Source organism: Martes martes, assembly GCF_963455335.1.
Source record: "Martes martes genome assembly, chromosome: 4".
Lineage (NCBI taxonomy): Eukaryota > Metazoa > Chordata > Mammalia > Carnivora > Mustelidae > Martes > Martes martes.
The window spans coordinates 42,193,949-42,266,037 of NC_137891.1; the positions used below are offsets into that span (position 1 = coordinate 42,193,949).

The following is a 72,089-nucleotide window of genomic DNA, read 5'->3' on the forward strand; positions in this document are numbered from 1 at the left end:
TTTGAATTTGACATATTCCTTGAAACATCCCTAAGTATCTTGTAGATATATTTATGTTCTCAGGGCAAATCTCTTTTAAATCTTTGAAAAAGTTTAGGAGACATAAAATGGTGTGTATCTTACGTTCTAAAATATAAAAGTAAAGGAGCTAAGTCAGTTTGCATGGGAAGGAATCTTGAAACTTTAGTGGGGACTATTCTAGAAGCCATTTATAGTTTTTTAAATGTTGGTGTGGATATTGGTTTGTTGAAGGAAACAGGCTTGTACTCATTTTTTATTTTTGGTACTGTGCACGTATTTTTTTAAATAGACCATTTTTTAGAGCAGTTTTTTAGGTTAACAGCAGTATGGAACAGAAGATACATAGATTTCCCATACACCCCTGCCCCCACACATGTATCATGTAAATATATATTTTTAAAAGATTTATTTATTTATTTAACAGAGAGATACACAGGGAGAGAAGGAACACAAGCAGGGGGAGTGGGAGAGGGACAAGTGTGCTTCCTGCTGAGCAGGGAGCCTAACGTGGGGCAACGCGAGGCTCGATCCCAGGACCCTGGGATCATGACCTGAGCCAAAGGCAGATGCTTAAGGACTGAGCCAAACAGGCGCCCCTCATGTAAATATTTTAATAATAAATGTCATTAATATTTTAGTACCAATTTGGCATTGGTAATTCAGATGTAGAATATGCCAAGTAATTTCTTGATATCTTTGTTAGTTTAGCTTGTAGTTTAAAAAGTTGAATCATTGGGCCATTTTCAAAGGAAAATAAACCTTGCAGACTTCAAAGAATATGTCTTTGGACCACACTTTGTGGAAGAGTGATACTTAAGTGTAAATACTGAATTAAAGCAACATTTATTGGCACATCAAAAACAGATTTATAATTATTTAGCACCTCTTAAAGACTTATTAAGACTATATTGCATATTGTTACTTTGGGTATCCCTGAAAATATTAGATATAAATTTCCTTAAGGAAATACTAAGTTAAAATTTTTCAGCAGTTAATACTGATAATACCTAAATATTCTAAATAAATGTGCTTTTATTCTATTTTCTATATGTCATTTGGATTTTCTCAATGCAGGACTGTTTGAAATGGAATAAACTTGTTAGCATAGTAAGATTCTATATTGGAACACTTTCTGTTTGGCTTAAGGTGAATTTTAATAGTAATTGTTTTAGGAGTTTAAGATAAGAAGTAGTAGTTGAGATTTTTGTTTGTTTTAGAGGTATTTTATTTTCTTTTTAAGGATTTTATTTATTAGAGAGCAGTGGGGAGAGGCAGAGGGAGAGAGAATGCAAGCAGACTGCGTGCTGAGCATAGAGCTCAATGAGGGGCTTGAGCTTATGACGCTGAGATCAGGACCTGGGCTGAAACCAAGAGTCGAATGCTTAACCTACTGAGCTACCCAGGTGCCCCAATTTTAGGGGTATTTTAGTATTTGCCTTAATTATGTTAGAATCCGGAAACTTGGTTCCATGTTTGAAAGTGTGAGCTGTAGTGTAGAACTTAAAATTGTATCCAAAGGGGTAGTCATTGGTTTGGATATATTGCTTTAAATATTGGTTTTTGAATTCAAAACATTAGTGTCTTGTGCCTTTATTGTATCATTTTGATTCATTGCCTTACTAGTTTGATTTGGTCTTACATTTTAAAAGGGAGGAAAATTGTAAGAGAGTTGGACTTAATGAGCTACGTGTTTGGTCTTTCTTTTCCTGAGTGGAAGTGATAGGCTTTTGGGGAATTTTTGGTAACTTTAAATTGTCATTTTACTTGTAGAACAGCTGCCTTTTTTTTTTAAGTGGATGTAAAATTTATATACCGTGAAATGCACAGACCTTAAGAAGAGTGGTCATTTAGTCTTGATAAGTTTATACCCATATAACCAACACTCTAATCAAAATGTATAACATTTCTATCACCCTTTTCCTTGTGCTACTTCCAATCAAGGAGCTGTTTAATTTCCAGAATTTTTTTTTGTTTTAAAATAATTTGCAGATGTCTACTTGGAATTTGTACTTCGTTTTTGCTGAAGGATGATTAATTTCCTCTGGGACAAAGAAGACCATTTTGTAATGCTCATAGTTGTGGTTCCTATTATTGCTTCACTTTTAATAGGTAATTCTGAAGTGAATATCCTAATCTGGCGTTGTTTAAGATCAATTACAGGGTCCGAGGATTAATTATATTTCATTTTCTTTCCACAGTTAAGTTGCTTTTACAGAATTAACAGGTCTCCAAGAAATTTTAAAAAGGTAAGATATTCAGAGCTTAAGGCTTTTCACAGAAGCTTGACAAAAAAATGTAAAGTAGAGTAGGACATGTAGGTACACGTGGTTTCTGTACTTTACTTCTGGCCAGTAATGCACTAGTGGTAGACCGTTTATTATCATAAGCAAAAATTATATACTGACCATAGATGGCTTTTCGAATATGTAAAACTCATTTTGGTTGGTAAAATTCCTTAACCCGCGAAGCTCTCTCTCATGCTTCAGTAGAAGATACGCTTCTAAGTGAAAAATAGTTTGGTCTTGTTGTGAAGCAGTGCTTGGCAGACTTACAAAGAAGATTTGATACTTTTGATGCTCATATTGTATAGGATAGGTGATATGAAATATCTTCGAAACAGTTGGTTTATTTGTATGTTTAGATGGGAGAAGGTTTATTCTTTAAGAAATTAGATATAGTCTATTTTTTGTGAACTCGTACCTTGTTTTCATTTATAAATGCTGAAGAAGGTAGGAACCAAATAATTATTAAGTTTAGTCTGGGATAAGGTACTTCAAAAATAAGACTTGCTATTATGTGTACCTTTCTGTCTGCAGGTCATTATTGCTGTGGTTTGAGCTCAGCATGGCTGTAGTCATCCGTTTACTGGGGCTTCCTTTTATTGCGGGGCCTGTGGATATTCGTCACTTCTTCACGGGATTGACTATTCCTGATGGAGGAGTGCATATAATTGGAGGGGAAATTGGGGAGGCTTTTATTATTTTTGCAACAGATGAAGATGCAAGACGTGCCATAAGTCGTTCAGGAGGGTTTATCAAGGATTCATCTGTAGAGCTCTTTCTTAGTAGTAAGGCAGAAATGCAGAAGACTATAGAAATGAAAAGAACTGATCGCATAGGAAGAGAGCGACCAGGATCTGGGGCGTCAGGGGCTGGCAGCTTGTCTAACTTTGTTGAGGCTATTAAAGAAGAAGCAAGTAATTCTGGATATGGCTCTCCAATTAATCAAGATGCTGGGTTTCATACTAATGGTACAGGACATGGTGATTTAAGGCCAAGAAAGACACGGCCATTGAAGGCAGAGAATCCTTACTTGTTTCTGCGAGGTTTGCCTTACTTAGTAAATGAAGATGATGTACGTGTCTTTTTCTCTGGTTTGTGTGTGGATGGCGTGATTTTCTTGAAACATCATGATGGCCGAAATAATGGTGATGCCATAGTAAAATTTGCTTCATGTATTGATGCTTCAGGAGGTCTTAAATGTCATAGAAGTTTTATGGGTTCAAGATTCATAGAAGTAATGCAAGGCTCAGAACAACAGTGGATTGAGTTTGGTGGTAATGTAATTAAGGAGGTTGACATTCCTGTGAGAACTGAAGAACATTCTCCACCAAGAGGAATTAATGATCGACATTTTCGAAAACGATCTCATTCAAAATCTCCCAGAAGAACACGTTCTCGTTCTCCTCTTGGATTTTATGTTCACTTAAAAAATCTGTCCCTAAGTATTAACAAGAGAGATTTAAGAAATTTCTTTAGAGATACTGATCTGACTAATGAACAGATTAGGTTTTTATATAAAGATGAAAGAAGAACAAGATACGCCTTTGTGATGTTCAAAACTCTGAAAGACTATAACACCGCTCTGGGTTTACATAAGACTGTTTTACAGTATCGTCCTGTTCATATTGATCCTGTTTCTAGAAAGCAAATGCTGAAGTTCATCGAATGTTATGAAAAGAAAAGACCAGTGTCAATAGAGAAAGAAAGGCTTGGACATATTTCACAAAAATACCCTCAAGAAGGCTACCCTGGCCAGAAACTGTGTATATATATAAGAAATTTTCCTTTTGATGTTACAAAAGTGGAAGTGCAAAAGTTCTTTGCAGACTTTTCTCTTGGAGAAGAGGACATTTACTTACTTTATGACGACAAAGGAGTTGGTCTGGGAGAAGCATTGGTGAAATTCAAAACAGAAGAACAGGCCATGAAAGCTGAGCGTTTAAACCGGAGGAGATTCTTGGGGACAGAGGTGTTGTTAAGACTTATATCTGAGGCACAAATGCAGGAGTTTGGTGTAAATTTTTCCTTGATGCCCACTGAGAGAATGCAAGACCATTCACAGTCATGTGATAGAGATGACCATTCCCATTCATTTGACTCAAGTGATCTACCAGTATACTCAGTTGGCCCATCTGAAAACTTCAGGCATCAGCAAGAGGACTTGAGGCAACTGGACAATTTCAGGCAAACCCAGGCGGATTTCCGACAGCTTGATAGGAGCCTTCCAGAAGACTTTAGGCATTCCCCAGAGGACTTCAGGCACTCCCCAGAAGACTTTAGGCGCCCTCGGGAGGAACACTTCAGGCGGCCTCTTGAGGATTTCAGGCACCCTTGGGAGGAGGATTTTAGGTACCCTCGAGAGGAGGACTTCAGGTACCCTAGAGAGGAGGACTGGAGGCGGCCACCTGAGGAGGATTTCAGACGGCCTCCCAAGGAGGACTTCAGGCGACCCCCTGAGGAGGACTGGAGACGGCCCCCCGAGGAGGACTGGAGGAGGCCCCCGGAGGGAGACTTTAGGCGGCCACCTGAGGAGGATTGGAGACGGCCTCCTGAGGAGGACTTCAGGCGGCTTCCTCAAGGGGAATGGAGACGACCACCTGAGGAGGACTTCAGACGACCTCCCGAGGAGGACTTCAGGCAGCCCCCTGAGGAGGATTTCAGGCGACTTCCAGGGGAAGACTTCAGGCGACCTCCCGAGGAGGATTTCAGGCGTTCTCCGGAGGAGGATTTCAGGCGTTCTCCTGGGGAGGATTTCAGGCGACCACCCCCGGAACACTTCAGACGGCCGCCCCCGGAGCACCTAAGGCGGCCGCCCCCGGAGCATTTCAGGCGGCCGCCCCCGGAGCACTTCCGCCGGCCGCCCCAGGAGCACTTCCGCCGGCCGCCCCAGGAGCACTTCCGCCGGCCGCCTCAGGAGCACTTCCGGCGGCCACCCCAGGAACATTTCAGGCGCCCCCGAGAGGAAGATTTCAGGCACCCACCGGATGAAGATTTCGGAGGCCCTCCTGATGAAGACTTTAGGCATCCCCCTGAGGAGGACTTCAGGAGCCCCCAGGAGGAAGATTTTAGATGCCCTTCTGATGAGGACTTCAGGCGGCTCCCGGAGGAAGACCTCAGGGAACCTCCAGAGGAGGACCCTAGACTTCCTGACAGTTTTAGACCTCCTGGTGAGGAGTTTAGGAACCCACCTGATGACTTTAGAAGTCATCGCCCTTTAGTGAATTTTGGTCGCCCAGAAGGTGGCAAGTTTGATTTTGGAAAGCGCAGTATGGGAAATTTTCCTGAGGGGAGATTTATGCCTGATCCAAAATTAAATTGTAGTTCAGGTAGAGTAACACCTATCAAGATAATGAATCTTCCATTTAAAGCTAATGTTAATGAAATTCTAGACTTTTTCCATGGTTATAGAATCATACCTGATTCAGTTTCGATACAGTATAATGAGCAAGGATTACCTACAGGAGAAGCCATTGTTGCTATGATAAACTATAATGAAGCTATGGCTGCTATTAAAGATCTAAATGATAGGCCAGTTGGCCCTCGCAAAGTTAAGTTAATTTTGCTCTAGAGAGCATTTCTAAATTCAGAATTACTTCCCCACAGTATTGATGCAGTAAAATGCATTCGTTTTTTTTAAGTGTTTATTTTTAATGATCTAATGAAAAGAAACATTTTAATTTGACTTGTGAGTAGAACAAATGTAAATATTAGAATGTGAATCTGGTTTTCTTTTGCTTGCAAACTGCCACTCTTTCTCATTTACAATTACATATGGCTTTTTTTTTTTTTTTTTTTGGACAGTGGGGGAGAAAATTACAAGTACATTAATTTTTGTTGATGGGTAAACCTCAAAACTTGTATAGTAGAGTTGTATTTGGGGAAGATAAATTTTATATTCACTTTTCGTTTCCCGTCTGTAGTCTACATCTTATACTGTATAAGGAAATGGTCAGTGACTGATTGTTCAGGTTTAGCATTTTTATTGCTAATTTGCCTGCAGAATTAATGCCCTCCTCTTTGTCCAAGATATTACTGTGTTAGCCTCCCGTTAATTATAAATAGTTGAAAATAGACAGACTGTGAATTTGAAGTTTACTTATGTAAAAAGCTTAGGAGATTCTTGAAGTTTCCATGTTCATAACTTTGCAAAGTTTTATAAAAATAAAAAATTGCAAATGTATAGACCAACTAATTAACTTTACTTGTATTCATATTTTAAAAAAAAAGGAATTACAGCTTCTTCTGTGAAGTTTTCAACAGCTACCTTAGTATTTATGATAGAATGGACCAAACATCCTATAATAATAGCAGAGAGAGCTATGTGTAGATCTATGGTTTCCTCTACATTTCATCAACCAAACTGCTAAGTTTTACTCAAAATACTTAAAAGACAAAAACTGTAGCTATAAAGGACATTCAGGCTTCTGCTGGGAAGAATCTTGATAAATGGATATAGTTTGTTTTTAGGAAGAATTTAGAATTTAGTCCTTTAGGAGGTTTTGGGTTTGTTTTTGTTTTGTTTTTTTTTTTTTTTTGGTAGTTTTTATTAGGTTCTCATTTTTAAATTTCAAGACTTTGAATCCGAAGACTCAGTAACTAAATATAATCAGACTTTTATGAGACTGAATTTTGATTTCTCTGATATTTAGTGTGGGCGTTTTATAAACACTGGATTTGGCTTTTTTTAATAACCCATAATAATGGCTAACATTTATTAGGTACTTACTATATGCTAGGCAGTGAAAGTGCTTTACATGCATAATCTCAGTTTAAATATTCCCTAGGAAGTATGGACTATTGTATCTATTTCAGCAAGTGAGATAATGAAGTTTAGAGGTTAAGTAACTTGCCTAAAGTCATAGCTAGTAAATCATGGAGCTAATTTCAACCCAGACCACTGACTTCAGTTCATGCTCTTAACACTTTTGCCTACTAACTTTGTTAAGTGGTACTTCTAATTTTAGTAAGATCATGCTGAAGATATTTTGAAGAGTAAACCAGTATTTTCTTTACACATTGCTGCTTTAAAAATAGCATTAAAAACAAAATTAGTATGCTCATTGTTCATAAAAGACAAATTAACTTTAAAAGTTTTTATGTATCCAGGGCTTCTCTTGGATAATAACATTAGAAATTGACTTCTAATTAAAAATTGTTTATCAAATATGATTTGACTTTGGTTGGCCTTTTAGTTTACATAAAACCAGGTTAATTTTTCTCAGTTCTGTGATCCAGAGGTTTCCTATTTATTCTTACTTCCTGAGCAAGTAAGAATAAAATATGAATTTACATATGGTAGTTTAGTCACTTAATAATAGGATATAGCAGAAGTAGAATACTTTGTCAGCATTTAGCTATTTACTACCATTTTGGATGAATCTTCAGTGATTTAAGAAGTCTAAGAGAAACCAACTCAAGTTTCTGTGCGTTTAATTGTAGTGAATATAACTTCTAGTAGAATGAATAAACTGGTAATTTGGTTTGAAAAAGCACATCAATATGGCTCTTTAAACTAGTAAGTTTATAAATAGCTAGGAGAATGATAAATTAAACTAAACATGATCAACAAAATAGGAAGAAATTATATTTTTGAATGCTCAGATTATATAGGTGAATCAGTCTTCTTGGGGAATGTATGGAAGACTTTAAAATACTTCTCAAATAAATATCAGTAAGAGCTAAGATGAAACCTAACAGTGAAATACCCCATAATATGGAACTTTTTCTTAAAATGGGCTGGGGTATGATGGTGGTAGTAAATAAAAGGTCAACAGTAGTAAACACAAGCTCTGTATTTTGACTGTAAAATAAATGAATTGATAGGAACAGTTAACGTTACCCCATAATCATTTAGTTCAGAACTTTTAAAAATTAAAAGTTAATTACAGAAAACTGGCTTCTACTGGTTGGGAACCGTTTTTGCATATCTTTTCCCAACTCTGCTTTCAGTGGTATATTGGTGACTTAAATTGGCCATGGTAGGAGTTCTCATGCCACGGAAGTTGGCAAATGCAACAAATCAGGGCATTTTCCATGTTGCAGAGCCAGTTTACCAAGCACACCACCAATTTCAAACACAGAAAAGAATACTATGCTAAGTTCTTATACACCCATTGATACAGTTTACCTTGAACAACCCGGGTTTGAACTGCAAATATCGACTTAAACGTAGAATTTTTTCAATAAATACAATGTAACACTAGGTATTTTCTATGATTTTAATGGTATTTTGTTTTCTCTAGCTGACTTTATTGTAAGAATACAATATATAATACACAAAATACATGTTGAGTAACTGTTACTGGTAAGGCCTTTGATCAAGAGTAGGCTATTAAGTTGGGGGGAACCAAAAGTTACATGGATTTCAACTGCACAGAGGTCAGGACCCCTGAGCCTGGCATAGTTCAAGGGTCAACTATATCAGCCAGTTTTGCCTCCTCTCTCCTACTCCCAGATATATCAGGTACACTAAGAGCATACTGGTTTTCCAGCTAAATATCCAGCGGCATTTTAATTACCTTAAAGCCAGACGTTTTTGCAGAAGGTATCTGGAAAATACAGTTTATGTCTAGAAAGTAAAAATAATCCCATAAACAAAGAGGTAGTCAATCATTACATTGGGAGTACACTTTTATCACTTACTGAGAATACTGTCCTAGAGCAGTGGCTCTTGGTTCACATATCACCTATTAAGTAGTGACCCCATTACCTCCATCTTTGTATTAAATGTTAGTTATTACTGAGCTGCATTAGATATTACATATTTGTGACCTATAATTATGAATTAACTATATCATTTATTCTCAATAACCCTAATAAACTTATTTTGGAGAGAAGAAATGGAGGCCTATATGGACCACTTACTCCAAAAGTAACTGGTTAGGTTACTTTTTTTTTTTTCACAAGGAAGCTGAAAGAGGTTTTACGTTTTTAAAGGTGGTTACATTTTTGTGTGTGTGTGAGTAAAGCAATAGAAGTTAATTATTAAGTGAAGATACAGAAAAAGTTCTCAAGAGTGAGAGGTGTCCCAAGAGGGTTGCCTTGCTGATGAGGGCCTTTAGGGTTGGTCTTTTATAGAAAGCTAACCAGGAAACTTCGATCCTTTTTTAATACCTCTATTGATAACACCTTCAATGGCTTACTTCCTTTTTAGGGGCTCAGTTATAGGGGCTCCCTATATATAGGGAAAGGGAGAAGCAGACTCCCCACCAAGCAAGGAGCCTGATGCAGGACTTCGATCCCAGGACCCTGGGATCATGACCTGAGCCACAGGCAGACGCCCTAGAATATTTCTTTGAAGTAGGCAGAGAATTCATTTTATATCAGAACTATTTGCTGACTGCTTTATGTATCAGGCACTATTTTAACTTTATAGATAGGGCAACCAATGCTCAAGAGACACGAGTTGCTATTACAAACAAGAAATACTATAACTTTTTTTTCCCTCCCAACTACAACACCGCAGTTACGTACCAAAATATAAAAATGCAATAGCTTGAGTGTCTTAATTCATTTAGGTTTTAAAACATTTTGAATATTTTGTTTAGAAAGTACTGAAGTAATTTTATCACTTAGGACTATTCTCAGGAAGCAATGTTTTGTTAAGAACAGAACCATGAGTAACAAAGTCAAAAAGCTTTCTGTAAAGTCTTTATTTGTCTGTTACGAATAATTGTTTTTTGTGGTTATCCCAAATGATTTTATAAATTTCATTATTTTTATATGCCTGACTAGTATCCATGAAATATCAAAAGTGCAGTCCCCATCCAAAGAAACAAATGGGCATACTGAAAGGCTCTGATTAAATTGATTATTTTCAGGAATAAAAGTAACTATATCCTTTTTCATTAATTAGATGGTGGTTTGGTAAAATTTTTATACTTTTAATGATTTTTTGTTTTCCATGATGTTTTCTTAGCAACATTCTACCAAATTACAGCTTTCCAAAAGTTGTAGTTTTGTGTGTAATTCTTTAGTTTGATAGCATTTTCATTCTGAAACCCGAATCAGGCTGAATGTAGCTTTGTCAATCTAAAATCTATGCTAAATTCTAACCTAAAATTTAAGACACTGATATCCTAGTGCCCATTACCTTTAATCAGAAGTAATAACACTCTTGCTGAAAAGTAAATTATCAAACAATGAAACTTAAGGTTATAGTAAAAGTGAAAAAGAGGAAAGGAAAAAAACCCTTGTCTTTTTTATTAAGGCTTTATGTAATATAATTTGTATTTAATCAGAATGACTAAAGACCCTTTTTTGGCAATGAAAGCAAAAGAAACAAGTCAAATTGTTAGATCTCTTGTTTTTTGTCACCTAGTTATATTGCAACCTCAACTACGTATAGTGCATTAATGTGAAATACTTTTGAAATACATAATTTTTAAAAAAATGGAACCTGTACAAAAATCACATAACTGTTGGATAGGATGTTGAAATGACTGGTGTGTAATATTTTTTAAAACCTTCAGTTTTTGTCAGCACAAATTTCCTTTAATTTTCATTTCCAGTGGGATTTCATTTTGAGGTTTAACGTGTATGAAGCCAGTATAAAGTTTTACATTGTATTAATTCTGGATTCCAAGTCATTTAAGATGAAAACTGAAAGGTGGAGTTTACTTAAGAAAATTAATTTTCTTCTTCTGTGACATCTAAGTCTTCATCCTCTTCATCATCATCTTCTGCCTGTTGATCCTTTCTTAGTCGACAGGTGGATACCTGTTAGAAGTTAACACATTAAAAAATATATTAACTTAAAATATTTTTACATGTTTATCTTTTTAATATGCCCCTACAGAGAAGGGCACATAGAACATATTTCAGGAAGTTAATTTTTAGTAATGAAACTTCCCTATGAATTACTGTATTTTTTTTTTTTAAGATTTTATTTATTTGATAGAGATCACAAGTAGGCAGAGAGGCAGGCAGGGGGAGGGGGGTGCTAAGCAGAGAGCCCAATGCAGGGGCTCGATCCCAGGACCCTGAGATCATAACCTGAGCCGAAGGCAGAGGCTTTAACCCACTGAGCCACCCAGGCGCCCCTAAATTACTGTATTCTAAGGCTGAAAACAGTCACAGAGTTTCTTCATTCATTTATCATGTTATGTTTGAGTAAAAATAGGAAATTAACCATTCCATTTCAGTTGGATACCAGCACTTCAATAACATAAAATACTTCAGAGAAAGGGTACAGATTCAGGATATTATGTCAAATATATTTTAGGTTAAGTAATTCCTCGGTCACAAGGTTTTTGTAAACCGGCATTTCAGTGAGAATCATCGAAGGTATAGGAAAAACTTTCAAGAATATTTCAGCTACGCAGCTGAAATACTAAAATTTAATATTGTGATTTAAATGGAATGAGTTGAGAATCTGAATTCACTACTTAGCTTTAAGTCCTGATCATTGCCACTTGGGGCATCTTGCTTCAGACCTTTCTGAGGGTCATCTGGTAATGTCTGGAGTCATTGTTGTCACATCTGGGGGGGTGTGTTTGTGTATGTTACTGGTATCTTGTGGGTAGAGGCTAGTGATGCAGCTGAACATGTTTAGAATGCACAGGACATTACTCCCCATTCCCTTGCCAAATTATCGGGCTCAAAGTCAATAGTGGGAGGTCAAGAAACCCTAGAATGATGTACTTTTAAAGTACGACACAGATGTTAGCTCATTTTGGTAACATTAGTACCTGGAAATAGAAACAAACTTTGTATGTACTATGATATTAGGTATATGGAACTCACGTGTAAGAAACTTTACGCTGGAATAATAAAAATGTAAGTTGGTTCCAGGAGAGAGGCATACATATAAAGCAGTAAATAAATGCATAGAGGAGAACCAAATGAAAATAGAAGGTACTGGGTCACATTTACCAAAAAGTTAAATTTTGAAAGTATTTTGCTCTATTTTAAATTCTGAATACTGGATGTGAAAAAGGGTATAGATGTCTAGATCAGAAGTTGGCAAGTGTTACACCCCAGTTTCCCTCCCGTTTATGTAAATAAAGTCTTACTATAACAGCCCAGTGGACTTGTTAATGTATTGTTTATGGCTGCCCTTACTTGGGACATAGACCATATGGCCCATTTTTTCTATAGCTTCTTAGAAAGCAAGGTTGTTCACCCCTACCCGTTTTAGATCTCAGGTAACTCAGGCTTTCTTGATGTGGAAGAAATGAGAAAATTGACTCTTACCTAAAGATATGTGCTTCTGTATCTAAGATAATGTTCAGCAAAAAGATCTTTTTTAGGAATAATTTTCAGTAAGTCATAATAGTGGAATTTTTAAACCCTAAGCAGTTTGACTTCAGAATCTGGCTCTTCATATTGTACTGCAGAACAAATCTAGATTAGCATTCTCCTGTCCTCTCCACCTCTGCTCTCAAATGTTCTGCTTTGGAGAGTATTATGTGCTACAGTATATAAAATAAGAAGAGAGCTGCACCTAGTGTAATCTTCCATCATTTTATATAAGAAGGTAGGAGGGTAAATATTAAGTCAGGACTTAAGGGAAACATTTTTAGTACTGAACAACAAAGGCAGCTGCTTAAATTCGTTTAAAATTATGTATGGTTTCTAGCTTACCTGTCCTGTTCCAGATATACACTTAGCTGAGAGTGATCTTTGAAGAGGTGACTTTGAATTTGCTCTTACGATATCTAAACGGGATGAATAATCTGGTGGATACACAGAATTTCGGAAAACCTGTTGGGATGATAAAGCAACATTATAACAGATACAAAACACTGGGAGGTCAGAAAGCCATATTAAGTTCCTCTTAGTTAAGATTTTTTTTAAGCAACCACATCCACCCACCCACTTCCACCTCCCAGGACAGAATTTCTATTACTGTTAATTTAAAAAATTAAATACAAAAAATGTATATTTTAAAACATTTTATTTATTTACGTGAGAGAGAGTACATGTACAAGCAAGGGAGGGGCAGAGGGAGAGAGGATCCCATGCAGGCTTCATGCCCAGCAAGGAGCTGATTTCTCAGGGCTCCATTTCATGACCCTGAGATCATGACCCGAGCCAAAATCAAGTCAGACACTTGACTGAGTCACCCAGATGCTCCAAAACAAACAGTATTTTCAGTTGTAAAGATGAAAGCTAAAAAGTTTATTTGAGCCAAGTAAAGTGATAATGGGTCCTAAAACCACATGAGAGAGCTTTTGCTGAGGAAATGTGTAAGTTGCTTCCCTCAGAGGATTCTTGCTGGTACTGAGGCTTCAAGTCAGTCATACCTTTGATTCTTTGTCTTCTGCCTATCTCAACTCTTACCAATTTAACTTCACTGCAGTATTCTGATAGTACATCACCTAAGTTGGAGCCAGTATAATTTATGCATTCCAATTTCACTAGAAACTGGAATACTTTTGTCAGTTTTTTTCCTTAAAGCAGCAGTTCCAAATACCACTCTCTTAAGCCTGTCTATACTTTTGTCTTCTCCCATTTCTCTAACATACAAATAGGTAAGGTTACCATATGTGAATTTCTTCAACTTCACTCCCTTTTTCCTCAACTCTTCACCCTTCCCTCCTCCCGCCCCTTTTAAGCAAATGTCATTCTGATTCTTTCCACGGTGCATATTTCCTATATGCAAAACTTGAAACCAAAAACACTTGCTTTCTCCACAGGTTCTTTCCCCCAGCAAACAAGCTCAAGATAGTCTTTTTTTATATTCTACTTCATCTCTATTTGTCAAAAACATACAAGTAGGCTTTCACCTTCCACTGAGATGGCTCTTGCCAAAAATCACCAAGGCCATCTTGATCTTTACTGAACTGGTTATGAAACTTCTTTTCCATGCATGCCATCTCTAAACTCTTCATGTGCTAGCTGCCCTATTTCTTAACATCTCCTTTTCTACTGCTTATACCTTAAATATTTTTAAAGGGTTTCCCTTAGGCCATTTTTTTTCTCTTTTTACACCTTTCTCTGAAAGATCTTATCTATATAGTGTTTAATGCCCACCTTTCAATGAATTCTCTATAGGCGTTCTCCTGGTAGCCATACTTACATGCCCAACTATCTTCTGTTCTCACAGACCAACACCTTCTAGTAGCACTTTCTGAGGTGATGGAAATGCTTGGTATTTTGTGCTGTCCAAAATGGCTACATGTGGTTACCAAGCCCTTGAAATGTAATTCATATGAATGAGGAACTGAATTTTTAACTTTAGCCACATATGCCTAGTGGCTACTGTGTTGGACAGTGTAGTTCTGCATTAACGTTTACAATGAAAGATGTTACCATACATTTAGTAAAGCAAACTAAACCCTGGACATTGTCCCTCAATTTCTCATCTGAGGTACTTCTATTTTAATTTATTGACTCTATACATCTTTCTTTGTAGCTTACTTAGAGTTATCTTACTGAAGACCAAAATATATTACTAAAAAACCTTCTGGGCTCCTGACTACCCAGGATCCAAGTTCTTTAGGTGATATCCAAGGCTTAAGACCACTTAAACCTACTTATTACTCTTCATTTCTAGCCTATGAACCAACATGTAGAACATATTCTACTCTGCCTTTGCAATGTTGATTTCTCAGCCCAGAATTCCAACAAACTCACCATTCAAGAGCCAAGTCAGATACCATCTTCCAGTTTCTCCTATTCTCTAGCCAGTCTATTTCTCCTATTCTCTAGCTCCTATTGTTCATACTTTCAACACAGCTTTCATTTCATTATTCTGTAATTACATATCTATCTCTCCTACTAGTTTTAAGTTCCTCTAGAGCAAGGAGCCTTGTTTGATTTTTCAACTCCTCCCAACTTAAAACAGTAACATGATAAGTGAATGATGTTAACATGACCTTAATCCCCATGTTTTGGGGGGGAAAAAAACCTCAAACTAAGGGATGTCTCTACACATTTCTTTAAACCTTAGTGCAGTGCAAGACACCAGAGAAATCGATGAAACCTAGCTCCACAGGTGAGACTTATGTTTTAGGGCACTTCAGCCATGCTAATTAGATTATTTACATGTTACTGAGGACTGAATAACGTTTTGGTGCCAGATATGAACACTGGCACCCAAGTATGATATAAAAACTAGGTGACTCATTAACTAACTAGTATTTGGAAAGGATATATTTTTGTTAGAAAAACATTCCTTTTTTAACTGCCCTAGCAAAGATGAGGTTCAACGTGGGAAATGGAAGACAGTATACATTCATCAGATTAAAGTTCAAACCAGGTAAATATTAAAATTAATCTTAGTGTAAAACAACAGATTTACAGGAATATTTATTGGCAATAATGCATTTCCCAGTATGGTCCAAGATCTCTTCTAGGAGTAAGTCTCAAGATGTTCTGAAGTGATTGCACAGAGGTGATCTTTTGAAGGGGAAATGAGCCCAACAATGCTTTTTTATGTGAAGAACAAATAAGGTAAGATGGTTTGTAATATAACTAGATGCCTAACTGCAAAAAATTAGCTGCTACCAGAATAAGTCTCAGCAGTTCTCGTAAAGTGTGGACTACCTCAGAAAAATAGCAAGTTCTTTCTCTGTTCTTCTTCAGATATTTTCTCTACTTATTTCCAAGAAACATTTATTTAAAGGATACTTTTCTCTTTGGTACTTGTTTGATATCATTTTACTTCCCCTGGTCCCACAGCTGTCCCTAGACTTAACTCCTCTCTTCTCCACGCCAGTCTCGATAGCCACGATACAGTTTATGCTTATAGTCTGTTATGCCTCAGGATCTTTGTGTAGCTGTCTGTATCCTTTGCCTCGGTGTTGCCAGGGGTTCTCTTACATATCTCTCAGACTTCTCATTGAGAAATCATTCTTTGATTTCTCTAGACTATTTAGAATCCTCCATCACATATGCTTAAAATATACTATATTTTTTATGAGACTGGTCATATTATAAAACTTAAATAGTTACACAGCACAGGCATACCTGGTTTTATTGCATTTCACTTTATTGTAGTTCAGATACTCTTTTTTTACAAACTGAAGGTTTGTGGCTTCAATCAAGTCTGTCAGTGCCATTTTCCCAGCAGCATTTGCTCACCTCCTATCTCTGTGTCACATTTTGATAATTATTGCAATAGTTTAAACTTTTTCACTATTACTATGTATGTTATGGTGACCTGTGAACAGTGATTATGACTCACTGAAAGCTCAGATGATGGTTAGCATTTTTTAGCAATAAAACATTTAATTTAGGTTTGTATACTTTTTTAAAGATCTAATGCTATTGGATACTTAAAAGACTATAGTATACAATACCATATATTAACTATACTGGAATTAAAATGAAAAACTTAAAAAATAGACTATAGTATAGTATAAATATAACTTTTTTAAGCACTGAAAAACTGGAAAATTCATCTGACTTGCTTTGTTGTGATACTCTTTTTGTTGCAATCTCTCTTGAGGTATGCCTGTATGTTTTTTAATGTGTGAACTCCAAGGTAGATTTTTAAGTTTTTGCTCTGACAGATCAGATCATTTCTAACTTACAGTGCTAAATCCTCAGAACTTAGAATGCTGTCTGCCATATAACAGGTGCTCAATAAATAGTTGTTCAATGAACATTTAATGAGGCAAATACTCATCTCCATTTTAGGGATAAGGAAGCTGAAGTATGAAAAACTTACTCAGTATTGCCTCACTATGAAGTGGGGACTTTGATACTTTGTTGAAAATATATCTACCACACAGCCCTGAGATCCTTAGGTTTTCTTGAATCTCTCCTCTCTCGAGCTACCTAGCTAGCTGATTAATATCAGTAAGAGAACTCGTGTGACAAAAAAACCTAGCTAGGACCTCCGGAATGAGAAGGAAGATCTTGGGGTACAAAGGAAATGAAGGAACTTTAGTGACCGTTAACAAATGGCACGTCAAGGGCATTAGAAAAAGAATGAAAATATTCGTGAAGAGGAAAGGTGGGGGAGCAATTTTGAACCTTCTATTTAGTGCAGTGTTGTTTCTTGTAGGGAATGGTGCACCTCACTCACCAAGAAGCACACTCTGCGCAGGACAGAGAGGGTAATACAAACAGTGTCAGTAGTCAGACTTCCAGGTTTGGTCCTAGCTATATTACTTATTAGTTATGGGACCCTCTGGGAAGTTTCTTAACCTCGTTCTGCCTCACTTTTCTCTTCCACAGATATGAGGACAGTAAGTACTTCTATCAAAGTTGATGGGAAAATTAAATATAATTAAAATGCACAGATCAGTAGCTGTCCAAAGTAATCACTGTATAAACATTTTCTATTTTATTATTTTACAAATGACAGAAGCTTGGTCTATTTTTTTTCTAAAACATAGTACATGAAAGGAGTGAAAATTAAGAAACCTTAGCTTTAGTATTTGGAAAGAATGGACACTTAGGAAACCATCTATTGATAAACAGAAATATCATATATGCATAACTGATAACAAACTGGGAGATGAGATGTTGGCACTGGAAAACATATACACACATATTAAAAAATGTGCCTTTCTTCATTTTAGTCAAGCTGTAATCTGTTTCAGTTTCTTGGAACCAGTGGAGTAGTGAGAAGGCCCAGGTGATTGCTTTATGATGGACAGTTAATAAATAAACAACTTGGGGAATCTTCACAATTGTCAAATGGCAAATGGCAGACACTCCCAAATTCTATAACTTATTAATATAGAATTCCGGTTATATCTTGAAACTATGTGGCCTTTTTCACTTCTACTACAGAGATAAAATATGGATAAAGTATGTCTCCAATATTTTATCTGTTTTAGCAAAAATACTTTTCTTTTTTCTCCCCTTGCAGAATGTAGGAGGGTAAGATATTTACTCTTCAGCTTGCTGAAGCCGGACTTAGATATTTAGGTGTTCTGACTTTAGTTGGTCAATTGGATTTGCACTGAACTCTTAGTACGAGGCAAGTTTTAGTATAAATCTAAATTTATTTCATAGCATACTGATTAAATCACACAAAACTGGTCAGAATCCTGATTCTCCTATTTATAGCTAAGCAGCTATGGTCAAGTTAAGTTACTTAAAGCCTCTAAACCTGTTCTGATAGTTGTAAAATGAGAATAATAATAGCATCTACCTTATAGGATTGTGTGAGGAGTGAATGAGAAAATGCATGTGAAGCTTTGGGTATTCTGCATAGCATAAGCACTCAAATGTTAGCACAAATCAATGTCATGATTAGTATACTTAAGTGACATCACCAGTCAAAAATGATACATTGTTTCACATAATGGCCTTATTAACTAGCTATTAATAAATTAACTCTTGGAACTTTACCATGGTTAATTTGAAAAGTTAAAAATACGTACTTAGAAAATCATAAAAGTTTAGCTATTTGGGACTGCACACAGTAATATAAACCACTGTAGTGTTCAAATTTAAGATATTTTTACCCACACAGCCTAATGCTTTCTTTTAAATATTTCCATCTTAATAGAAGAATTGAACTTGGATAGACATAGTCCTACCTCCAGATCTTCTTCTTCATCAATCTTTTGTATGTTTTGGTAGGCAGCAGTGTAGACCTCTAAAGCTTTGCCATGAAATAACATTTCAATAGTGATAAATTCTGAAAATATAGTCTAAAAAAAAGCCAAAGATTTTGAATTTAAACAATCATCAATTTGTAAAATCAGTAAATTTATTCCTTACTGTAGTCTTGGCATTTTATGAAATACAGAGGTATCTCTTTCCACAGGGCAAATGAAGTACAAAAGATAACAGGAATAAAAACAGTTGCAAAGACCTTTTACAGCACAGCCTTGAAATTATACAAAATACTTCCTATCTCACCATTTACTTCCCACTTATTTTTTAAGTTAGTTTTTTGTATACCTTGTAATTGACATTTGTGATAAAAAGATCTGACTAAAATGTATATACCATTATGTACTCTGTTATCATTTGTCTATAAGTATTAGATAAAAGCAGGTCAGTTCTAAACCTGGTATTTTGTAATTCCAACTGATGTTTAAACAATAGAATGTTTTTTAGACAGGAATTATATCCCATCATATTTCTATGTGTTCTTGTATTCTTAACCACAAAGGAATTACTTGGTAATTATATTGTTACCACTGATGATAGTATCATGCATTTGCATAGCCTTCTAGTTTACAATATGACTTGTCTAGTGTTGCTCACAGCTGGAATATTGAAACTTGGGTCTGATTCTTCAATGGTTACAGTTCTTGCTTATTGTACTGTGCTATTTTTGCTGGAATCAATCGTTTCTTTCATAAATAAACTGCATGTAAACCCTATAAGTTTGATAACAACTTACGACAAGGAAGATGATGCACTAAGAGAATGAATGAAGATGTACATGTAGATCTAAGCAGGGGTGAGATCATCGGTAGGTAAGGAAAGGATACAAACCAGACAAGTTTTCAATAAAATAGGATCTTTTCCTTTTGTTAACTTGTCCCTTATCAAAATAAAAAATCAGAGCATTAAAGTAGAAAGAAGTGGACGAGGTAGAAAATACTCAAGCATTGTCCTTAAAGGGGCAAGAGAGAAGGGATGGGTTATAGAAGACAAGAGTCAAATAATAGAAATGGTCCTGCACTTTGGAAGACAGTGTCACAGATATCCTTTAGTGTCCTTTAATTCCCCCCACCCCTATCCCCATTCTTTCTCAAGGATTAAAAGAATTATTTAAGGGAGTACTGATAGGCTTCTGATCACTACTCAATGTAAACACTGTAAATGTAAATAGTTGAAAAGTGTCCCTTCTGGTCTACAAAGATTGGGCTCTGGGTTAAGACACAATTATAACTCAACAGTGACCTTTACTGTCAATTCCTATAGGGCACAGAGGACTGTGGTATACTGTAAGAGCAACTAATAAGCAGCATTATGCCTAAGAATCTCCAGATACCCAGGAGATACCTTCAAGGTAAACTGGCTTTTGATTAGGACTGAGACTGACTTAGTTGTCAGTCTTCCTAAGATAGCTGCCTAGCTAGAAAGGAATCAAGTGCCCTTTAGGAGTGTGGAAACTCCTAGAGGGAAAACAGTGGAACACTCAATGATCAGCCTAAACACTGAAGACTCCTACTTGGTTCTTGGTCTGCAGCTCATTTTAGGTAATGGGATCAATCAAGCACAACCTTGGATCTTTCCTTCTGAATCTTAAATTTAGAGATTTTCTACATTTAGTAAATAAAGAACTATATTAAAAATATGTAGTTTGACTTTATTTTTTTTTAAAGATTTTATTTATTCATTTGATAGAGATCACAGGTAGGCAGAGAGGCAGGTAAAAGAGAGGAGGAAGCAGGCTCCCTGCTGAGCAGGGATCCTGATGCGGGCTCGATCCATCTCGGGACCCTGGGATCATGACCCGAGCCGAAGGCAGAGGCCTTAACCCAATGAGCCACCCAGGTGCCCCAGTTTGACTTTATTTTTATTCAAGGCTGGAACAGAAAACTTTTTCATTTACTTAGGCTTAGAATTATACAATAAACCCTTAAACTTGTTTCAGGTAAGTACAGAGAGGTGGAGAAGCAGATTTTACAATGTTACATAGTCAACTATGTTTTAGTTTTTCTTGGATATTTACAGACCATCTGTTTACTTATGTGGAGAGATAAGAGAAGGTATTTATCTTATGCTATAAAAGTATCCGAGAAATAAAATAGCCTCAAATAAGGGATTTAAGCTTAATCACTCAAGTGAGGTGTTACTCCTATTTTTAAGTATTTTCACAGATGTATATTCTATATCTTTAATAGACACACTGTTTAGTAACTAGTGAAATCCAAACATTTACAACCTTATTACACCTAAATCTGTAGATTTAGGTCTAATTCAAATCTGTTCCACTGTGGTAACTTTGTAGAATACGCCAACATTTTAAAATGTTTTTCAAATATGTGAACATAGTTATTAAATTCCTGATGGTCAGAATCTCTGAATGTGTCATCTCTGAACTAACAATTATTTAATACTGCATTTTATAGGATTTATAGTCCCCTTAGTTCATAAGCCCTGAAAAATATGTAGGTATGTCTGGCAATACATTATTTTTCTTTATTCATTATCCCTGATAAGAGAAACTACTACATTCTCATTTTAAGACACTGATACTGTTACCATTTTCCAATCTCAAAATTTAGTTTCAATTAACAATAATTACAAATTATCTTTATAAATGGGTATTATTTACTATGTGGAAGGTGGGAGGAATCATTCTCCAGTTTTGTGATTATTTTGGTTTAATCTCTATGGTTTGAACTTTTCTTTTTGTTTTTTAAGATTTATTTATTTATGTATTTATTATAGAGAGAGACACAGCAAGAGAGGGAACACAAGCAGGGGGAGTGGGAGAGGGAGAAGTAGGCTTCCTGCTGAGCAGGGAGCCTGATGTGGGCCTCGATACCAGGACCCTGGGATCATGATCTTAGCCAAAGGCAGACGCTTAACGACTGAGTCACCCAGGCACCCAAACTTTTATTTCTTGACAAAACCTGTATTATAACACCTAAATAAGAGGAGAATGGCCCTACTGATTGTTTATACTGTTTATTTTTGTCAGAAACAGTAATGGGAAATCAAAAGTACTGGTAATCTGGTATCCCAGACTTGGCATTTTTGACTCAAGAGTCATGAAGCCCAAAGATTATCACAGAGGAGAGTTAAATCCTCAAGTATAGTCAGAAGAGAGTACTGCCAATCATACTCTTTCTAGTTAGAATTTCACAAAATATCTGAAAATAGGCAGAAGGAGAATAATAGCAAGGAACAGTAAAAGTTAAGATGACAACTAATGTAAGAAAGAATATAAAAAGCATGTTTTTGAAATAAAATATTTTCAGTAAATGACCAGAAGGGTGGTGGAACTTTCTAGGAACCAATCATATTTAGAAATAATTTTCCTCAAATAAATGTAGCTACTTTCAGTGATCTCATGTAATCTTATCTGGAATGGGTCAATATGATCAGGGACAGAAGCATTAATGATTTTTTTTCCGCTTTTCAATTTTATTTTATTTATTTATTTTTTAGATTTTATTTATTTGTCAGAGGGAGAGTACAAGCAGGCAGAGGCAGAGGGAGAAGCAGGCTCCCTGTTGAGCAAGGAGCCCAACGTGGGACTCCATCCCAGGACCCCGGGATCATGACCAGAGTCGAAGGCAGCCGCTTAAGCGACTGAGCCACCCAGGTGTCCATTCAGTTTTATTTTGTGTGACTAGAAGGCAATTTGGGCACATACTCAATTTTTATTGGTGGGGGATGAGAGAGCTAATGTGAAATTCATACCTGTTGACAAGTATTCTGTAAAACAGGAGAGTATAGTAAAGAATATGGGCTCTGGATTAAGATAAATCTGGGTTCCAATCATGCAAACATAAGGGCTATATAGTATTAAGCACTTTATCTATTCTTTTCTCTAGCTTTTTTCATCTGTACAATGGGGATAACAAGAGTACCAACCTCGTAGATTTTGGGGTTAAAGATTAAATGAGATAACCTAATATAGTACAGTAACTGGGTGCTCAAAGCAAGTTAGCTATTTTTATTACTCAAGAAGTACACTTGCTAAGTTAGAAAATGTTCTTTTTCCTAATATTAAAGCCTCCAACTGATTTAATTAGCAAGCAAGACTTAGCAAAAAAGTCATAAAAGGTCTTACTAACATTTTGGCAAATAAAGGGGAAATAATGATTCTCCAGATTAGAGGCTATTCAATGAATGATGTCAAGAGTAAGTTTTATCTACTTGAAAAGAATGAAATTAGATATCTACCTCATAACCATATGCAAAACACAACTACCAGACAAAATGCTTAAATATTTAAAAATTATTAGATATCACAAACACTTGAAGAAAATATAAGCAAGTATTTATATAATCTTAAGGATAAAAACAACCTTTGTAAGCATGACACTAAGTCAGAAATCAAAAAGGAGAAGACCAACAGATCTGGCTACAAAAAGGAAACTTTAAGGCAAAAACACATCATAAACAAAAAAATGAGAAAATACTTTTGCAACATAGCTTCTCTTTAAGAGTTTAATTTTCTCAATATAAAGACTTTTTATAAATTCATAAGAAAACTACCAATATTTAATAAAAAATACAGGCTAAGGACAAGTGTGGGTGATTTACTAAAGAATAAATAAATGTGTCATTAAATATATGAAAATAATTTTGTCTTAATAGTAGTAACTACAAATTAAGATGACACATTCTTTCACCTGTCGGATTAGTTATTATTAAAAATACTGCTACTCTTCATTGGTATACTGAGCTGCTCATACAAGGTTTTATAGAAATGCTAGTTAAAATTTTGTGGACAGAAATTTAAAGCTCTGTGGACAGACAGTATCAAAATTTAAAAGATGTATGCTCTTTGAATCAGAAGTGTCACTCAGATAATTTATCTCAAGAGAATAACTGGATCAAAAAAAGGCCAATGTATAATGATACAATGAGATTTATAATTGCAAAAGTAACCTAGATATCCATCAATAAGGAATGGTTAGATACATTAATATGTCCATAACAAAATACTATGAGGATACCAAAAAGGATGATATGCATCTGTTTCTTTGCAAATATGTCCATGATATATATTAAATTTTAAAAGGATGTTTGAGGAATAAATGTTTATCCACATAAAATGTGTAGAATATGTGACATAGTCAATACCTAAGAAAATTTGTTGTTATTATCTCTGTGTATATATGCATAGAAAAAAAAGTTGGAATGCTATAAACCAGAATGCTAACTGATTATTTCTGACTGGTAGGATTATTGCATTTTTCTCAATACTTTTATGAAAAATTTATGGTGACTTTATATTTAGTTGTAAGAAAAATAAAGCTTTTAAAAATTAAATTTAGATGTTTCTTGCTCATGTCAGCTACTTTGCCACATACTGCATTCCTGTCCCTCTCTGTTGCAGGGGTGAACCCTGGTCAAGATCGTTTCTATAGGTCTGAAATTCCCTTGAGATTCATTTTCCAGTTACACGGGAAACAAAGAGGATTGTGATTTTTTTTTTTTTTTCCTTGAAAGACAGGAGGAGGAATGAGCAGGGGGAGGGGCAGAGAGGGAGAGAGAATTTTAAGGAGGCTGTATGCCCAGCAAGGAGCCCTCTGTGGGGCTCCATCTCATGACCCTGGGATCATGACCTGAGCCAAAAAATCAAGAGTCAGGATTTTTAACCGCTTAACCGAGGAAGCCACTCAAACACCCCAGGGACTGTGATTTTTCATTCACATTGTGTACAGTAAATTCCATAACTTTTCTCAGAAAGACAAATATTTTGCACGGTTCCTAAGAAAAGTATCTAAAAATTGTGCTACCTTGCTGATTAATGCTACCAAAATTCAGATGGACTTGTAAATTAAACCCACCCTGAACACACAGTGCTCACTCATTTGTACCCCCAGAGAGGTTAAGGAAGGTGCCAGAAGGTCTGTTCCCATCTGAAGCAGTAGCCTGATTACAGGTAAGAATAAGAATGTTCTATGTTTCTCTCAAAATTATGAGTGGCATCCATGATTTTTACTTTTCCAAGAATTTTTCTCGTAAATAGAAATGTGACACATACTAACATCAACAAAGGCAGGCAGTAATCTAACTCTTTTTGACTTGTCTTTGAAGCTTCTGGTATGGGATTTGTGCATCCCTCCTCATCATAAAAGATCTCAAGTGAGGCCTGACTTGGAAAAGAAACAATTCGATACTAAGGAGGAAAGATGTACAAAATGGAGATTTAGAACTGTACAGAGTTTAATGTTGACTTCTGGAAACCATTTTTGGAAGTTTGCTAGATCACGGGGGTCTGCATTTAAAATCTAGGTTGTGACAGATGACATCTTATATGTAGAAAATCCTAAGGAATCCACTAAAAAATTATCAATGCTCATAAATGAGTTCTGGAAGGTTGAGGATATAAGATCAGTGTGCAAAAATAAATTATTTCTGGGTATATTTGCAATGAACATTCCAGAAATGAAATTAAATAAACATCCATTTACAATAGCATCGAGAATTCTAAAATACTTAAGAAAAGGTTTAAGAAAAGAAACATAAAACTTATACTCTGAAAACTACAAACATGGTTGAAAATACATTAAGGACTATTTAAATAAATGGAAAAATATTCCATGTTCATGGATTGGAAAAATTTTAAGATGGCAATACTCCCCAAACTGATTTATAGAGTTGATGCAATCTGTACCAGCATCCCACCTGACTTCTTTATAGAAACTGACAAGCTGATTGTAAAATTCATACAGAATTACAACAGATCCAGAATAGCAAAGCAACCTCAAAAAAGAACAAAGGAAAACTCATACATTCTGATTTTAAAATTCATATAAAGCAATGCTAATGAAGATAAGTGTGGTACTAGCATAAAGAGAGACCTATAGATCAATGAAAGACAAAGTCCAGAAACAAAACCATGTCAACTGGTCTTCAAAAAGAGTTCCAAGACTATTCAATGGGAAAGAATAGCTTCTTCAGCAAATGGTGCTTGGGCAGCTGGACAGTCACATGCAAAAAGATGAAGTTTAAACTTCAGTTCACACCATACATAAAAATTAACCTCAGATGGATTAAAGGCTTAACCGAATCATGAAAACTATACAACTATTAGAAGAAAATAGGGATAAATCTTCAAGAGCTCAAGATTTGGCAGTGGACTGTTATATATGACACTAAAAACATTAGCAACAAAAGAAACATATATTGGACTTCATCAAAATTACAAATTTTCTGCTTCAAGGAATACCATTAAGATACTGAAAAGAACCCTAAGAATAGGAGAAAATAATTTCCAATCATAGATCTGAAAAGGGACTTGTATCCAGAATAGAAAAAGAACAACTACCACTCAAAAAGAACCCAATTAAAATATGGGCAAAGGATCTCAATGGACATTTCTTCAAGGAAGACATACAATGGCCAATAAGCATTAGCAGGGAAATGCAACCCAAAACCACAATGAGATACCATTTCACACCCACTAGGATGGCTGTAATGAAACTGATGAACAGCAAGTACTGGTGAGGATGCAGAAGAATTTGGACCCTCATATACTACCTGTTGGAATGCACATGGTGCAAGAAGTTTCTCAAATGATTAAAGATAGGGTTACCATAGAATCTAGCAATTTAATTAGATATATGAGTAAGAAAAATGAAAATATATATCCAAACAAAAACTTCTTGTCTTAAAAATAGCCATATAATGAAATATTTGGCCATGAAAAGGAATGCATGACACTAGGATACATACTATGATATGAAAGCATATATATAGCTAATATACAAACAACACATACACACATATATATAGCTAATAATGAAAGCATTATGCTAAGTCAAAGAAGCCAGTTACAAAAACCGTGTTATGATTCCGTTCACATAAAATGGCCAGAGTAGCTGAATCCATAGACTTCAGATCAGTGGCGGTTGCTTAGGGCTGGGGTGGTGGTGGGAGGGTTGGGGTGTGGGAAGCAGCAAAGTACTAGGTCCTACTTTGAGATGATAACAGCGTTCTAAAATTGAGTGGTAATGGCTGCACATACTGGAACACATTAAAACCACTGAGTTGTACATTTTAAATGGGTGAACCGTATGGTGTATGGATTCTATCTCAATTTATTAAAAAGTAGGTTTCTTCTTGTCTTATACTTTCGGTGACCACTAAGAGACTTCCTTCCAGGGGCATAATACAGTAGGCAAAAAGAAAAGCTTGAAAGCCCTTTTTTTCTTTGTGCATCCTCCACTGTGCAGTCCCTCTATGTCCTCATGCTTCAGCCAATCCCAGGTAGTAGAACAGCCGTTGGGAATTCTGCACTCACTTTCTGCCCATTTTGTAACTGGTGATTGCACAGGGAATTAAAAACATCTGTAGAGGCAGTCTGAGCCTGATGTGAGCCCAAAGATCAGAGACACAGACTGCCATGTGTGAAATACAGTCTTGCAGGCATGCAGGGCAGTAGGAGTGGGGAATCCGACTGCCATCACTAACAAAGCCCTTGGGTGGCAGTGGAATCAAGCATACCTCACAGGTCTCCATTCTCATCGTTCAGGTTAAAGCTAATTATTTTAATAACCTTCCTTCCTTTCTCCTTCAAGTTAAGATATGATGTCAGCAAGTGCAAAACATCCTAGCTTGCCCACACTCTCTCACCTCAGTAAATGGGAGTCTGTCGCAGGGCAGCTTTCTGAGATGCTCTTCATGCAGTGTACTGCAGAGTACCAAGTGAATGGAGAGGCTTTAGGAAAGAGGGTTTGGGTCTTCAGGACCAAACCAGAGACCTCTGAGCATGGCTATCAGAAATATCAAAGTTCTGAAACTGTTTGAAACTATGATGTGGGGAGAAAAAGCGCAAATGAATGTTGACTCGTGGATTGTAAAAAGGAATGATGATTATTAAGTGGCAGATGTTTATTTTACATAACTTTTGAAGGATGTGTTCTTTGTTAATAGTTCTAAAATGACAAAATACTTTTCTTTAAAGCTTGATCCTGGAAAATCTGCAGTGAGCCAAAACATATCCTAGATGACTTGCTTTATCCTAGATGACTTTTTAATTTAATTTGGTTACAAGCAATCCTCCAATCTGTCCAGGCGCCTATGACAAAGTCACTGAAGACCTTCTGAAGTCCATGATCCCAAAGGTGTCAAATCTACTGGCTTTTTACAATAAAATAAGGCAATTCTTCTGATACCATATCATGGTGGATGCAACTTGGCAGATGCAACTTTATGTGACTAGCTACTCTTACCTGTTCATTTACTTGGTAACATGTCGTTACTAGAGAGCACTTAATGAGAGTGTGTTATAATGGGAAGCACAGATTTTTAAAATACATAATTGGTTTTTAGTTCAGATTTTCGGCCATGATACTTTGGGTAAATTGCTTTATATCTCTGCTTAGATTTCACATTAGATATGGATAACAGCACCTAATTCTTATGAGGTTGCTATAAAGATTAAAAGATAATACATATATAGTACCTGTAACAGCACTGGATGTATAAAAATATAATAAATGTTAGTTTCCTTTGATTAAATAATACTTGTGATAATAAGCTGAATATCTGAGGAAATGGGAAAATAACATTTGGTATTTTTTATTTATAGTATCTTTTTCATATAGACTATGGGCTAAAAAAATCAGTAGTTTCAATTTTTCATACATTTAAATAAAACAAAAAAAGGTTAGAAAACATGTTTTGAACTTTAACAGTTACTTTATTTACCTTTATATCCTTTATTTTCTGCTTTTCAAAATTGTCAATAGTTTCCTCCAGATGACGAGTTGTTCGGGTAGCATCCATTGTAGCTCTCTGCAATTCAGTTTCTGCCTGCAAAAGAATTCCCCAGCCAAAGATATAAAAAAATTCAAGTTAGAATCCATTCAACTGAGTCTATTTGTAACTGTTATCATTGCACTACTGGCTTTTTGGCACAACAACCATAAACTGTTCAGTAATATATTTCACCATATAAAATAAGACGATCTATGTAATAAGCATGTGCAGAATAAAGAAACTTTAAATCTGTTAAGTGACATGATTCCTGACTTCAAACCAAAGAAAATAAAACTCCTCTTCCTACAAAACCATTTTTTTCTCAATCACCTTTGGATTACTTACTGTAAAACAATTTTCTACTGTTTTCACCTATTTCACTCTCTATGCCATTTATCATTCTGTTTTCTTTCTTCTCATTCTTTCCCCTTTAACCCCCTCTCTCCAAAAAAGGACCTGTGACTTAACTATTTTCAGTTTTCTAGTTCTCCAAATGCATTGTTTCTAATCTTGTAATATCCTAATCAGATATAGTAGAATATACACTACAAATATTTATTTCAGCACGGGGTATATTTTATATTCTTAGAAGCTCACAGTATTACACTATTGCCATTTAGTTAGTGCTTAGTACAAAAAATATACAAACCAGTAACAAATTAGATGGCAAGTCTAATGCTCTGCTTCATATATTGTAACCACAAGCACTCATACTACGTAGATCTGTGTTGTATAATCAATATGGTGGCCAGTAGCCACATGTGGCTGTTTACATTAAGATTAAATGAAAATTTAAAAACTATGTCCTCATTTATCCTAATTGCATTTCAAGAGCTCAATAGCCATATGTTGCTGGTGGCTACAGTAAAGGGCAGAACACTTTCAATCTACTCATGTATTTCTCTTAAAAATTATGTCTTACTTTAGAACAGTTGTTGCCCAAAAATATTTTGTTAAACAGTAGAGGTTTTAAAAAACATAGCTTAATTTTCTGACTAAATTCTAATAGTTTTGTTTCCTATACTAATGTAGTGTATTTACTCAAAAGTATCAAATATCATCATTTAATAATTAATCCATGGGGAAAATATGCATTTCTCATCAAAGTGTAGTGACATATATTATTCTAACATCTAGCCCTTGCTTTCAAGGAAAGATATAAATTGAAATAAGTAAAAGAGTTTACTATAAGGATCCATTTCTTGACACACCACTTTATTACCCACCTGTGACTGAAATTTTTCATAAAGGAAAAAATACATTTCAAGGAGAACAATTTTTTAAAATAAATTAAAATCATATGCTCAAGGGATTATATAATCTTGCAATTAGATTACACATTAATTATAACTTCATGGTGATTATGTATTCTTACATTTACATTAACTCAAATGTACCATTTTAAGATACTAGGTGTAAAAAAATATTTTAATACATGTTTGTATGTGTACATTTGCCATATAGGGTGTAAAGTTTTTAAAAATCATATAAACTTTTAACTTTTAATCATACCCAGTAATCAAAAATAATCTTCTAGGGGTGCCTGGGTGGCTCAGTCATTAAGTGTCTGCCTCTGGCTCATGTCATGATCCCAGGGTTCTGGGATTGAGTCCTGCATTGGGCTTCCTGCTCCGCGGGGAGCCTGCCTTCTCCCTCTCCCACCCACCCTGGTTGTGCTCCCTCTCTTGCTGTGTCTCTCTCTGTCAAATAAATAAAATCTTTAAAAAATATAATAGTAATTTTCTATTATTACTGGGCTTGAGGTTTTTCAAAAATGTAACTTTATCACAGCAAATTCTAAGGTAAAATAGAGCTCCTTTACAGATTTGTATGAGAATTTTCTAAGTTATTTAATACACATTAACTTATTCTAGCAGACTAATTTCTTACTAATATTACATGTGACCCATACAGTTCTTTACTTGTGACTACTTCCTTTTGACTTATGTCTTTGCCCTCCCCATTTTATCGGAAGTTTCACATTTAAAAAAAACTTTTAAAATTTAGACGGGTAGGTAGAATTAGCTAAACCAGGGGAAAGTGGGGAAGCAGAAGCTACAGCTGGGCCATCTTTATCTTCCACGACCCTCCAGCAACTACTATTCACTTCTGAAAGTCTCAAATCCTTTTACTTAGGGACAGCAACTCACCCAAAATTACACTGCTATTTTTAGCAAAGAGGATATGGGTTTCTATTTCTTCTTTTTTCTGAAAATTCTTCAAAATCCTATAATGGATCAAGTTGAGTAGGAAATGCTTTTGATTAAGATACTATGCTACAACTCTATGAGTAGAGGTGTCCGTGTATTTAATGAAGTTAGTCCTGAATGCAAAAGGGCTTCTGAAACGGTGAGCCAGAGCCCTGAGATTCTTCTTTACCCCAACTTCTTGTATCAGTGCTACTCCATGCTATTTTACATACTGAACTTTAACATGCTTCTTCTGAATTGTCAGATGAATTTTAAGGGTCCATCCTGATAAATATTCTATAACGCAATGACTGAATATTTTTATATTTATATTGAGTGTGTTTATATCTAGATTGTCCTTTATTTTCTAGTCTTAGGTTGTCAGAATCCACTCGTTTTCCCAGTGAGCACAGCAGTTCTCCTACAGCAATAATCTGTTCCTTTGTTGTATTTATTTTCCCCCACATGATCCCAATTCTAGTTTCATCTACAGTGTAAGACTCCTCCATGGCAGTGCTCACAACAGACCTTCTAAGTCAGAAACATTTTTGTCTTAGGGACATTCATTTCTGTGTTGAGTCTCCAGACCAGTACCCCTGATTCCGTCCTACCAACCTGCTCAGGATACCAGATGTGACCTTTTTCCTCCTTTATGTATTTCCCTCCAAACAAAACAATAAAATTTTGACCTCTTGACTTCTTAAAAACTGGTGACAACCTGGTCTCTCCCTTAGTCCCTAGTTGTCAGTCATAAATTTTCCAGCATTCTCTGGTTTGCCTGACTTGCTTAAAACCCAGACTCCATAATCTAGTTGTAGATCTTAAGCCTCAATGAGATGTTCCTGCCCCAGCCTCCACTGGGCACTCCCAAACCTATGGCTGCCCATTTTTGTTTGTTCCAAGGTTGGGCATATGTACCTTTAGTCCAAAGGAAGAAGGACAGGCAATTGGTGCAGCCCCAAATCACTGCTCAAGGGATTCCCCTCAGGAACAGAAGTGTTCTGGAACCTCAAATGCCCCCACAGAGCTACTCCTCATGTGGTTTCTGGCTGAGCTGGGCAGTAAAAACCTCCAGGAAGTAGGAAGGAGATGTAAGAAGGAATGGGAAAAAGAGGGAATAAACAAGTACTTTCTATGCAATTGCACTTACCCCAATTGCTGGCAATTAGCTAGGAACTATTTTCTATTCTTTTCTTTAGTCATGAACAGAGTACGTTCTAGCTTAAGTAACAGTCATTCTTAACAGAAGAGCCTTGTTACAGTAGACAGTCCTATCTAGATCCTTTTGTGTCTAGCTATGAACCTCAATTTTACTCTAGAATCTCCTAAGGGTCTTTGGCTGCTAGTCGTTAATTGTGGTTTCACGTTGTTGTTTTTAAAGGTGAAGGGAATTATACTGCGGCAAAATGACTATTTTTTTCTCAAAAGTGGGGCAGATAGGACATTGATATATTAGGATTCACAACAGATCTTTAAGTTAATTTTATCATTAATATTCAGCTATGTGAAAAAAAAACCCAGAATCTTGAACTTACTTTTTATACAAACATCATTGTTTTTAACTGTTCTATTTTTAAAAATATCTATTATGATAGTATGAGGGAATTGAATTAGGTGGTGTATTCTCTTTAAAATTATTTGATTTTTATATAATGAGAATTTGTAAATGCATGTGTTTTTCAACCGTTATATTCAAATTTTCTGCACATTTAAAAGTAGAAGTGCATAATTTCCATTTATATTTACTTTTGTACGGCATACCTTACAAAGCATATTTTTAAAGATCAAAAGTCAAAGGATACAATGACATGTCGATCAGATGGGTTTCGCTGACGTGTTCTTTCTAACTGAGTTAACTGTTTAGCTTCTCGATTCCTTGCTGTTAATGTTGCTTTGAGGTCATCCTGAAAATAAGCATTTTGATTAATGAAAATCTCTGATTTAAGAAATAAAATACATACTCTGTTTTAAGAATGGGAGAACACTGTTTGGTTCACGCATTATTACTACTGCAAAATTAGTGTGTGTCTTTGTGTGAGTGTGTGCACATGTGTGTTTCTTTAATACCCTCTCAAATAATGACACAGACAAGATAATTTCAATGCAAACCTCTAACCACATATATAATTTATATATATATATATATAAATAAAATTTTGATTGTGGTGGCAGTTATATGTGTATACACATTTGTCAAAACTCAATGAACACTTAAAACAGGAGAATTTTATTGCCTGTAAATTATACATCCAAGTTGGTTGAAAAGTTGGTTGAAAATAGAATTTGGGGTTGTAACATTCAATATGGTGACTATAGTCACTAACACTGGATTGCATATTTGAAAGTTGTTACGATTACATCTTAGAAGTCTTCATCAAAGGGAAATAAAATTTCTAACTATGTATGGTGATGGATGTTAACTAGACTTGTGGTGGTCACTGCACAATATACACATTATATATATTACATTATATTACATTATATTGTACACTTAAAACTAATATGTCAGTTATACCTCGAAAAACACAGAACTTTCTCACACTCACTTTTAGTATACATGTTATTGCCTGCTTTAAAAAGAAAAATATAAACTTATATTCATTTAGTAAAATAAGTTCTTCATGACTATAAACATTAATAGTTTAAGGTTTCTATAATAAAGTATTGCTTCATGTTGCTACGGTTTCCTTAGTAAGCTCACTAAAAATATTTCATTTTTCTCAGGTTTTTTTTTTTTTAAGATTTTTTATTTACTTATTTGAGCTAGAGAGAGCATGAGCAGAGGGAGCAACAGAGGGAAAGGGAGAAGTGGGCTCCCCGCTGAGCAGGGAGCCCGATGCTGTGGGGACACGGGGCTTGATCCCAGGACCCTGGGATCAGGACCTGAGCTGAAGGCAGAAGCTTAACCAACCGAGCCACCTAGGTGCCCCCATTATTCTCAAAGTTCTATGAAATGATGCATCACAGAGTGTGTAAAAAAAACTGGATAACAACGCTGTACTTTTTATCAAGAGGACAGATTAGAAACCTCATATTCTTTGCCATAATAATTAATAATAGCAGGAAAAATGAATTTACTTACTCGTTTCATTTTTACAATGGTTCCATAAGCTTTCAAAGGTTCAACTACTTTGGCTTCAAGTCTTTCAACCTATTGAAAATTATTATAAAATGTAACTGTAAAGAAACATAGACATATCAAAATTTAAATTCTGAAATAAAACCTGGGCTATTTAACCTGAACATAATTAATTGCTATACAGAGTAATGTCTTAAAATGTTTAAAATATCACAGTTAATAAAAGAATAATTACCAGAAATTAATAAAACTCAGAATCTAAAGTCAAACACAATAAAAGCTGTTAAGATGTAGAGTAACAATGAAAGCAGAAAAGTTTAAAAAAAAAAAAAGCAAGCAGAAAAGTACCTAGTATGGAATATGGTAAGAAAACAATCTCAGGTTTCTAAGAAATTTATCTCTGCCACACGATCATCTCTGTATTATTTTTCTTATAGTAGCTTCTGCATAAGTTTCAAGACATCTCAAATTTTAGTACAGCTACCACTTGCAGTGTATTTAGGACGGTGTCGGATATTTTACATAAATTATCCCTGAAATGTAATAGTCCAACTTTCCGGATAAGAAAATTGAAGCTGAAACATACAGCATATTGGAAAAATTTTAAGCAACACAATCCTCAAAAGCAAAAAAGAATTGTATTAGCTGCAATTCTTTTCTGGGAAGGCGTTGTATATTACCAAAGCTTGGAGAAAAAGATAAATGGTCTCAGTGTTGCTGAGCTGTCAAACTGCATGGTTGATCTTTTTATTTAGAATTAAACCGTTTTTCTTAAACATTACAATTTTTATCACATTTTGAGTAATTATTTCCTTTAATTAACAGCACTAGTGGAAGGCAATGAAGAAATGGGTTTTTTAAAGGCAAATATAACAAAAGAAAAATAACTCCTGGACATTATTATTTTCTTCATCAGGACAAGTAATACAGAATGACATTATTTAATTGTTTAAAATGAACATGTATTATTTTTGCAGCAGGAAGGTGGCTTTTTTTTGGATGATACATGTTTATATAGTACATTTCATTTCATACTAATTTTTTCTATAAACAAGACGTATATGATTGTTTCCCTTTAAAAGATTTTAGGAAAATGAAAAAAACCAAGTTCTCATTGAGCATTTATAAATATTAGGAATCCTAAAATCAAAACCATGAATATTCAGGATAGTTTAGCCTATACCATTTCAAAAAATCCATACACCGATTATTCAGTGCAAGGATTATTCAAGTCTTTTTTTCTGTTCTCCTTTTTGTCGCCTACCTTTTGTTCATTGTTCATTAGCACCTCCACCATTTGGTAAGCAAGGGAAATAAAAAAGGAGAACAAATGTAAATCAATTCACTTTGCTATTTGATAAATAGCATAAAGGTTTTCTAAAAGGGGGCATTGAAATTATTGCCTTAACATGGGATTTTAGGGTTATCGGTGAGTATAAATTATCTTTGAAGTCTCCAGTTAATGTGTAACTGAGTTTATTACAGAATATCACATGACAAGAACTCAACTTTTCTCAAAAAGTACCTCCAAATGTAATTACTACTCAAATTTCTGTATGAATAGCAAGTATAGGTTCAAAGATCATTATCTCCACTTTGTTTTTGTGAGTTTTTTTGATGCCTGAAATTTCTGTATTCGGCTTTTTAAAAGTACCAAAAGCACTCATGAGAGGAGCACAAGAGAAGTAATGCGGCTTCTAACTGGGAAACTTCTAACATTTAACCTGTATCTTGAAACCTAAAATAAATATAAGTGAAGGTGTTTCTGAGGTATTAAAAAAAATGAGGTTTTAGAAAGAAAACAATTACAACACCACCTTCTTCCCTCCTTTCCATAACAAAAAAACAAAAGCACCCCACAAAGTCTCACTAGTATCTACAATATAAATCAGTAAATCAGTGCTGCTTTTCTTTTTGTCAATGAAGTATTGGTCAACTTTCCAGAGCACTGAAGCAACAAAGATCTCTTGTCCATTTATTACCTATCCACTCACATTACCACTCAACCATCTCCAGACACACCTGAAAATATACTTACGTGCATACAAGACACAAGTCATGCTCCTTTTCTTCCCCATGGGTACTATGTTTACTACCCCCTGTTAATAGCCACCCCTTGGCCAAAAGCTGGCAAATGAAGTTGGGAAATTCAGGACTTCAGGACACCCTGAAGTTTAGTTTGAAAACGGTAAAATCACAAACCACAGGAATCTTCCCTTTAATAGACTCACACAACGTTACATGAAAATGTACGTTTGTCATCAAGGGTGCGTTCACTACTGCAGTTAGGTGGATTACAAGTGAAAATCTTCACCGGTCCTTCATCCACTACTTCAGGGCTCATTCATAACAATGACGCTGAGAACTCCATACCTCTGCTTGTCGATAATCCTGAAGTTTGGCAAACTCATCGGCAAAGTTTTTCAGGCCCTGCTTTAAATTTGGGGTCTCTGTAGAGGCATACACGTTTATTTCATTCACCAGTAGGTCTGCTTTGTCTCGCAGTCTGGCAGTTTTCCTTACATAAGCAGCAAAGATTTGGCACAGCTCTCCGAAATGCTTCTCCACATTTGTGACAGCATCTTGCAGTTGTCTGGTTTGAGCGTCCCTAGGGAAAAGATGACACAAAACGCCAATCATTCTCATTAGAGATGAGATGGCTTCATCTCCGTTAGTTTGATATGCAAACATTCCCGGGGCATTTTGCAGCTTCGAAGGCACAAACCATCTCTGGGGATTGAATTCTGGTCCTCCAGGTCTCCCTTCGGGGCCTGGCTTTAATATCCGGACAGTACAGGCGCACGAAGAGGCCGGGCTCTGGCCAGCCGCGCCGGGGTGGCGGCGGCTCCTGCTGCTCCGCGAGGCCTGGGCGCCCGGCTGCCTCCCGGCCGTCTGCACAGCCCACGGCAGTGCGGGGCCCGGGGAGCGTGACGCCCAGATCGCCCATCCCACCCTTGGCCTGCGGGGCTCGCTGCAGCCCGGGGAGGTAGGCCCCAGAGCGCATAGGTCTCGGTCCAGACCCCGGCCGGGGGCCGGAATTCGGCGCGGAGGCCCCCCGGAGAGAGGCGCCACTTCCCCTACCCGAGCCCTCGCGTGTGGGGGGCCCTGGCCAGCGGAGGCCCCGGGGCTGTTACCGGTTTTCCAAGCTGCGCCTCAACATCTTGCCTTGCGCACCGCCGGGGAACCGGGCTGGGCCCAACGACCTGGGCTCGGAGGCGCCCGAGCGTGCGCCGGGGCGCGAGCCGCCACCTCCCGGAGCCTAAGAGCCCGCCCCGCGCGCCGCCGCGCCGGCCCCGGCGTTTCTACGGCAACGCGGCGCGTCCCCGCGCTCAGGGCCCGAGTCGGCGGGAGCGCGGCGAGGGAGGGCCGGGGGCCGCGGCGCCCACCCCGAGACCCGCCGGCGCGTTCGCCTGGCGCGCTCCTTCCCGCAGCGTGTTGCTGGCGCGCCCCGGAGGCCGATGCCCGCTGCCGGGCCTTTCATCCCGGTAAGCGGAGAGCCGCGCTTACCAGACACCGCCTCCGGTCAGTCCTTCCAGCCTAGATTGTGAGCCACGGAGGGAAAAAGCCAATAACCAGTAACTAGGACGGAAACGTAAAACTAAAGGCCAATGGGGCCCGGTTACTGCTTCTGTGCCATTTAGCCTGAGAGCATCTGCTCAGCGTGTTCGCTTCCCTGTGTTGAATCTGAAAATGTGGGCTCTTTGGAAAGCTGCCTTTGGTAGGAGCAATGCTTACGTCTCATCTTTAACTTTTCTTTTTTTCAGCAAATACCTGTGAGTTCCTGTTTTCTGGAAAAGATCGCGTTAGACACTGGACTCATAGATGAGAAGAAATGACCCTCATTCTGAAGGACCTTAGAGTTCGAGGAGGTGACAGCCGCTTAAACTGTTGAACAACACGCCCTGAGATATATAACGAGCTGGAGACTTTCTTTTGCCTTTGAACACCCATGTTCTTTGGGCCTTTTTGGCCTACCCTTGGGCTGCTCTTCCAAGAAAACACTGTTAGTACTGCATTTGAACTTTCTGTCTCTCAAGAACCCTCTCCTGACAACCGTGACATTTCTGTCCTCCTGACAGGGTTAGGGGCCTCTTCCCTGGCAGTATATTTTCTTGATTTTGTACTGCCTCCCCTGGTCTAGACAGAGCTCTTGGAAGCAGAGGAAATGTAATTTTGGTCTTACATTCCCCAGTGCCTTAAGCTGATTTAAAAGTTTTGCTTTGGACAAATGGATGTCTCCAGTCCTTTGTTACCTCTCAGGAAACTCCCCTTATTCTCTTATGTTACAATGTATTCCTCTCCTCTCGCCCTTGCACTCATTCAGCAAGGTGCCTGCTGAATGCCTGTTGTATTCCAGATACTATGCTGGGCTCTGATCATGGAGTGGTAAGCTCAAATCAAAGCAGTGTTTGCTCTTTTAGAGCTCACGGTCTCCTCAGAGGGACAGACACTAATCAAACAAATAGATGTAAAATTACAATTGAGGTATGTGCTCCTGTACCTAATTTTGCTATGTAACAAACCATGGCAAAACCTAGTGGCTTGCAGCAGTCCTTCAGCTAACTCAGCATTTTGTGAGTGGGCTGGGTGGTTCTTGTATTTTGGTTGGCTCAAGTGGGCTCTTTTATATCTTTCTGGTCATCTGTGGGTCAGCTGGTGGCTGGATGAGCAAGGATGGTTTCACTCACAAATCTAGGGGTGAGTACGGGTGAGAAGGCCATCAAGGAGGGCAACAGAGGCAACATGTCAGTGACCACTTTTGCAGTACAACACAGTAAGGAGAAGTGCATGGTGCCAAGATAGCATATACTTAATGAGAAGTTTGGTTTGAGCTAGTTGGGGAAAGTACTTCATTGAGAAAGTGACATTTGAACTGAGATCCAAAGATTGGGGAGGGGTTAACTAGGTGAAGAAGGATGGAAACCCAGTCCAGGGAGAGGGACAGTATAGGCAGATTCCTTCCCTCCCACCCCCAACCCATTCCCATCTACCCTAATATCCATGTCTTGGAAAACGGAACTACTGTCCCCCTGATTATTCAAGTCAAAAACCTAGGAATCATCCTTTCCTTTCCCCAGGCACACTGACAATTTCTATCTATTCCACCTCCAAAACATATCCTGAATCATCCTTTTTCTTTTCTTCTGCATCACGGTAATCCAAGCTACTATCACCATTCCCCTTTACTGCAGCCCTCTTGTTGGTCTCTCCACACCCAGTTACACATGGCAATGCAAAATAAAAAATGTAGATCAGATCATGTCAACCTTTCAAAGCCTCTGCTGAATCATCTGAATGTTTACATCTCCCCAAAATTCATATGTTGAAAGCCTAGCCGCTAATGTGACAGTATTAGGAGTTGGGGCCTTAGGGGTACTTTATTAGTGCTCTTTATAAAAGAGACTCCAGAGAGCTCTGTAGCTCCTTTTGTCTTGTTAACTGAGACAAAGGCTATCAGGAGGGAAGAGGCTCTCACTGGACGCCGAATCAGCTAGCACCTTCAAAACTGTGAGAAGTAAAAAATTATGGGTTTTTTTTTTAATAAGCTACCCAGTTTACAGTAGTGTTTTGTTTTGTTTTGTTTTGTTTGCTATAGCAGGTTAAAAAGATTAAGACAGACTCCCACTATGCTTAAAATCAAATTTTAAATCTTTACTCTGGCTATAAAGGCTTTATCTCATTCTTGCCTACACGCCTTCTTTTACTACCCCACTGTTAGATGTACAATATCTTTCTTTCTGTTCCTAGCATATCCAGCTCGTTTTATTTATTTTTTTTTATTTTTTGGATTTTATTTATTTATTTGAGAGACACAGAGATAGTGACAGAGATAGCGACGAGTCTGGTGAAGAGGGAGAAGCTCCCCGCTGAGTACGGAGCCCCATGCGGGACTTGGTTGGGCCCTGGGATCATGACCTGAGCTGAAGGCAGATGCTCAACCTGCTGAACCACCCTGGCACCCTCAAGCTCATTTTATTCTATTTTTTTTTTAAAGATTTCATTTATTTATTTGACACACAGAGAGAGATCACAAGCAGGCAGAGAGGCAGGCAGAGAGAGAGGAGGAAGCAGGTTCCCTGCCGAGCAGAGAGCCTGATGCAGGGCTGGATCCGAGGACCCTGGGATCATGACCTGAGCTGAAGGCAGATGCTCAACCCGCTGAGCCACCCAGGCACCCTTAAGCTGATTTTAGAACCAATTTTGTGTTTGTTTTGTTATTTTCTCTGCTAGAACACTCTTGGTCAGATCTTCACATGGCTGTTCCCTTCTTACCACATAGATTCTGTAGGCATGGAGTGAGGTTTTTCTCTGGTCACTTTGTTACACCATATCACTCTGTTTTGTTTCCTTTGAAGCACATGTCACTCTCTGAAGTTAACCTGTCTGTTTATAGGCTATTTTTGTCTCCTACGACTAGAATATATTCTGCATGAAACTAGGCACTTTGCTATCTTGTTCACGTTATATTCTCCACAGCACCAAAGTCCTTGATTCATAGTAGGAACTCAGTAATTCGTTCAATTAATCAACGAAAAAATGAGTGAAAACCCCCAACAGCAAAAGCATGGTGTGTTTTGAGGAAATGGAATAAAATCAATGAAGCTGGGGTGGAGGTGGTGGGCATCATGGTATGTGATGTAGTTGGAGAGTTAGGGAGAGGTCAGCTCATATAAGGCATTTTTAGCCATGCTAAGGATTTCATCCTTGCTTCAGAGAAACAGAACCAATACTGTATAGGTATATACATTCTAAATATAGTGTGTGTATAAATATGTGTTATTATCTATCCATCCGTATGGTTTATTGTAAGGAACTGGCTCATGTGATAATGGAGGCCAAGTCCCAAGATAAGCAGTCAGCAAGCTGGAGACCCGGGAAGGCTGATGGTATGAATTCCAGTCCAAAAACTGACAGACAGAAAACTCCAAGAAGAGCTGGTATTTCTGGCTGAGTCAAAAGGCTGGAAAAAAAGCAATATACCAGTTTAAGCAGCCAGGCTGGAAATATTCCTTCTCCCTCAGCTTTCTTGTTCTAGTCAGGTCTTTGATTGATTGGATAAGGCTCATCTACATTCAGGAGGACAATCTGTTTTACTCAGTCTATCAATTCAAATGTTAATCTCATTCTGAACTGTCCTCAAAAACACACCCAGCATAATGTTTGGCAGAAAGTCTGGGGATCCTGTGGCCCAGTCCAGTTGAGGCAAATTAAGGATCACAGTACTTATCTCAGCATTGATGTAAAGGTATTTATATGTTATAGCAACAACTGTTTATTCATTCTGTAACTTTTAAATCATTTAGCAAATGCCTCATGTAAAATTTTTGAACAAATACGTATATGTTTCAGCCTCCACCCAGCATATGGAATGACTATGTTCTAGGAACCCTTCTCCTGAGCTCCGGGCCCTTTGGTCTCACTTTCTTGTTAACAGACATTTCAAAACATGTATCAACATAATTGTTTTTAAATCTTTTCACTATTTGGAGGCACTTTTGAATAGGCTATACTTTCTCCTGGTACACATCATGCCTTAGAAGAGAAGCTGGGGGCCTGAGAAGACCAAGGGCTTTGGCCATAGTTACATAATAAAATTGTAGAGGAGCTGGAATTAAGTCCTTTGTCTTCTCTTTCCAGCATTCTTTCCACTGTGCCAGGATTTGTCTCTCTAAATAGCGTGCGCTCTCTCTCTCTTTCTCTCTCTCACACACACACACACACACCCCAACCACACATTATTTTCTTTCAAAGTTCTTAAACAAATGGAAACATTACATAAATTAGTTTAAGTAGCCAATGAACAACATTCCATATATGGAATAAGGAGGGTGTATGTCAGTGATTAGTACGTCAGAGGTACAGCATTCCAAAATCTCTGGTATTACTGTTCCAAACTACAAGCAGTATAACCTGTCTTTTCACTGACTTTTCTTAGACTATTACATATTTGTATCTTCATAGTGAAAATAGCACAATCTTAGTCTGCGTAACATTGAATGAATTGCCAGTTTATTTAGGTTGGTTTAAGAAAGGTCCAGTGGAGGCAAAGAGTTACATTAACTTCATTTACTCATTTATTCAGCACTGTTTGCTGAGAACTCGTCATGTACCAGGATTTACCATTCTTTAACCCAAGTGCCCTGTGTAAGGTGGAAGGAGACAGCTATACACATAACTGGATCTCTTATTGAGATGATGATATAGTTTCAATTAGATTTTATATGTCATTTAATGTGAATATCCGCATTTTTAAAAAAATATTTTATATATTTATTTGTCAGGGGGAGAGAGTGCTCACAAGCAGGGGGAACAACAGGCAGAAGTAAGCTCCCTGCTGACAGGGAACCTGATGCAGGACATCCCAGGATCCTGGGATCATGACCCGAAACCAAAGACCAGACACATAACCGACTGAGCCACCTAGGCATCCCATATTATTTTCTTAATCTTAGCTCTTTCTGCTTTGTTGCATTTTAGAAATGAAAGATGTTAAGTGAATAACCATAATATAGTGTATTTATAGGCCATTGTTTATGCCGAAACAATGTAACTTCAGATGTAGCTGTTCCGTGTTATACAGTGCCGCTTCCAGTCAGCGAACGGGAGAATTAGGCACAAACAAGTCAGCTGCAAGAAAAAGGAAGAGGAGACAACAGTCGAAACGACTGCTGCACCAAGCAACTGCTCGGTCTCACTTTTATTAGATAGAAACAATAACCAACAGAAGAGTCGATGAAGGTCAAACATTCGTCACATGTCTTGTGGACAAACGAGGAGGAAGATAAAGTTTATAGTTAAACAAGCACATTCAAAGGACATACCTAACAGGTGCTTTTGGGAGGAGAAAAGGAGAGACAACCAAAGAGAGAAGCAGGTGGAGTTCCACCCTGAGTGGGCCGGGCGTTCCCAACTGCTCAGCTTCAAGGTCATATATCATCCTTTCCCCCAAAGACCTGTTGCCAGTGTGTGTTTTTCTTAAGGCTGTATCTAAATGTGCTTGGTTAACTACTAAAATCATCCAGGGGTTATAGTTTAAGTAATACGTTGTTCTGAAGGGCAGTTGCATCTCCCCCTTTTTGTTTGTGAGAAGTAGAAAAGTTGATTTTTCAACTTCTTGATTCTTCAGTCGTTGGAGGGATTTTCGCGTGCATCTGAGGACTAAGCATAAAAAGATTATAGCAATAAGAATCATCATTCCACCTATAATGGGAGACCAGTTTGTTTGATCCCAGTGAAAGGGTTTAAATCAGAAGAATATCATTAATTCTTTGAGTAAAACTCATTCCTGAAACTGATTGTAGTGATGAGTGAGCAATACTTAGAATAGTATCTTTAAGTTGTCTAATATCTAAAGTTAGATTATCACCATAATGATTAGTAATATGCCGGCGAATTTTGCTCCAAGATATTTGATTCATTATAGGCATGGGGAGTAACATGGAAAGAAACAACATTCCAGTCACATAAAATATGAAGTCTAAGCTTTAGATTTTGAAGATCATCTCATATATATCATGGCTGTTTCTAAATCAGAGATACTTTCATCTAATTTTTGATCTATGATCATTTGTTGATTCCAGGCTTTGCTAGCATTCTCATGCCACTTCTGTACAAATTGTGTAGTTTGTACAGTTTGATGCAAGGCTATTCCTGCAGTGGTAGCTGTAGCAGTAATGCCTGTAATTCCTAAAATAGCTGTTATAAGCAACCCAAGAAATCTTTTTGTTCTATGGACCCAGTCCTTCAAAACTGTTAAAAGTATGTGTGTATCTGGAGAGCTTTCCCAAACACAGGTGTTTCACTGGTAACCAAATGCCTATTCTTCTTCTAGCTATGAGAGTGACAGAATTGTCTGTATGAACATTCTCATCTACACAGGTGAACACTTTTGAGACAGTTTATTTCCCTACTGCTATGATCAAAAGTCATTTTTCCAGTAACAAAAACATAGGGATCTCTAACACAAGTTTTTACCCATTCTTCATCCATTAGGAAAAAAGAAAATGCATAGCCATTAGACAGATGAATGTTAAGAGCCGTTCCAAACTCTTATGTGATTTAAAGCAGTGGTGACCTTCCATAAATTCTTGTGTCTTTTAGGGGAAGGCATAGAAAGTCCTTGCCCAAGCGAGACCAGAGGTGCATCTCCTGAGGTTAAGGTTTTTGGTAAGACGAGATCATCAAAAACTTGCCATTTTAAATTTTGATGAGAGGAGCAGGGTCTCCCAGTGCAATTGGTGACTGCCATCCCCTTACGGGACCAGTCCCATACAATTCCATAGCAATCATTAATAACAATACTGGGGTGAGAAGCTCGACAATCCTCCCATAAAGGGCGAATTCCCTCATCAGACCATATTTGTGTTAGTTTGCATTTGGGAGTAGGGGGTGCTACTGTGTTATAGCTAGGACCCCGATATTCATTGGCTAGGAATATGGAGTGGAGACTAAATTTAACTGAACTTTAGTCAGATAATTATCAGTAGGAAAGTCCACCAACCATCTCTGATCATCAGGGATAAGACAACTGGAATGACTGCCGATACATATTGGTCTATTTTGATATCCTAAGGTTAAGATTAATAGTTGTGCCCTCCCCTAAGGGCAATAGCAGCAATCTAGGATCCAAAATTCCAGGTACCCATTTTGAGGCATTTAAATAAATTGGTATTATATCTTCTCCCCACTCTACTGGATGGAGCAAAGGAGGATTGGGTATATAAGCCCAATTAAGTAAAGTTATGTATATTTGTGCATAACATCCAGGAAGACTTACGGCTACTGTGATGAGAGCCATCATAGTTACCACCATGTTGTTAGGCGTTAAAGGACACAGCTCATTCTCCAGAACTTCCTCCGCTTTCTTGGTCAGCTCCTTTACCTGGCCGCAAGTTGGAATCTTTGCTCTGTCTGTCCCAGTATCAGGACTCGAGTCTTCTTTAAGGAGAGACCCTCGAAGCTGATGATTGGTGGTGAGACCGGTTCGAATCCAAATTTTTTCCTCTCACTCATGATGAACCTTTATGAAATGAGAGGGGACCCATACTGGGTTCGACGGCCTCGTTGGGTAGTACACACCCATATCCCTTTCCCCAGGTAACTAAGTTACCAGGGAGCCATTGATTGGAAGTAATATTTCTCCACCACATTGGAGGATAAATTGTCTTGTTTTTGTTTACTAAAATGTCTTTCTATCGCTGCAGTGTTTTTATCATCACAATTCAAAAAATTAAGAGTAAATAAAAGTAGTGCTAATACCTCTTGAGAAGAACCTTGTATTTTTTTATGAAGCTGTAATTTTAATATTTGATTAGCCCATTCTACAATCCCTTGACCTTGAGGATCATATGGGATGCCAGTTGAATGTTTAATATTCCATAAATTAAAGAAGGATTGTAACTTATTGGAAACATAAGCAGGTGCATTATCAATTTTTATGGCTTTAGGCATTCCCATAACTGTTAAAAGCAGAGTGGAAATGTCTGGTAACATGCGTAGCAGTTTCTCCTGTTTGAGCTGTAGTCCAAATGAAGCGAGAATGTGTGTCTATAGTGACATGAACAAAAGATTGTTTCCCAAATGAAGGGCTGTGAGTAACATCCATCTGCCATATCTCATTGGCTGTTATGCCTCGTGGGTTGATACCCGCTGGCTGTGTAGGCAGATGCACATGAAGGGCAGGAGTGGACAACAGAATTTGCTTGCTCCTTAGTAATAGGAAATTTGTGCTGAAATCCTTTTTGGTTAACATGTAAGAGAGTGAAAATCAGAGGCTTCCTGAAAAGCTGAGAAAATAAGAGAATCAGCTACTTCATTACCTCTAGTTAACGGCCCAGGAAGGCCGGTGTGACTTCGGATATGAATAGCATAGAAAGGAGAAAAACGCTGATGAATGAGGGATTGTAAATGATGAAATAAAGAATGGAGGGAGACATCAGAAGTAGAAATAGTAACAGTTTCAATATGCTGTAAAACATACACTGTATACAAAGAAATCAGATTACAGATTAAATGCAGAACGTACGTCTTGAAACAATGCAATAACCGTCATTAATTCTGATTTTTGTGCTGAGAGACCAGTAGTAGATATGACCTTCGAAGTAAGACCATAAAAACAAGCTTTACCTTTGACAGAGCCATCAGAAAAGTAAGTAGGGCATCTGTTATTGGATTTTTAGAAGTAATTTTAGGAAGGACAAAAGCAGTATGTTTTAAAAAGAAAACAACAGGTAAAGAGGGATAATGAGAATAAGTTGTTTCCAGTAAAGCCACTAAGGGCAATTTGCCAATTTAAATTATTTTGGAATGCCATTTCAGTTCGTATCTTATTTAAAGGCAGAACAATAACCTGCTGATCATACCCCTGTATTTGCCGAATTCTTTTTCTTCCTAATTGAATAACACTGCCAAAATGGTCTACATAGGTAGTGAGTGTTTTAACAGTATTATTTGGGAGAAAAATCCATTCTATAATTAATTTTTCCTGAATAACCCAGTGGGTGTATGTGGGGTATGAAAAATGAGAAGATCTAACGGTATCTCAGGTTGGACTCTATCCATTTGCATTGAATGAAATCTGGCTTTCCACAAATTGTAATTCTTTTAAGGCCTCTTCTGATAGGGTCCTAGGGCTGTTTACGTTAAGATCCCCCTTTAGAGAGGCTAACAGATGCTGTAGAGCCTAAGTGGGAATTCTAATTTTAGGTATTACCCAATTAATGTCTCCCAGTAATTTTTGCAAATCATTCTCAGGGTTGTAATTTTATCTCTATGGATTTGAACTTTTTGTGGTTTAACTGAGGTCCTGTCCATAATGAACCCCAAATATGAGAAAGGTGTGGTGACTTGTATTTCTTCTGGAGCTATGATTAGTTTGTATTTTTCAAATTGCAACTGAAGCATTCTGAATGCATCCTGCAATTGCATGTTGTCAGAGGCTGCACATAATGTATCATCCATATAAGGGTAAGATAAATTTGTGGAAATTGATTTCTAACTGGCTGTATAACTTTTACCACATACTCCTGACAGATAGTGGGGCTATTCAACATTCGTTGTGGAAGAACTTTCCATTGATATCATTTGGCTGGTTCTTTTAAATTTACACTGGGAATCATGAAAGCAAAATGGGGACAGTCTTTCTTAGCAAGCCGTATAGTATAAAAGCAATCCTGTAAATCTATGATGATTATTGGCCATTCACATGGGACTACATTAGGCGAAGGCAATCCAGGTTGGAGAGACCCCATGGGTTGGATAGCAGAATTAACCACACGCAGGTCTGTTAGAAGTCTCCATTTTCCTGATTTTTTCTTAATAAAAAAAACTGGTGAGTTCCAAGGACTGTGAGATTCTTCAGTATGTCCTTTTTTTTATCTGTTCCTCTACTAAGGCTTGCGAAGTAATTTCCCTTGTGTTAAGAGCCACTGCTCCACCCAAATGGGTTTGTCGTTCTTCCAATTTAACTTAATGGGTTCAGGAGCAGTGGCCCTCAGTGAAAAATCTGGGAATCCTCCTTAGGGGAAGGTATAAATAGAGAGGTTTCCCACTGACTTAGTAAATCTCACCCCCAAAGGTTAATGGCTAAGTCTACAATATATGACTGTAAACAACCCTTTTGACCCTCAGGTCCTTCACAGAAAAGAGTACTGGAGCTTTAATGCACATTGCCAGCCTGTCCTAATCTGGTAATAGTAACAAAAGAGGAATTATATATGGCCATTTTTTAGGCCAATGTAATGAGCTTATGATAGAGACATCAGCTCCAGTATCAATTAGACCTGAAAATTCTTTTCCTTGTATTTTAAGATGACAAACTGGTCTATCTTGATAACTTTTCTCAGTTAAATATACTCCAGTTTTTCCAGTACTTCCAAACCCATTGGAGTTTGTTTTTAGATTGACGCTGGAGATAGGGTAAACGTTAACAACTGGGCAATGCAGTCTCCTTTTTGAAAAGGGTATGGAGCCACAGTAGTTAACATCACTGAAATTTCATCAGTGTCATCTGAATCAATAATACCAATGCGAACTAGTACTCCCTTTGAAGTAAGGCTAGATCTCCCCAAAAAGTAACCCAGTGGTCCCCTTTGGTAAAGGGCCATAAATATTAGTTGGAATTTTAATGGGAAGCTTGGTAGGCATTAAAAGATAATCTTTGGGAATGGGGATATCTAATCCAATATTACCGGACTCTTAAACAGCAATGCCGGAGCTCCTCAATAGCTTGATCATTCATTAGTACCTGATCTTGTACCTGGGCCCATGGCCCAATGCCCAGGAGCTGTTCCATGGAAATAGGAACATTACAAACTCTGTTCTGGGCAGCTGCTGTTTCTGCATGATCTTGCCACCATGTTTTAAATTTAAGAACTCACTTGGAGATAGAACTGTTTTTGCTAGCAATGACCAATCAATCGGCATAAGTTGATTGCCTTCTACGATGCCTTGAATGATTCCCATTGTAAATGGAGAATTAACTCCATAGTTTTGTACTGCTTGCTTTAGTTCCTTCAATAATTTGAAGGGAAATGGCTCACGTTTGGCCTCATAGATACCATTAAGGTTGTTAGGATCATGTCCTGGAAGGACATGTTCTGTAATAACCAGGAAATTAAAATGTAAGGCATCTAGGTCTCCTGCTCGCTGTGCTTCAAGAAGACCTTTTTGGATGGCTGATATCATGTATTTTTCATCTTTTTCATTAAATGGTGCCTTCTTATAGAATGGTGGAGCCGACGGCAGCAGTGCCATTTGCGACTTTTGTTCCATTATTGGAGGAGGAGGAGTTTCCTCCTTTATTTCCTTTCTGATAGCCTTAGTACTTTCTTTCTCCTCCTGAAGGGCATATTCAGGTTCCTCTTTTTTAGTTTCTCCAGAACATTCATTATCACTCTCTGAATCAGGGGTTTGTAAAGGCTCCAAAACGGAGCGAATAAGGGTCCAAGTAGGCCATATAGTAATTGGAATTGGTTTTCCTTTAGTATAGAAAAGTTTTAACTCATGACCTACTTTTTCCCATGTTTGTAAATCTAAAATCCCTAATATAGGGAACCAGGAACAATGTTCTGTAATTACCTTTAAAAGCTCCCTAAGTTGGCCCTCGCTGACTTTTGCTCCTCCCGCCTTTAGGAGCCGTCTCAGTAAGCAAACGTAGGGGGAATGACCTTTTGTGTTCTCTAGATTACCCATACCCTGCGATAAGTACCCACAACTCACCAGCAGGAAAAAGGCATGGCTGTGGAAAAACTCACGTTGGGGCTTCTCCTCCTGTTTTGTTTCTGGTCCCTGTTCGGGCACCACTTGCCGCTTCCAGTTGCCGAACGGGAGAAGAATTAGGCACAAACAAGTCAGCTGCAAGAAAAAGGAAGAGGAGACAACAGTCGAAACGACTGCTGCACCAAACAACTCCTCAGTCTCACTTTTATTAGATAGAAATAAGAACCAACAGGAGAGTCGATGAAGGTCAAACATTCGTCACAGGTCTTGTGGACAAACAAGGAGGAGGGTAAAGTTTATAGTTAAACAAGCATATTCAAAGGACACGTCTAACTAACAACAGGTGCTTTTGGGAGGAGGAAGGAGAGACAACGGAAAAGGGAAGCAGGCGGCGTTCTGCCCTGGGCAGGCCGGGCGTTCCCAGCTGCTCGGCTTCAAGGTCATATATCGTCCTTTCCCCCAAAGACCTGTTCTCAGTTTATGTTTTTCTTAAGGCCGTATCTAAATGTGCTTGGTAACTAGTAAAATCATCCAGGGGTTATAGTTTAAGTAATACATTGTTCTGAGGGGCAGTTGCAGATAGTTTTAGCAAATTGTTTTAATGCTGATACACAGGTTAAAAAAAAACAAAAAACAACAACCTCTCTCTAGTGAATGGTTTTGTTTATTGTTAGTTTGATTTTGTTTATTTTTACTTCGATGATTCACTATTTGAGGGGATATAAGGACTCCCTCTAGTGGTAAATTTAGTACTTGACATTATTTGGTCAAGCGCGGCAAGCCAGGGGCAAAGGATGAAACTGCCCCACCTCAGACTCCCATTTCTCTACATCAGTTTTTGAGTTTTTGAGAACTCACTTACAACTGGCTTTCTTAGTATATTAAGGTGGGAGTATCACTAAGTGATTAAGCACATGGTCTTTGATGGGCTGTAAGGTCTCATCCCTAAATTTAAAGCCCAGCTTAATCACTCTCTAGAGGGTTGACATGCGTGAGTCATCTAGAGGGCACGTGAAGACACAGCTTTCTAGGCCCCAGCCTGCATTTCTGATTTCGAAGTCTGCAGTGAGAGCCAAGAATATACATTCATAACAAATTCTCAGGAGATACTGATGCCGCTGATCTAGGGACTGTAGCCAGGGCCTGAGGAGGCAGGAGCAGCCGGCTCCAGGGGTCCTGAACAGACCAGGTTCAGCCACTCACCTCTATCAAAATCCAGAGGCAGAGAGACAAGGTGGTGAAACAAGAAAGGGATTTATCCCTGAGATGGACACTGAGAAGACAGCAGACTAATATCACAAAGACTGTCTCCGAAGTGCTGGAAATACTGCTAGGTTTATGTAAGGAAAATGGGGGACAGAGGTCGGTGGGTCCATGCAGGTGGGCAATACCAGTCAGGTCAATCATTGTCTTGGAGTTGATCATGGGGAGTCTTGGTGGCATCTGGGCAGTCCTTGTTGCTTGGGGGCAGGGGAGAGTTTGATTCCCTTCAAGGGATGCTTTTGCCTCAGTTCAAAGATAAGTTGGGAGGAACTTAATCAGTTAGAAAGTCTAGACTAAGGAAAAAATGAAAGTAAAGACCTCTTTCGAAATCATACTTTGAGAAGCATGATCCTTAACTCCTAGAGTGATGAAACTCAGCCTTACATTCCTCAAGGGTTAGCCACAGGGTTGTTGTGAGGGTTAATGAGGCAGTAGATATGAAGTGCTTAGCAGGATACGGGACATAGTGAGTGCTCCACAAAGGTTAGCTCCCATTAATATCATAGACCAGCCAGTGGTTTTTAATTTGGAAAATTCAAAAAATAAGATAGGATTTTTTTAATAGTATTGTTGAGCTAATATTCTTATTAAGTTGTATCAGTAATTTTGCTTTTGATTAAGGTTTTTGTGCTCCATATGGTACTAAGTGCTATTTTTTTTTAAAGATTTTATTTATTTATTTATTTGAGAGAGTAAGAGAGCAAGTGCACAAGCAGGGGGAGAGGCAGGCAAAGGGAGATGGGGTTCTCCTGTAGATCAGAGCCCTGTGCAGGGTTTGATCCCAGGACCCTGAGATCATGACCTGAGCTGAAGGCAGATGCTTAACAGAGACGCTCAGACGCCCCAGTACTAAGCACTAGTAGTAGATCTATTAACATCTCTCTCATTATTAATATCTTAACCTTTTTGCATATTGCTTTGAAAATTTGCTAACAAAAAAACCACACACTGAAGGGAGGTATGTCAAATGAACACAGGGACCAACTGAAAGAGCTTCCAGTGGCCAAAGCTGGAAAAATATGAGCAATAAAATACAATAGTGATGGATTATAACCTGAGGTGAAAAACAAAGGTCCCTGAGCCCGTGTTGAGATCAACGATTGAATGAATGAAGGAATGAATAAATAAGTAAGGAAGGGGAAGAAGGGTCAGATGTCCCATGCAGAGAATACCAAATAATTTATGCAGGTTCTCTGCCCTCGAAGAGCGTAACTGCCACTCCTTAAATGTAGGTAGCGCATAGTGACTTCTTTCTGAAGAAAGGGAGAAAAAGAGTAACTTTACAGTGAAGAAACATGACAAACACCACCTCAACCAGGTGATCAAGGTTGATATCAACGGTGATAAGTTATGTTACACGTATGTACCTTTTATGGGATGTAATGATAATGGTAACTTACGCTTGTGGGCTTCCTCCTCAAAATCCTTAACCCCAGGGTGATTGTGAGAAACACATCAGGTGAATCCAAATACAGGGACAATTTATAAAATATCTGACCGGTACTCAAAACTGTCAAGGTCATCAAAAATAGGTGAGTCTGAGAAACTGTCACAGTCAGGAGGAGCTTAAGGAAATAGGACAACTAAATGTAATGTGGTTTCCTGGATTGGATCTTGGAATAGGAAATGGACATTAGGTAAAAAGTAAAAACTTAGGAAATGAATAAAATATGGAAAAAAATAAAGCAAAGTTCTTTGACTTTTAGAAAAAAATGAATATGTATTCATTATTAGAAGTTCCATCAAAACTTGAGAAGTTTAATAAAGAAAATTTGCCAGTATTATGTGATAAAATATTATGTTAATATTGGGTCAATGTTTTCTAGTCTAACTATGTATCTATTTTTCTAGAATGATTTATCTATCTAGCTATCTGTTAGGTAGAGGTAGAGCATGTATATGTATCCATATACACATTTACATACATATGGTAAACATGAAGGCAAATAATCTTATAAAAATAGGATTTTTGTGTGTGTCTTAAATTTTTATTTTGGGCATTATTTAATGTTTTTTACATTATGAAATATATCCAACATACAGAAAATAATTAGCTGACCTCTTTACAATCATTAGGTAGATTTTACCATATTTGCTTCAAATTTTTTTTAATAAACAAAAGTTCCAGATAAGTTAAAACCCTACCCCTTCATCTTGTTCCCTCATTCCCTTTTTCTTATAATAATCACTATCTTCAAAGTGGTACATATTCTTTCCATGTCTGTTTATACACTTATATCTTATATGTATGTTTTCATCAACGATATGGAATTTTTTATGTTTTTAAACTTTTTATAATTGGTATAATATTTACATACCTTTTTGAAATTTACTTTTTTAAAAAAGATTATTTATTTGTTTATTTATTTGACAGAGAGAGAGAGAGAGATCACAGGTAGGCAGAGAGGCAAGCGGGGGGCAAGCAGGCTCCCTGCTGAGCAGAGAGCTCAATCCCAGGACCCTGAGATCATGACCTGAGCTGAAGGCAGAGGCTTAACACACTGAACCACCCAGATGCCCCTGAAATTTACTTTTTAACACATTATGTTTTAGAGGTTTATTTAATGCTGTGTAGGTTTCTATTGTATAAATAGTGTTTGTATTCTTCTGATGAATATTGGTCGTTTCCAATTTTTTATGTTATAAAGTATGCTGCAATGTATATGCACTTTATTTTCTCTAGAGTGTCTATAAGAGATGGCTTATCTTTTCATGTTGTTTGTAATAACTTTTGCAGAACAAGTTTTTAATATTAGACCTTAATCTAGTTGGAATCTTTTTTTGTATGTACTAGAAGGGAAGAATCTATTTTTATTTTCTTACATATGGATAACTAGTTGTACCAGATTAATTTATTGAATTATTCATCCCCTCCCCCCCATCCCAGCTGATTTTTATGTGTCACATGTCAAGTTACCATACATAGTTTGGCCTTTAATAGGCATTCTATTCATTGGCCTATTTGGTTACAGCTGGGCCAATTCTAAACCATTTTAACTAGGGATATTTTGAGTGGATCAAATTACTTGAAACCAAGAGAAACTTGCCTGTAAATCTGTAAGACAAATCAAGTTGGCATTAATGTGAAAAAACATTTTTAATGGCTATGACTACAATTTATTTTCCTAAACCTCCTTTTTAAGATAGTTTTATTGAGATATAATTTACATACCACATAATTCACCTATTTAAAGTGTGCAAGTCAATCATTTTTAGTATATTCACAGATTTGTGCAACCATTACCACAATCAATCTAGGGCATTTTTATCACCCCAGAAAGAAACATACACATTAGCAGTCACTCTCCATTTCTTCTCAATTCCCGCAGCCCTAGGCAATCAGTAATCTACTTTCTGTCTCTATAGACTTGCCTCTTCTCAGTATGTCCTATAAATAGAATAGAACCTGTGGTCTTTTGTGATTGACCTTTCACTTAGGATAATGTTTTCTTTTCTTTTCTTTTTTTTTTTTAATTAACATATAATGTATTATTTGCCCCAGGGGTACAGGTCTGTGAATCATCAGGCTTACACAGTTCATAGCACTCACCATATACCATACCCTCCCCAGTGTCCATAACCCAGCCACCCTATCCCTACCCCTCCACCCCCCAGGATAATGTTTTCAAGTTTCATTCATGTTGTAACCTGTATTAGTTGTTTATTCTTTTTATTGCTGAGTAACAGTCCATTGTATGGATCTGCCAATTGGATTTACTCATTCATCGATTGATAGACATTGGGGTTATTTCCACTTTTGGGTTATTATGAATATTGCTGCTATAAACATTTCTGTAAAAGTTTTTGTGTAGACACATGTTTGTATTACTCTTGAGTATATACCTAGGAGTTGAATTGCTGGATCACATGGTAACAGTATGTTTGACATTTTGATGAACTTCCGGGCTATTTTGCAAAGTGGCTGCACCATTTTATATTCCCACTAACAGTGTATTAGGGCTCCAGTATCTCCACATCCTTTGCAACATTTGTTATTTTCATTTTAAGATTTTATTCATTTATTTGAGAAATGTAGGGGCAGGGGGAAAAGCAAGCTCCCTGCTCCCTCAGTTGGTCCCAGGGCCCTGGGATCATGACCTGAGCCAAAGGCAGATGCTTAACCAGCTGAGCCACCCAGGTGCCCCACAACATTTGTTATTTTCTGACTTTATTGATTTTAACTATCCTAGTGGGAAAAAAAAAAATTATAGCTCATAGTGGTTTTGATTTCCATTTGCCTGATGGCTAATAATAAGCATCTTTTCATGTTCTTATTGGCTATTTGCCTTTTTTTTTCTGTATTTTTAAAAATTGAAGTATAATTAACATGTAGTATTATATTAGTTTCAGGTGTACAATGTAATAATTCAAAAATTCCATATATTACTCAATGCTCATCACAAGAACTGTACTCTTAATCCCCTTTATCTATTTCACTCATTTCTCCATCCACTTCCTCCTGGCAACCACCAGTTTATTCTCTGTATTTAAATCTGGTTTTTTGTTTGTTTGTTTGCTTGTCTCTTTTTTCTTTGTTCATTTGTTTTGTCTCTTAAATTCCACATATGAGTGAAGTCATATGGTATTTGTCTTTGTCTGTCTGACTTATTTCACTTAGCATTATACCCTCTGGGTTCATCCATGTTGTTAGAAATGGCAAGATCCCAATTCTTTTTTATCACATCTTTATCCATTTATTTATGGATGAATAAGTGGGCTGCTTCCATATCTTGGCTGTTCTTAATACGTTGCAATAAACACAAGGCTGTGTATATCTTTTTGAATAAGCATTTTCATTTTGGGGGGATAGATACCCAGTAGTGGAGTTACTGAATCCTATGGTAATTCTATTTTTAATATTTAGGAGAATCTCCATACTGTTTTCCACAGTGGTTGCACCAATTTGCATTCCCACCAAGAGTGCACAAGGGTGCCTTTTTCTCTACATCCTCACCAACACTTGTTATTTCTTGTCTTTTTGACACTAGCCATTCTGACAGGTGTGAGGCAATATCTCATTGTGGTTTTGATTTACATTTCCCTGATGATTAGTGCTATTGAGCATTTTTCATGGGTCTCTTGGCCATTTGTGTATCTTCTTTGGAAAAATCTTTTCAGGTCTTCTGCCCATTTTTAATTGGATTATTTGTTTTTTTTCTGTTGTTTTGTTTTGTTTTTTGGGCATTGAGTTGTATAAGTTCTTCATATATTTTGGATATTAACCCCAATAGGCCATTTGTATATCTTCTTTGAAGAAATATCTATGTAGATCCTTTGCCTATTTTAAAAATTGGTTATTAGTCTTTTTATTACTGGGTTATGAAGGTTCCTATTTAAAAAAAATTTTTTTTGTCCCTGCTGGGCATGAAAGTTCTTTATATATTCTAGATACAATTTCCTTATCAGATACATGATTTGCAAATATTTTCTCCCATTATATGAATTGTGTTTTCACTTTCTTGGTGGCATCTTTTGAAGTACAAAATTCTTTAATATTGATGAAATCCAATTTATCTAATTTTTCTTTTGTTGCCTGTGTTTTTTAGACATAGATGGCTTTGTTTAACCTGAGATCGTAAAGAATCACTCCTATATTTTCTTCTAAGAGTTTTATAGTTTTGATACCTCATTTCTGTCTATGGTCAATTTTGAGTTACTTTTTATGTATGGTGTAGGGAAGGAGTTGAATTTTACTCTTGCATGTGAATATCCAGTCATCTGAGAACATCGTAGAATAGACTATTTTTTCTCTCACTGAAATATTTTGGCATTTCAGTGTTGAAAATCAACTGGCCATTAGTATAAGGGTTTATTTCTGGATTTTAGCTCTTTTCCATTTATTTTTATGTTGATTTATATGATTTATACCCTAATCTCTATGCCAGTACTAGGCTGTCTTGATTACTATAATTTTGTAGTAAGTTTTGTGGTTGTAGGTTTAGAAATTGGGGGAAAATAGGATACTTTTTAGAAATGGTTTCTAATTAAAATAACAAATTTTATTGAATTTAATGAGAGAGGAAAAAAATAGAGCATAAGGATGTCTCAAAATTCAGATAATAAATTTGCCATCCCACAAGATGTTAGCTTTTAGAAGATCTAAGATTTTAAAAAGGAGATATTACACAAGTCATTAAGAATTGAAGTTTTTGTATTTTGTAAGCATGTAGTTCAGTTTCAGGTTCTATGATTAACTCTGCTATGAAGAATAAAGAAATTAGCATCTTTATACTTTCTATCACTTCCCTTTCCTCACATTTTGTTTTTATTAATAATACTATTTTTTATATTATCTACATTACTAACAATATATTTGAAACTGTAACCCATACAGTGGTTTAGTCTCGGTTGTACTTTTACATTGACTCAATGCTCCCTATCAGTCCATTTCACCTAGGTTATTGACTTTATAAGCTCACAATTGTATGTCATATTCCATCATCAGTATTTTAATGTCTGTGGGACCAGTAATGATGGTCCTTCTTTCACTTATGAGATTTGTAATTTATGTCTTCTCTCTCTCTCTCTCTCTCTTTTTTTTTTCTTTCTATATTAGTCTGGCTAGAGGTTTATCAATTCTAATGATCTTTTCAAAGAACTAGCTTTTGGTCCCATTTGATTTCTTTTCTTTCTCTACCTTTCCCTCTCCCTTTCTTTTACTTTCTACCTCCTGCTTGTTAAAGGATTAATTTGTTCTTCTTTTTTCCCCTAGTTTGTTTGTTTGTTTGTTTCTTCCTTTCTTTTTCTCTTGGATTTTATTTATTTATTTGACAGAGAGAGACACAGCAAGAGAGGGAACACAAGCAGGGGGAGAGGGAGGGAGAGGGAGAAGCAAACTGCTGGCTGAGCAGGGAGCCCAATGCAGGGCTCAATCCCAGGACCCTGGGATTATGACCTGAGCCGAAGGTGGTCGCTTAACAACTGAGCTATCCAGGCACCCCTTTTTCCTAGTTTCTAAAGGTAGAAGCTTATATCATGGTATTTAAACCTTTGTTCTTTCCTAATATATGATTTAATAATATATAAATGCTATGCAGTTTTCTCAAGTACTCCTTTTGCTGCATCCACAAATTTGAATATGTTGTGTTTTTCTTTTCATTCAATTAAAAATATTTTTCAATTTCCCTTGTGGATCCCTCTTTGACTCCTGGGTTATTTAGAGGTATATTGCTTAATTTTCAAATTTTACAGATCTATTTGTTATTGATTTTTTAGTTTAATTCTGTTATGATCAGAGAATATACATCTTATGATTTTGATTCCTTCAAATTTGTTGAAGGATTTTTTTTTTTTCAAAGTAATCTCTGTCTCTGTGCCCAAGATGGGGCTTGAACTCATGACCCTAAGATTAAGAGTCACATGCTTTACTGACTGAGCCAGCCAAGCACACCTGAAGGATTTTCTTTCTTTCTTTTTTTTTTTTTTTTAAGATTTATTTATTTATTTATCTGACAGACAGAGATCACAAGTAGGCAGGCAGAGAGAGAGAGAGAGAGAGAGAGAGGAGGAAGCAGGCTCCCCGCTGAGCAGAGAACCCAATGCGGGGCTCCATCCCAGGACCCTGGGATCATGACCCGAGCCGAAGGCAGAGGCTTTAACCCACTGAGCCACCCAGGCGCCCCCCTGACGGATTTTCTAATGGCTCAGAATATTATATATTTTACCACCTCACACCAGTCAGAATAGCTAAAATTAACAAGTCAGGAAATGACAGATGTTGGTGAGGATGCAGAGAAAGGGGAACCGTCCTACATTGTTAGTGGGAATGCAAGCTGATGCAGCCACTCTGGAAAACAGTATGGAGGTTCCTCAAAAAGTTGAAAATAGGGCTGCACTATGACCCAGCAAGTGCACTACTGGGTATTTACCCCAAAGATACAAAAGTAGTGATCTGAAGGGGCACATGCACCCCAATATTTATAGCAGCAATGTCCACAAACAATGGCAAGAGCCTAGATGTCCATCAGCAGATGAATGGATAAAGAAGAATGGATAAAGAATGGATAAAGAAGAATGAATGGATAAAGAAGATGTGGCATATATATATAGAGAGAGATAGATAGATATCATGCAGCCATCAAAAAATGAAATCTTGCTTTTTGCCACAACATGTATGGAACTAGAGGATATTATGCCAAATGGAATAAGTCAGTCAGAGAAAGACAACTATCATATGATCTCACTGATATGTGGAATTTAAGAAACAAAGCAGAGGATCGTAGGGGAAGAGAGAGAAATGAAACAAGATGAAACCAGAGAGGGAGACAAACCACAAGAGACTCTTAATCTTAGGAAATGAACTGAGGGTTGCTGGAGGGGTGACAGGGGATGGAGTAACTGGGTGGTGGACATTGGGGAGGGTATGTGTTGTAATGAGCACTGGGTATTATGTAAGACTTTTGGATCACAGACCTGTTCCCCTGAAACAAATCGTACATTATATGTTAATTAATTGAATTTAAATTAAAAATAAATTTTAAAAAGAAAATTAAAATTAAAAAAAGAATATTCTCTATTTTCTTGAATGTTTCATATGCTTTTGAAAAGAATTTGTTGAGTTGAATGTTATATAAATGCTAATTTGGTCAAGTGATTGGTAGCATTGTATTATAGATTTTCTATAACCTTACTGAATTTCTTTTTACTTGCTCTGCGGTTTATTGAAATAAGAATGTTGAAATCTCCAACTGTAATTATATAGATTTTTCTTTTTCTCCTTTCAGTTCCATCAGGTTTTGTTCATTCATTTTGAATCTGTGTTGTTAGTTTCATATATATATAGGTTATGTAATGTATTGATATATTTTCTTGATGAATTGATGATTGCATAAATGTATACAATTTGATGATTGTATAATACTGTTATTTATCTCTGGTACTATCCTTAATGTGAAGACTATTTTGTCTGATATTAATATACTTGTCATTAGTGTTAGCATGGTATAACCTTTCCCTTCCTTTTACTTTTAACTTATCTATGTCTTTATATTTAAAATGGGTTTCTTATATAATTCGATTTTGATAATCCACCGGATTGTCTCTGTCTTTAATTGATTTGTTTAGACCATTTACATTTAATGTAGTAATTTGTATAGTAATATTAAAATCAACCATTTGCTAGTTGGTTTTTTAATATATTTTATATTTCCTCTGTTGGAAGACCTGGGTCCTATTATATTTTGATGTCTTTGTTAATATCCTTTGTCAGGGCTTTCTCCATGTAATTGCAGTAGATCCTATGCCTATGGTGGGGGATATATGCTAGCTCCAATTCAGCATGTGGCCATGGGATGCAGTTACTTCAAGAGATTCCTCTAGTGTAGTGGTGCTCAACTCTGGATGCATGATAGACATACCTGCAGGGCTTTAAAATATACCAATGCCTGTGTACTACCAATAAAAATCATAATTTATCTGGAATGCAGCCTGGAATTGGTAATTTTAAAAAGCTTCCCAGGTGATTCTAATGTGAATTAGGTTGCAGGCCCTGGGGAAATCTTGAATGAAAAGTAAAAAATTCTACTGTCATTGATTTTCCTTGATGCTTCTCTGAGCTGCCTATTTACTCTCTTTTCTCACTTCTCTAAAAATCTGGGGATAAAAGGGAGAATTCCCAGGACTTAGTTCAAGTCAGTATTTCCCCTTATACTTATATAAGTTAAACCTTATAACTATCCATTGGAAGAAGATATGGAATTATGATCCAGTCATGGCTGAAAGTTTTCAAGGTTTATGACATGATTTAGTATCCTTTCCTGTGTTTTACTTTTGCTTGTAATTTTTTGGCTAGTTTGTTGTGATCTTTATTTATTTGCCTATTTTGTCAGATATCCGAGGGAAAGGATTCTGTGATCCAACTTTATTCTATTATCTTTACCTGGAAGTCCTTACATTTTTTATTGTATTGTATTACTTTCTCCAGTCTTCACAATGACCTTGTGAAGTAGTTGCTGCAACAACAACTACTACTATTACTACTGTAGTTATAGGTGTCCTCATTTTACAAATTCTTAGGCTTCTCATCTGCACAAAGGTGACAATATTGGTGTCCACCTCATATGTTGCTGTGGAGATTAAATGAAAATGTGAGACATTTGCACAATGCCTAGAAAACAAGTATTCAATGACTGCTAACTAATAATAATTGCTCTACATTAAATATCACCTATGAGGAATGCCTGGGTGGTTCAGTTGGTTAAGTATCTGCCTTCTGCTCAGGTCATGATCCCAGGGTCCTGGGATCGAGGACCACATTGGGCTCCTTGCTCAGCAGGAAGCCTGCTTCTGCCTCCACCTGCCAGTCCTCCTGCTTGTGCTCTCTCTCTCTTTCTCTCTCTCTCTCTCTCAGTCTCTCTTTCTGACAAATAAATAAAAAAAATCTTTAAAATAATTAAATAAATATCACCTATGAATATGAAGACAATAGTTATATTCTATTCATGGCCCATTAATTTCATGTCTTGGTTCTATTAACTTTTTAAAAGGATAAAACTAAATATAAATGACCATTTATTTTTCTGACAGAAATTTAAAATTTTTCAAACTACTATATTTTGGGCATACTTTATAACTTTTTTTTTCATCCTTTGGACTGAAAGATTATCTTTCTGAACTATAAAAGCATGTGTTAGCAACCAGTTGTATTTCACATATTAGCTTCATAGTTCTGTCCATATGAACTTTTTTCTTTATTAGTTTTCAGTGTTGATATTGGCTTCTCTGCGTCTTCACAGATATTTTTAGTGAGCAGTTGGATTTTGCTTAGTCAAGGTGTTACAAGTGATTGCAGCCATTATTCTTTTTCATGTTCCAATTACCCAAGAGTTGGCCAGTGGGAGCCCTTCCAGCTGGCTGCTGTGTTTGACATGCTCTCACTCTTAAATGTGTCTTAGGTTTTGGCACAAGATGTCCCAGACTCACCTTGTGCCTACTCTTCTCAAGACTTGGAATCAGCCTGTTCTCCAGGGAACAGCTAGACATCACTTTAAACTGAAAAGTCCAAATTTCTCACTGAAGCATTTTCTTGAGATTGTTATGGGAATAGTTAGCCTGCTGAGCAAAGAGTTGGGAGCATCTCTTTTGACTATTAGCTGTAATGGTCACTGAAACAATATGTTTATTTTTTTAACAAAGAATATCACAGTCAAAATCTTTGTTAAATCATAGCTAATTGTGCTCTTATACTTTAACCTACAGAAGCAATGTTTCTATGACAAATACCATGGGGTGAAAAGTTCAGTCATTTATTAGAATATGTCCAGATCTGTATTCCAAAAGTAACTGAAGCACTGAAATAATTTTCAGAAATATTTCCTTTTTATTTAGATAACATTACAGAAAAATGTATATTTGATTATTTAAAAAGAGGGTACCTCAAATTTTTATTTTCTTTAAAAATTCTTACATATTTATTGCTTTGTTATTATAAAAGTTACAATACTTTTTTTTTTCTTTTTAAATAGCCTGCAAGATGCAGAACCACGGTTAATCACTTCTCTATTTGATAACCCATACTTCTCCTCTGTAGCACTGATCACAATTATAAGTACGGCCTTGCCTGGATAATGAGTCCAATTTGTGTCTGTCTGTCCTGCTAGCATGTAGACTACATGTGTTCAGACACCTGCTACATCATTCACCAGTGCGTGCCCAGGAGCTAGAATAGTGTCTTACATGTAATAGACAGTCAATAAATTTTTGTTGAACAAATTATATTTGCTAAAAATATTTTTCACTAATCCATAACTTAAGTTTGTGGTTTAAAACAAATAGATATGTACATCTATGTGGTCCATTTTATTCGTATTTATCATTGTACTTTGCTTTTATATTTTGAAAGCCCTTTCCCAATTTGAGATCAATTAAATATTCACCTTTTCTTCGTCATAGCTTTTAAAAGGTTTCACCTTATGTAATTAACTTTGAATCCTTTAAGAATTTATTTAATTCTAAGTTTTGAGGAGACAGTGTTAAATGATCAGTATGTTCGATATATCTAATGGCCGTTAGATATTGTCGATTTAATAATACCTGCCTTCTCTGATAATTTGGGGCTCCATGTATTTCTTTTCCTCTTGTCGGTCTCAACGAAGCTTCTCTAAAATATGTGTCTAGGCATGGAATGAGAATTCTAAATCACAAAAGTATTCTTGACCCTGTCCCTGCTCTTCGTGTTTGCACATTTTGCTCCAGAAATGTTGAATTTGCCCAGAACAGTGGGGACAATCATTGAGCTTTGGGCCCACGTTTGAACTCTCAGCTAGCTCTGTGTTGCCAAGTCTGCCCTGTGAAAACAGTTTCAATTAAAAAATATCTACATTTTAGCAATTTGCTTTGGAAATTGCATTAAGCAGCAGGCAACAGGGGTGAGGGTGACTTGTACAAGATAGAAATTAATTTTTCTCTCACATAAAAGAAGTATCACGGTAGGCAGTCCATGGCTTGTCTGGAAGATAAATTAAGTTATCTGGAACATAGACTTCTTTCTTTGCAGTAAGTCATTATATACAGATTTCTGGCTTTCAACAACTTTTGGAAAGGCTGAAGGGCAAAAAGTCTTTCCCTAAAGTTTTGTTCCCCTTTTAAGGATCTTTTTAAAAGTCCCATATATCCATATCCATATCCATATCCATATCCATATCCATATCCATATCCATATCCATATCCATGTATATATATACACACACACATATGTATATATATACACATATATGTGTATATACATATACACATATATATATAAATTAGATTGTATTTATACCATCTAAAACTCTAGCCAACAGAAAAGAAATACTTACAGTTTTCTTATTAGTAGGAAAATATACGGTGACATAAATTAATGTTTTAATTAAAAATGTGAGAGACAGGGGCGCCTGGGTGTTTCAGCTGGTTAAGTGGCTGCCTTCGGCTCAGGTCATGATTCCAGGGGCCTGGGATCGAGGCCTGTGTCAGGCTCCCTGCTTAGTGGAGAGCCTGCTTCTCTCTCTCCCTCTGCCTGCCACTCTGCTTTCTTGTGCTCTCTCTCTCTCTCTGTCAAATAAATAAATAAAATATTAAAAAAAAAGTGAGAGACAGTATTAGTTTCTTTACACACTCTTGTCTTAAAATTTTTGACAATAGTGAATAATGCTTTTACATTGTCTTAATTTGCATTCCTTTCAATAGTAGTGAAGTTGAGCAACTTTTTAAATACATATTTTTCATCTATTAAAAAAATCTTTCATTTAGAAATAGTTTTAAAGCTGGAAATACAGAAATAGTCCAAAGAACATATGATACTCTTTACCCAGTTTCATCTGTTGCTAACATTTGATTCCATTTCTTTGTTATTTGCTTTCTTTGTGTATGTTTGCATATGTGTGTATGTATAATTTTTTACTGAACTATTTGAAGTTACGTATATGATAGTCCTTTACTCTTAAATATTTCCACATGTATTTCCTAAGAATAGGGATGCTCTTTTTATGGAACCACATGAAGTTATCAACTTCATAAATTAACATTGATATAACACTTTATCATTCATATTCCAATTTTGTTCATTGACCTAATAATGTCCTTAATAGCATTTTTTCCACTCCAATAAAAGATCCAGTCTAGGGTAAGATATTGCATTTAATTGCCATGTCTCTTTACCCTTCTTTAATATAGAACATTTCCACAGCCTTTCTTTGTCTTTTATGACATTGACATTTTGTGAGAGTGTAATCCCCCCACGTCCCACATTCTTAGTAGAATGTTTATTATTTTGTGCTTGTCCGATGTTTCCTCATAAAAGATTAAGGTTATGCCTTCTTGGCAAATATACCACATTGTAGATGGTGTGTTCTTCTCAGAGTGTCACATCAGGGGTCCGTGTTCATCTCTTCCTTATTGGTTATGATAATGGTCATCCCCCAAGTCTTCAAAGTGCATCTCTTATAGGTTGAGTATTGGGTTCAAAGACGAATAAGATAATTCTTCTGTCAAGAATAGTACAGTCTAGGAAGGAAACAGAAGTGTAAACAGAAAAAGGACAGTGTACTGTGATAGTGGAGTAATTAAATCTACTTGAGGAGTAACTCTGGCCAGGGAGGTTGGGAAAGCTTCACAGGGATAAGTTACTTGGAAACAGGGACTAAGCTTATGGATTTTTGTTTCCTTTATAGCATCTTGTCTTATACTCATTAGATAAGTATTAAATAAATAAATGAAAAAAAAACTATGTACCTCAAAATAAAACTGTCAAAACAGAGTACATAAATACATGATTTTATCTCTCTTTTTAGTTCACCATTGATTATAGAATTGAATGTTTTAGACACTAGGGAAATATTTTTACATGCTGAGAGAAAATGCTCATAGTAAATTATGTGCAAAAATGTGGTTTATAAATTTATGAGATAAGTTTTTCTTATATCTAGTTACAGACCTTGATCAGAATCATAGATCTCGATGCAGAAAAGTTCTCAATAGCCACAAGGAGCTAGGGGTTACCATCTGGCCCAATACTCACAGTACAGTGTGTGTGTTGGGCAATACAGATCTAGAATGACCCTTGGTAATCTGTCTTTATGTTTTGCATTACTTATACCCGGCTGCCAAAGGACAAATGTCCCAAAGAAGGGTTTCTTCTCCCACCAGACTGGACTTTGACGTAATCTCAGGGTTGTGAGTGCAGATTCTTATGTAATTCTTTCAAAGAACTGTAGAATTTTGGAGAGGGACAAGACGACATAGTAGTACTTTAATAAAAACATACACACAGGGGTGCTTGGGTGGCTCAGTGGGTTAAGCCTCTGCCTTTGGCCCAGATCATGATCTCAGGGTCCTAGGATCAAAACCCGAATGGGGCTCTCTGCTCAGCAGGGAGCCTGCTTCTCCCTCTCTCTCTGCCTGCCTCTCTGCCTACTTGTGATCTCTCTCTCTCTCTCTTCAAGTAAATAAATAAAATCTTAAAAAAAAAAAAAACCCAACATACACAGAAACACTTACTTCTCATGCTTCTGGTATTAACAGCTAGTTGGGATGTTTTCAGAATTTGATCATGGATAATGTGATTATCAAAATTGATCTCCATGTTCCTTTTGTAGTGTGATGCATCACAGCATCAAAGTAAAAGTGCTTACTTTTAGATTTATGGGGAGAGAGAGAAGGCAGCTTTCATGAAAATGACATTCAGATTTTAAAATCTTTGTTTCATATATTGGTAGGAAGCATTTTTCTTGGTTGCTATTAATGGAAGAAGCTTTTAATAAGATAACGTTTCAGGGACGCCTGGGTGGCTCAGTTGGTTAAACAGCTGCCTTCAGCTCAGGTCATGATCCCAGGGTCCTGGGATCGAGTCCCACATTGGGCTTCTTGCTCAGCAGGGAGCCTGCTTCTCCCTCTGCCTCTGCCTGTCTCTGTCTGCCTGTGCTCACTCTCTCTGACAAATAAATAAATAAAATCTTAAAAAAAAATAAGATAACGTTTCAAATTAGTGGGTAAAGATGATGTAGTTCATAAATCATCTTGGGCCAACTGGGCACACATCTGTAGAGTTGGAAAATAATAAAGCTGGATTCCAATTTATTTCCGTATCAATACAATGCCATGTGAAACTAGGACATTCTGTCTCATATGCTCTTGGTGGAGTGCAAAATTGGAGGGCAATTTGGCCATCTCCATTTAAACTGCATGCTTCCACCTCTAGAAATTTATCCAACATGTATATATTCGCATGTGTACAAAGAAGTATGTAATATATAATTCACTACAGCAATGATTTGTAACAGCAAAAAGCAACCAAAATGTCTATCAGTATGAGATAGGCCAAATAAATGATGATACATCCATAGAGTAGCTTATAATATATTCTTTTAAAAATGAGATCTTTTTAATGTCCTGATACAGAATTCACTCTAAGATATATTGTGACGAGAGAAAAACAAAGTATGGAATTCCATTTAGATCAGGGGTCGGCAAACAATCCAACTTGCTGCCTGTTTGGTAAATAGAGTTTTGCGGAAACACAGCCTCTCCCATTTTTTACATATTGTCTCCAGCTGCTTTGACGCTACAAGGGCGGAGTTGAGTCATTGCTACCAAGACCCTATGGGCGGAAAATATTTACTATCCCCCCCACCTTTAGAAAAAATCTTGCTGAGCCCTATGTATTACTATCTGTGTTATACAACTTTTACTAAAATTAAAAAAAAAAGAATATAGTAATCTTATCCATGGCTTTACTTTTCATGATTTCAGTTACCCATGGTTGACTGTGCTCAGCCCTTGTTTGGAAGAGGAGCCTCTTCCTGATCAGTTGTGTGAAGGCCAATAGTAAGCCAATTCTACATCCTCATATTTTTGTCATTCACCTCACTTCATGTCATCACAGAGGCATTTTATCATCTGACATCATCACAAGAAGGGTGAATACAGCCCAGTAAGATATTTTGTGAAGGAAACCACATTCACAGAATTTTTATTACAGCATATTGTTAGAATTGTTCTATTTTGTTATTATTGTTGTTAGTCGCTTACTGTGCCCAATTTACAAATTAAGCTTTATTGTAAGTATACATATACTTAAGAAAAAAACAGTATATATAGGGTTTGGTTCTAAGTGTGGTTTCAGGCTTCCACTGGGGGTCTTGGAACATATCCCCTGCAAAAAAGGGGATTCTACTGTATGAAATAATGGGTAATATTCCCACCTCCAACATTTTACAGTTATAAACCTGAACATATTCTCAACGTTATGTTTGCTGAAATTCCCTGCTTTTAAGGAGGTTGCAATGAAAATCATCGAGGATACATTTTTAAGTGATTTCTAATATGATCAATCCATAGAAAGAAATTTCGTTTCTTTATGATGGGATCTATACTGTGCCAAGAAGAGCAATTAAAAGGTGGAAACCTTGGACCATCACTTCATCTTTGTGTACAGAGTAACTGCTTTGAAGGCTTTTTCTTTCCTTCCTGAACTCACTGTAACAACTTCCCTTCTCTGGAGGCAAGTTAGCAGAGCCCCTGTGAGTTACTAGCCAGCTGGGTAACTGACATCAAAGGTTCTATGGCCCAAGGATAAGTACTTTTCTTTTGCCCTCCCAGTTCTGGCCAGCTCCCCTCCATCGCTGTGCTGGTTGCTCTGACACACTGATGCACACACAGAATATAGCCACGGTTTCCTCCTTGACATCACTCCGTGACTTCCTCTGCCTCTCATTTCTTTGTAGTTCCTGGTTCCTTGCTCCCTCTGATCTTGCATTATCTACTTATAATGACCTGGATTATCTGGCCACAGCAACTTGGCCTCTTCAAGCCTGGTCTCCACCCTCACCGGTACCCTCCCTCTCAGTTTGTGGCTTTGCCTGGTTCAAACGAGGCCAAACCAAACCTTAAACTCTGTCAACACCCACAATCACAACACAGCCCTTGTGCACCTGAGGGTGGCATGTTGGCCAATGGTTACAGTACTGTCACCTTACCCCGTCCCAAGATACCTGTTTTCCTCTAACTCTGTGTCCCCCAGATACGCAGTGTTCTGCCAGGGCTCTGTTTCGAGCCACTTCTATGCTGGAACATACCATGTGCTCTCTGCCCAGAGAGCATCTCTCATTCTCACTCAGTTGTCTCTGATTCCCCTGGAGAGATTTACACTCTCCTGGTTTTAATCCTCAACATTTTATTCCTCCTTATGGTGTTGAGATTGTATCAAAATGATTTTTTTTCAAGTTTTTATTTATTTATTTGACAGAGATCACAAATAGGCAGAGAGGCAGGCAGAGATAGAGAGGGGGAAGCAGGCTCCCTGCTGAGCAGAGAGTCCAACACGGGGCTCGATCCCAGGACCCTGAGATCATGACCCGAGCTGAAGGCAGAGGTTTAACCCACCAAACCACCCAGATGCCCCCCAAATGATTAGTTTTTGTGCTTGTTTGCTCCTGGATGGCAAATTGTGCAGTGGACGTTTTGTATACCATGCCTCTTTAACAATCTGTCACAGAGTGAGACTGTCACAAAAGGCTGATGCATGAAAATGCTGTTCTGGAAAAGTTGCAACCTAAATTTATTCAATAGCAAATACGCATGAAATACCCAGTATGTGCGGGACTATGACATGGAGCTAGGCAGGCGTCAGAGAACAAAGCAGAGATTCCCTTGAAGTTTACGTGGCGATGAGGCGCAGGCAGGTGGTAAGTTATCGAATTCTATAGTATGTTAGAAGGTGATAAGTGCTATAACAAAAGGGAAAAAACAGCAGGGTCAGAGATAAGCAGTGTTGGTGTCACAGTGGACAGTTTTCCACTTCCTCATTGCTGCTTTTAGGCATGGCATCTAGTCTAGAGCTAAACAGAGCACTGTATGAGCTCATCGAATTCTCACACTAGCTATAGGAGGCACGTATTATTTTTCTTATTATCTTCATTAATACTGAGCAAGGGACAGGCAGGGCTAGGTAGGGACAGATAGGTAGGGGGTTATGGGATCAGGCTCACAGAAATCCCAAAAATGCAGAGGTGTAAGGAAACCAGAGATAAGAGAATGAGCCAGACCGCCCTGTCCTGGGTGTCAGAAGTGAGGTCTTGTTAAAAAAACAGTCACTTGGGACCAACAAAGAATTACTAGGGCCTAAAAAGGTAGTAAGCCATTAAGGGTGTTATCACTAGTCCTTACCCAATGGTGTGATCAGTAGAGATGTTAAAAGGATTTAAGTTCCCTGGTTAGCCTTCAATAAAAGACCAACCCTAAAAGCCCTCCGTGGCCACCTTGGCCAAACCCCCCTCTCACCCCTGAAATCTTTTTCTGCATCCTTGCTTCATAAAATTCTATTGCTTTACTCACTCTCCTGTGTCTGAGAGATTTCGTTCTTCCACTCTGTGAGACAAGAACCTCACTCTCCTGCTTCAATACTGATTAGGAAATGAAGAGAGAAGTTCAAATACAGACTAAGGTCACACAGCTCGTGTGTGACAGAATGGGATTTGAATCCAGTCGGTCTGATCTAAAAGTTCAGATTATTAATCAGTATTAATTAATATCCTCATATCTATGGGAAGTGAAATTCTCCACTACATTTTTTCAATTTACAGTAATTTTTTCTTTTAATGACAGTAGTTTTATGGAAAGATAAGGAATTTCTTTACAGCCAGGGGGCAGCAAATGATTGCTTTTGAACTATGTATGAGGCCGATGAAAAAAACCCAGAGATCTTTTTGAACTGTTTAATTGTAGTTAATTAGCCTCAATATAAGTAAATGGAAGTCTTCCTTGCACTTTAATCTTTTATAATAAAATTACTTTCATGTTAAAAGTAACATTTAATAAAAATATTGCTTAAAAATGATAAATTTATAGAAAGAATATCTTGATCTGAATCTTGATCTAAATATCAGTATCCCTAATATATTTCCACTTTGGCTTTATAATTTAAGTTGTCAGGATATATATATTCTTTTTTTTTTTTTTTAGGATTTTATTTATTTATTTGACAGAGAGATGGAGATCACAAGTAGGCAAAGAGGCAGGCAGAGAAGGGGGGGGGGAAGCAGGCTCCCAGCTGAGCAGAGAGCCCAATCGGGGCTTGATCCGATGACCCGGAGACCAGGACCCCAGCTGAAGGCAGAGGCTTAACCCACTGAGCCACCCAAGTGCCTCAGGTTATGTATATTCTTTACAGATAAACTGAATCGCTGTTTTCACAACTAAAGCATGGAATAAAATGGGTATTTATGGTCATTTAGTCTTCATTAGAAATAGAATTTTTTTGTTCTTCATTAGAAATGGGATTTAAAATTCACGTATATAAAATATTTTTTAAAGATTCAAAAAGGAAGATAGTGGTGTCGAAAGATGACTAACTTAAATAATAATTTTGGTTTCCTGAGTTGTAAGAGGTATAGTGTTGACCCTTGAACAGCACAGGGCTTAAGCACCGATGCTGTGCAGTCAAAATCCACAGATACTGCTTTTGAATCTCCCAAAACTTGGGGCGCCTGGGTGGCTAGGTGGGTTAAGCATCTGCCTTCAGCTCAGGTCATGATCCCAGAGTCCTGGAATCCTGCCCCTAGTAGGTTGGACTCCCTTCTTAGCAGGAAGTCTGTTCTCTCCCTCTGCCCCTACCCTCTGCTCATGTGCAGTCTCTCTCTCACTCTCTGAGATAAAATCTTAAAAAAAAAATTCCCCAGACTTAACCACTAATAGCCTACTGTTGATCAATAACATAGCCAATTAACAGATATTTTGTATATGCACTATATACTGTATATGTATTATATATACTGTATTTTTATAATAAAGTAGACTAGAGAAAATGTTAAGAAAATCACAAGGAAGAGAAAGTAAATTTATAGTACTGTATTGTATTTATTAAAAAAAAAAAAAAAGCCCAGGGGGCACCTGGGTGGCTCAGTGGGTTGGGGCCTCTGCCTTCCGCTCGGGTCATGGTCCTGGGGTCCTGGGATCGGGCCCCACGTCGGGCTCTCTGCTCGGCGGGGAGCCTGCTTCCCCCTCTCTCTCTGTCTGCCTCTCTGCCTACTTGTGATCTCTGTCTGTCAAAAAAAAAAAAAAAAAAAAAAAAAAGTCCAGGATTAGTGGACCAGCATAGTTCAAACTCACCCCTTCAAGGGTCACCTGTGCTAGAACTGTAGGTGCAGATTTGGGGATACTTTTAGAGCTTTTTAAAGGGATTACACATAAAACAGCAGAATGGGGCATTTGGTACTTAGGGAATGTTAATCAAGAGCAACTCAATAATTTTTAGATGATCTAACGGCAAAACTGAGACTTAGAGCTTATTTCCCCAAATCAGATGGAAACCATCGGCGTGGGGACACAGGACCCCTGACATTCTGATGTCCATGAGTTCTGAAGCAGAGGGAATTCGTGATTCTTCATTCAGCAGCAGGCAGGGACAGCAGTCCAGAGTGAGGGCTACAGGCACTGCCCGGGGAGAACCGCAAGGCTGCCCGGGGCGGGGGGAGTCAGGGGGCCGCACCGCGGAGGGTCGGGTGAACTCTGCCCCCACAGGCCGGGAGGCGGGGGCGGAGAGGAAGGGGTGGGAGGAGGGGGACCCGGCCACCGCCCTAGGGGCGGGGGCGGGGGCTCCTCCTCTCGCTGGGGGTCTCCGGCAGCCGCCGGGCTCCGAGGACGGAGCTCAGAGACGCCTCCTCTCGGGCCACCAGCCAAGGTCGGCTTCTTTAAAAGCGGCCCGTGCGCTCCAAGGACCGCGTGTGTAACCGCCAGGCCGTAGGAACACTTCGGGGTAACCGACGACTGCCCGGCCGACTTTATGCAGAGTGGGGCGGAGGTTAAGCCCGCTGTCGGCGCTCACGCCGCGGGTCCTGCGGGTCCCCGCCGCCTCCGGGGCCGCCCCTCTGGCTCGGGTCCCAGTTTCCTAACCTCGGTTGACTTGTCTCCCCCGCCGCGGGGTGAGCGGGTTTCAACCCCGGGGCTGGGGTGGGGGCGGCAGTGGGGGCACACGGCCGGGCCTGAGCCGCGGAAGCAGCGGGCGCCGGCGCGGCCCCGGAGGAGGACCGGCTGGCGCCGGGGGGGGGGGGGGGGGCCCGGGGTCGGGGCTCGGCACGTGGGCAGGGCGACCTGGGTCGGGTCCGTGGCGTAGGGTGGGAGGAGGGGAGCCGGGAAGGAAAGCAGGCTTCGGGGTATTGCTCACTGGGTGTCTCCTGCCAAGGCGTGAGAAAATAATTACCTGGACTTTTCTGGGCTCTAAGTCAACAGCCGGATGCCATTTCCTACTCCCGCCGCCTCCATTTATAAGACTTTATACTGGACAAAGAATATTTTCACTAATTT

The 72,089-nt window shown here is 37.7% G+C and overlaps 2 protein-coding genes across 2 annotated transcripts; one reads left to right on the top strand and one right to left on the bottom strand.

The window, feature by feature from the left end:
• Positions 1-2,011: 2,011 nt before the first annotated feature.
• RBM12B (RNA binding motif protein 12B) lies at positions 2,012-6,845 on the top strand. The gene is made up of 3 exons (XM_080801989.1): positions 2,012-2,130; positions 2,220-2,267; positions 2,838-6,845. The coding sequence occupies exon 3, from the start codon at positions 2,866-2,868 to the stop codon at positions 5,869-5,871; it is 3,006 nt and encodes a 1,001-aa protein (XP_080658115.1). The 5' UTR covers positions 2,012-2,130; positions 2,220-2,267; positions 2,838-2,865; the 3' UTR covers positions 5,872-6,845.
• A 3,091-nt stretch (positions 6,846-9,936) lies between these two features.
• CIBAR1 (CBY1 interacting BAR domain containing 1) lies at positions 9,937-37,111 on the bottom strand. Its single transcript, XM_080801990.1, is given in 9 exon segments — positions 9,937-11,021; positions 12,888-13,007; positions 18,749-18,862; positions 28,515-28,619; positions 32,516-32,539; positions 32,542-32,658; positions 33,837-33,905; positions 36,207-36,441; positions 36,968-37,111. Coding segments are annotated over 9 exon segments (900 nt in total). The 5' UTR covers positions 36,994-37,111; the 3' UTR covers positions 9,937-10,931.
• Between the last annotated feature and the right edge of the window lie 34,978 nt (positions 37,112-72,089).

Coding starts and splice junctions, on each gene's coding strand:
- RBM12B (XM_080801989.1), top strand. CDS start 2,866: ATGGCTGTAGTCATCCGTTTACTGGGGCTTCCTTTTATTGCGGGGCCT.